Below are 72089 nucleotides of genomic sequence, written 5' to 3' on the forward strand. Positions count from 1 at the left end.
TTCCTACCCATTCCTGTACAACTTCGTCTTTGTTTAGTTTCTTCTCTGTGAGTGTGTCAGTCCTGCAGAGTAGGGAAAGTTGACCGGTTGCGGACTTGCTGCCTAGGGCTTGGGAGGGAAAGCGGACTGGGTTCCAGTTAGGGCTCGCTGTCTGTGTGTTCCTGCCTACTATGCTGACAGTGCCCCTTCACTGTGCACTGGACCCCAGAGAGTGCTGGTATTAAAACCGCCACAGTGAGTACAACTACCTCTATCATTGCTATATACAGTCACCTAAAGAATTATTAGGAACACCTGTTCTATTTCTCATTAATGCAATTATCTAGTCAACCAATCACATGGCAGTTGCTTCAATGCATTTAGGGGGGTGGTCCTGGTCAAGACAATCTCCTGAACTCCAAACTGAATGTCAGAATGGGAAAGAAAGGTGATTTAAGCAATTTTGAGCGTGGCATGGTTGTTGGTGCCAGACCGGCCGGTCTGAGTATTTCACAATCTGCTCAGTTACTGGGATTTTCACGCACAACCATTTCTAGGGTTTACAAAGAATGGTGTGAAAAGGGAAAAAACATCCAGTATGCGGCAGTCCTGTGGGCAAAAATGCCTTGTGGATGCTAGAGGTCAGAGGAGAATGGGTGCCCTGGATGTACATCCCTCAAATCTCCATCAACTGCAAGATGCTATCCTATCAATATGGGCCAACATTTCTAAAGAATGCTATCAGCACCTAGTGGAATCAATGCCACGTAGAATTAAGGCAGTTCTGAAGGCAAAAGGGGGTCCAACACCGTATTAGTATGGTGCTCCTAATAATTCTTTAGGTGAGTGTATATATATATATAACTGTAACTGAATCACAAAATAGCAGCAATTCACAGTAAAACAAGTTTTTTTTGGCTGTGTGGCACACTATCGCAGTGTGTGAACCCAGCTTTATATAAACATTGGTGCACATTTATTAAGACAGGCGTTTTAGACGCCAGTCTTAATAAAGGCACAAAGCTGGCGGAAGATCCGCTGAAGTTATGAAGAGGCAAAGGCCTCTCTATAAGTTTGGCGCACCCAGCACCAGTTCTAAATGTAAGACAGCTTCCGAGCTATCTTACATTTAGACCTTTTTCTACGCCTAAAACAGGCATAGAAAATGGCAAATGAGATGAGCCTGCTGGCCGGTCCCTATCCCCACCCACGCGACGGCCACAATTTTAGACCTGGCGTGAGCGGGACGAAGTTGCAGATAGCAACGCAACTAACCATTGCACCACCATCTGCAGCTGAAATAAGCCTAATTCAGGCATATTTTAGTATAATAAATGACCCCATAGTTCATAATTCACATCTGTAACAAATAGGCCGGATGATATTTCTATTCCATTGGCTAAATCATCTGTGGACCATGCAATGGATTATCAGTTGTCTGTTTTAGTAGAAAATATGTGCAATTATCAAATGAATCAAGTTATCACAATTTTTCAGTTTATACATACCATAGGATCTATCTACTGTAGTTACATCCTGTATTATACTCCAGAGCTGCACTCACTATTCTGCTGATGAAGTCACTGTGTACATACATTACATTACTTATACTTCAGAGCTGCACTCACTATTCTGCTGGTCGAGTCACTGTGTACATACATTACTACTGATCCTGGATTACATACTGTATTATATTTCACTAAGTATACTGCAGTGACGGTCACGTACACTACACACAGGGGGGAGGATAGTGACCACTGCGCTCCACCCTCACCCCTGGCCCTGCCTACTTGCCTCGCAAGTCCTAATGACAGGGGACAACTAGACTGCAGTCTCTAACTTAGGATACGTGCTGGGAAGACAGACAAGATGGAATGTGAACGGACCGGGTCAGAACCAAGAGAGCTACGCAGTACAAAGGGTTAAGCAAAGAATGGTCAAGAGAAGCTGGGGTCAAATACCAGGAGAGTAGAGAAGTACCAGAGGAGTCCGCAAAGAGTAGTCAGGTGGGAGCCGAAGTCACAATACCAGGAGGAATGCGCAGTACAGGAGGAGCAGGCAAAGGATCGTCAGGGAACAGGATCAGGTGAGTAATCAGTAGTCCAACAAATAGCCAGGAACCTAGAATTAACAGGCAACCTGTGGCAAGCAGGCTGCCTGTATTTATAGTGGGGTCTGAGGGTCATTTGACGTGCCCAGAGTCACATGACCGACAGACAGACAAGTCGAGTGATCAGCTCGGCGCTCAAGTCAGACCTAGGAGCAGGGAGCCTCCCAGCTAGCAAAGGCGCCCTGGGAACGAGGCCAAACACAGATCCTCGCTCCCGAAGCTAAGCAGCAGGTCTGCGGCTGATGGGAGACCCAGTGCGCCTTTGGCGCCCCTTGACAACTGCTAATGGAGCCACAGTGTACATACTGTGACACAGTTAGAGGTTTGGTTTGGAAAAACAGGTATTCTCCTCAAAGCATGTGCTGCTGGGCTGATTTACAGCCAGGTGAGGTCAAATACCGGACCGTATTTTAAATGCCGATCTGGATTTTGGCAGCACCTGGCTGTCCTTAAATAGGCAGCTGGGCTCAGAAGCCAGGTCTCTGTGTTGGGATCTGAGAGCCTTGTATCTGGATGAAGCAATGCTACCTGTTTGGCATGAAAACAGGTTGGTGCTGCTATCAGCAAGGACTCTTTGAGGCAGAATTGCCGCATGGTGTGAATTACCAGGGTGACTTTTTGTTTGAATATGACTGCTTGTGTTGTCACTTGCCTAAAGTGTGAATAAAACACTGAACTGTTTGATCCAAAGAACTGGTTGTTGCCTCTATACTGCGTCCGCTAATCCTGTCTGCCAGAGCAAGTCCCCACAATTGGTGGAGGATGCGGGCAAGAGCAGTGAGGCTGGCGTGAATGCCGATATTTTTGGTTTCATTTTTAAGGCACGGTTGTATGTCGTACAGTAAACTAGCTGTACTACAACCAGTGCCCAATGACAAAATGGAGGCTGTTGTGAAGGCCCTCATGGAGGCTAATCTGCAGCAGCGAGAGACAAACCTGCAGCAACGCGAGGCTAATAAGCAGCAGCAGAAGACTAACCAGTTGCTGCTACAGCACGTGATGGCTTTGCAGACAGCAGGAGCAACCCTAAGCGTCCATGATGCCCGGAAAGCAGTTTGTGCCGTGATTCCTAAGACGACCCCTGCAGAGGACATCGAAACCTACCTGGCGATGTACGAGAAAGTGGCCATCAGGGAAAAGCTACCCAGTGACCAGTGGACTGAGGTCATCGCTCCATTCCTGACATCCGATTCCCAGCTGGTGTATTTCGACTTGCCGGACGATCAAGTGGTCGACTACCAAAAAGTAAAGGGTGAGATTTTGGCAAGACTGGGGGTGAATGGGTTGGTCCGGGCCCAGCGGGTACATCAGTGGGGGTTTAAGCCGGCTGAGTCTGCGAGGACCCAGTATTATGACTTACTTTACCTCTTGCAAAAGTGGCTACAGTCTGATGTGCTGAGTCCCCCGGCTATGCTGGATAGACTATTAGCCGATATGTTCTAGAGGGCTTGCCATACCCACTCCAGCACTGGATCGGTCAGGTGTCTCCTGGCAATGCCCTTGAGATGGTCGACCTGGTGGAACGCTATGAAGCTACCAGGAATCTGAAGGAGGGTTCTGTCGGGAGGGGGGTCGACAAACCCAAGAAATCTCCACCCCAGGCCCGGAGATTTGAACCGATAAAACCCGCCCGGTATGTTCCCACGGCGGACCTGGTGCTTAGTGCGGCTTCCCACATATTGTTAGGCTCACACCCTGACTGAAGGTACCTTCTCCGTTGGTTCCGCTCGTTACAGCCGCCGATGCGCCTTCCAGGATTGTCTCGAAGGACGCCGAAGGAGACAATCCTGGAAGGCGCATCGGCGGCTGTAACGAGCGGAACCAACAGAGAAGGTACCTTCAGTCAGGGTGTGAGCCTAACAATGTGTGGGACGCCGCACTAGGCATAACAACTGACTGACACATCCATTTTCTGCACCTCTATGTACTTTATGGTCCACAGTGACTGGCATAAAAATAAGGAGAGAACCTAAACCTATTACTAACTGTCATCATCCGATTGTACACTATAGGGATGTATCAAGAGATCCTTAATTTAGAGATCTCAGAAAGATATCTATCATCGGGTGATCAATGTATAGAAGTATATGGTAAAAGTGATCGCTGTATGATCAATCTGCCACCTATACATCCACATATCCCCATACCTGTGACCACCTACATTAACTAATATACGTCTGATTATAGCCGAACATTGAAGATACCTATACTCTTGGCGCAGGACTGCAAATACAAGGAATCTCCCTTTCCATCAAAAGGGTGAAAACAAGATATGCATCTTATGCACCCCATGCACTTTTTTTTTCTAACTTTTAATTAATTAACCTTCTTTTTAACTAATTAATTGACCTCTTAATTAAGCCTTTTTTTACGTATAATAAATTTTTATCCGGAATATATATATATTTTTTACTATCTTTGCAATCATATGCATTTTTTATTTACACCCTAAGTTCGAACTTGGAGGGGCAATACTTACTCCCTCCCCCTCCCCCTCTCTTAGAGTGAAATCTCCACTTAAGGGACACTCTCCCAACATACTTTTACAACCACAGCCTAAATAAATAAATACATTATATATACCTATATTGCTCTCAGTGTGGTCAATCAAGTGAAGAGTGCCGGTTTTACTACATTTATATTTATATTCAATTTTTCTGATTGGGTGAATCAGCTAAACCTGAGAACCTATACATGGTATTGGTTGGGTGAGCCAACAGTTATCCATAATTGTCTTATCTCAAGTTCCCACTCCACATAAAAGTGTCATTGAGTACGTTACCCAGATGCAAGGATAGAGACAGTGTTGCCTCTTGTTAGGGAGCATATGGTGGCAGCTCAGCGAGCCCAGAGTCGGGTCTATAATCGGCAGGCTCGGGTCCGGATCTTTAACCCGGGGGATCGGGTTTTGGTTCTGGTGCCGACTGTGGACAGTAAGTTCCTGGCTAGGTGGCAGGGGCCCTACGAGGTACTCGAGAAAATTGGAGATGTAAACTACAAGGTACACCAGCCAGGGCGGCAAAAGCCGGAGTAGGTTTACCATGTGAATTTACTCAAACCGTGGAAAGATAGGGAAACCTGTAAAGAAGACAGCCCGCGGCCGGGTTTTCTAGGAGAAGAGGTACCGGCCCCTCTGTCTGATGCAAGAGAGGCGGCTGCCACAGTAAAAATTGCATGATTTTACTATTTTATGACGTAAAGTCATGATTTTATGAAAGACACGGAGGCGAGTATTGCGTTAACTTCCTTTACTGATACCACAGCAGCAAAGAAGAAAATCCATGGAATTAACATATCACCATGGCAACAAGCCTGCCCCCCTTCCCTAGACCCTATATAATGTCCATACAGAGGGCAGAACCTCCTCTTTCTTGGCAGATGCCACACCAACCGGAACATAACAGGAACAACTTCAACGTATCTTCGGACCATGGAGCTGAAACCGGAACCGGAGAACAAACCACTGGAACACTCTAGGCGCAGCAGAACAGGTCTTCACCCAGAGACTGGAACATCAGCACATGGGAGGTATTCACCCTGGAAGAAAATGGAGTACATGACGGTAATATTAGGTAGTTCAAAATTGTCACTTGGATACCAAGTAATAGAAAAAACAATACCATGTCAAGTAATAAAGACAATCAACGGCAACATAATTAATTAAATTCCAACTGGGTGGGAAGAAAAAGGGGAGGGCAATACTCGCCTCCGTGTCTTTCATAAAATCATGACTTTACGTCATAAAATAGTAAAATCATGCAATTTTATTTCAAGGCACGGAGGCTCATATTGCGAGTTCAAAGCTGTGCAATAACTGAAGTAAATACATGTTGTTGTTGTTGCGGGCGAAAATAATACTCCCTGAATGTAGAGACCCTGGACCAATCCGCCGTCCTCATGATGTCCTCCAGTTTGGCCCCAGACACGAGCATAGAAGTGGATGAGGCTCCACGCGTGGAATGGGCCGTGAAGACGGAGGAGTCCACTCCTGCCAGGGACATGGTCCACTTAACCCAACGTGCCAGCGTAACGGTAGTCACAGGAGCAAACGGACGACGATAAGATAAAAATAAATGCGGAAACTCTGGAGATCGGTGTTGGATGGTCCGAGCCTCATATTCTTGAAGGCATGCCACTGGGCAGAGTGCTGGAACCGAAGGGAAACTTGGATAAAAAACCGAACGAATAGAAGTCTTGGTCCTGCGGGTGATATTAAAAATGACACCCTCAGGGGAAAAGGATCTGGCATCGTGGTCCAGAGCCCGAACATCGGAAACCCTCTTACAGGAAATGAGGCATAAGAGGGTGACCAACTTGGCCGACAACTGGCGCAAGGAAAGGTCCGAATTGGCCGGCCAGGAGGGAAAGAGGGACAAAACAAGGGAGACATCCCATGTGGCGGAAAAACGCGGTCTAGGAGGGCGAGAAAGCCTAGAACCCTTAAGTAGGCGGCAGACCAATGGGTGTTGGCCCGCCGTACGACCGTCAAAACCTAGGTGTTGGGAGGAGATGGCCGATCTGAACAGGTTGATGGTTCTGTAGGCCTTGCCCTCCTCGAAGAGGGAGGTAAGAAAATTGAGAATGGTGCTGAAATGGGATCCACACTTCGAGCCAGGCACCAGTCAGCCCAGGTTCTCCAGGCTGCTCTGTAGGCCCGTCTAGTGCCGGGAGCCCATGAGTCGTCCAGTAATCTTCTAGCTGCGTCCGAAAGGAGATTGCCTTGCTGGGAGACCCTGAAACTCTGCAAGCTAGAAGACGAAGAGATCCGTCCAGCAGGAGCGGGTGGGGACGACCAGCTGGGGCCACTAGGAGCGTTGTGAACTGCGGCAGTAGAATGGGAGGAAGAATGAGGAGCTCCAGTAATGGAGGAAACCACGCCTGAGATCGCCAGAAGGGGACTATGAGGGTCAACTCCGCCTCTTGGTGTCGGACCTGGTTGAGGACCCGCGGAATCATGGAGAAGGGTGGAAATGCGTAGTGCAGTGGACCGGACCAATCCTGAAGAAAGGCGTCTACAGCTTCTGCTTCTGGATCCGGGCGCCAGCTGAAGAATCTGGAGATTTGTCTGTTCAGGCGGGAGGCAAACAGGTCTATACAGAAGGGACCCCAGCGAGATGCAACGGAGGCGAAAACCTGAACGTCCAATTTCCAGTCGCTCGAGTCTGAAAGATGGCGAGAACTCCAGTCTGCTTGGACATTGCGTAGTCCCGGGAGGTACTCTGCTACGATGGTAATGTCCTGATGGAGGCAGAACGTCCAAAATTCCTTGGCTAGGAAGGAGAGCATGGGGGAACGAGTGCCCCCCATGGAATTCACATACCGGACTGCGGAGATATTGTCCATCCGTAATCTTATGCAGGCATGAGCGATGCCTTTGGCAAAACTGCGGATGGCAAAGGAGCCCGCCAAAAGCTCCAGGGCATTGATGTGGAGAGTAGATTCTTCCTCCGACCAACGCCCTCCGGTGGATACACCCTCGCAGTGCGCCCCCCAACCCAAAAGGCTGGCGTCCGAATCCACCGTGAAGTCCGGACGGGGTCCACAAATCGCCTTCCCGTTCCAGGCCGAAAGATTGTGGATCCACCAGTGTAGCTCGTCCCTGGTCTCCTGGTCGAGGGATATCATGTCGGCGTAGGATGCACCCGCATGTAGATGTGCCGTCTTCAGGCGTTGGAGCGCCCGGTAATGTAGAGGGGCGGGGAACACCGCCTGAATCGAGGAGGAGAGCAGCCCGATGATCCGAGAGAGATGGCGGAGGGAGAGGTGGTTCATGGTCAAAGTCCTGCGCAATTCCTTGCGAATGGATCGGATCTTTGTGGTAGGCAGGCTGAGAGTCTCCTGCACGGAGTCCACTGTGAAACCTAGAAACTCCATGTTCCTGGAGGGAGTGAGGATCGACTTCTCGTAGTTGATAAGGAATCCTAGACGGGAGAGAAGGTCGATAGACATTTCCAAATGACGTAAGAGAGTATTGGGGTCCTGGGCCAAAATGAGGATGTCGTCTAGATACACGATCAATCTTATCCCGCGGCTGCGGAGCCAAGCCATGGCAGGTCTCATGAGCTTGGTAAAGCACCATGGCGCCGACGATAGGCCGAAAGGGAGGCACGTGAATCGCCAGATCTCTTTGTTCCATCGGAAGCCAAGGAGATTCCGAGAAGGTTCCGCTACCGGGACTGTAAGGTACGCGTCCTTGAGGTCGAGTTTGGTCATCCAGTCTCCTCGGAGCAGGAGATCTTGGAGCAGATGGATGCCCTCCATCTTGAAGTGGCGGTACCGGACGAACTGGTTCAAGGGGCGTAAGTTGATCACTGGACGCATCTGGCCGTCCTTTTTCCGAACTAAAAATATGTTGCTTAGCAAGGTAGACTCTGGAACCGGGGAACGTTCGATGGCGTTCTTTCTGAGAAGCTCTGATAGCTCCGCGTCTATGCAGGATTGGGTCATGCCAGACAAAGGGTGAGGGAAGGGAGGGGCCAGGCTGGGTAGGGGGCCCACTAGTTCTATGGAGAAACCCAACACTGTGGACAGGACCCAATTGTCGGAGGTGATGTGGGTCCAGGTCTGGAAATAGTGACGGAGTCTGCCCCCTACACAACCCTGAGAAGAAGGGGGAGATAGGAGACTTACCGAAAGGTCGTCGTGATCCGAAACTTCCTCTGAAGCCGCAACGGCTGGGATTTCCACGGGACGGGAAGAAACCGGACGGTTGTCTTGAGTCCGGGAAGGTCGACCTCTGGGTGAAGGATCGGTGAGCGAAGGAGCCTCGACCCGAGCGGGTCTGTGATGCGGAGCGGCCGGACAGACGGCCCCTGGAGCTGCCGGCCCTAGAAGAGACACGGCCCTGGAACACCCTACGCATGGACGATTGGGCCTTATCCAGGGCAGTGAATGCCCCAACGAAACGGCCTAGTTCCTTAATAAAGGAATCGCCGAAAAGTAAACCCTGAGCGTCTGGGCCAGATTCAGTGAGGGCCAGATTGGTGAGCTTGGGTTCTATTTTAAACAAAATAGCCTTGTGGCGCTCGATTGACAGGGATGTGTTAACATTACCAGCGAGACAGATAGCTCGCTGGATCCAGCCTCTAAGCTCCTCAGGATCGACTGATTCATTAGCCGCTCTAGCGGTCTCAGCCATCTCGAATATTTTGGTGAGAGGCCCAAACATGTCAAGGAGCCTGTCTTGGCAGGCTTTTAGTGCGAATTCAAGGCCCTTGCGGGGGTTCCATCCTGATTTTGCCAGGAATTGGGACATCTTGGGATCGACCACTGGGGTGTCGCACAATTTGTTGGCCAATATAGGCCTGGGGCATTCAGCCCTCAATTTATTCCGTGCCTCCTTACTCAGAGGGCAACGGACCCGAGCCTCCAAGTAACGGGCAACGTGGTCCAATGGGAGCCATTCCGCCGACCTGGGGTGGTGTAGGGAGTCGGGGTCAAATAGAGGCTCGCCTGATGGGTCCGTGAGAACGGAACAGGGCACCTGAGGGGTCTCAGTCATGGACGTGCCTGCTGCAGAGCAAGAAGGGGTGGGGGCGGAATGGTGCGGTTCTGGCAGGTACATATCATCATACTGGACCTCATGGTCCTCTGATCTGGCCTCCTCATCTGAGCCGAGCTCGGAGTCGGACTCAGAACTCATTTGTGCTCTAGCGCACTTCCAATTCCTCGCCTTTTCAGCCTGGTGGGATAAGGCTCTTTTGCGCGAAATACGTGCGCTATCTGTGGTGGAAAATGACACACCAGTCTTAGTGGTTCCGGAGGCATGAGGAGCGGCTGGAGGGACCGGGGTCGTCCCACTGGGCACCAGGGGAATAGCCTTAATGGCATCAGAAATAGACCTAGACAGGGACTGGGACATGGAGCCCATGGCCGAAAAAATGGCCTCAGAAACAGAGCGCTGCAGCGCTTCTGCCTGACTAATCTGAGGAGCAGAGGTATCCTGGGGAGGAATAGGAGTGGGAGACTCAGGGTCAGAGTCCTCCTCATGGATGGGGTTCCTGCTGGGAAGAGACATGGTAGGAAGCAAAAAATAACCTCTCCAGGGGCGAGTTGCCGCTGGATAAGGGAGGGGAGATAGTAAGATGGAGACTTAACTAAATGGCAGGGCCAGAGGAGCGCAGGGATCCGTGCAGCAGCGTCGGAGCCGACCAGAGCAGACAAAGGCGGAAGTGGGCGTGTCCGCAGGACGAGAGGAGAGCTGGGGTAGAGAGAGGCGCGAAAAAATCGCAATGGGCGAAATTACGTGCGCGCGCGCGCGGCCGAAGTCTCGCGAGACTTCGGCCGAGGTGAGGAACAAGAGAACGGGACTACCAGCAATGGCGGTGAGCCAAGGGAAAGAGAGGGGGAAGAGGGGGGAACGGAACGGACGGGAGGGATAACGGGGGAAAGAACAACTCCAATAAGGAGGGGGAAGTGAAAAACCGAGAATATAAGCAAAGGCAAAGTAATGCCAGAGGCAAAGTAGAAGGCTGTAAACACAACAGAATAGGCGAAAAATGCCAGATGAATAGGCAGTAAAAACAACAGAGGCAGAATATCTGACTAAGCAAAAACCTGAAAGAAATATAAATATATATATATTCTAAACTGTAACAGATAAAGGAACCTGCAGAGTATGGTGTACTTATCTCACAAAAGGGTACTAGCAGGTGCCCTTAACGGAGGCTGCCAAAGAGAAAACTGCCTTCATCACGCCTGAGGGACTGTATCAATATAAGGTCTTACCCTTTGGTCTGCATGGCGCCCCCGCCACTTTTCAGCGACTAATGGACATTGTGCTTCGTCCACATCGTCGGTACGCTTCGGCTTACCTGGATGATATTGTCATCCACAGTACCGACTGGGAAAGTCACCTACCCAAAGTGCAGGCTGTAGTGGACTCCCTTCGGAAAGCTGGCCTAACCGCTAACCCCAAAAAATGTGCGATAAGGTTAGAAGAGACTAAGTACCTGGGGTATGTCATTGGGCGCGGAGTCATCAAACCCCAAGTGAACAAAATAGAGGCAATACGGAATTTGGCCCTGACCTGTCACCACTAGGCAAATAAAGTCATTCCTGGAAATAGTGGGCTATTACATGAGGTTTGTTCCCCACTTTGCTACTCTAGCCGCGCCCTTTACAGGACTCTTGAAGGGACACAAGTCAATGATGGTTTGCTGGGATGATCGGGCGGAAGAGGCTTTCTCTGCTTTGAAGTCGGCCCTGTGCGGGTCCCCGGTTTTGGTGATGCCCGAAATTATAGTACAGACCGATGCCTCCGAGGTGGGCCGAGGTGCTGTGCTGTCTCAAGAACTCAGCGGGGAGTAGCATCCCATTGTCTTCCTCAGCCGTAAGCTCACCCCAGCCGAGACCTGGTATAGTATAGTGGAGATAGAGTGCCTGGCTATCAAGTGGGCACTAGAATCTCTCCGCTATTATTTATTGGGGAGAAAATTCCGCCTGGTGACTGACCGTCTCAAGTGGATGAGCCAGGCCAAGGACAGAAATGCCCGGGTCACCCGATGGTTTCTCTCCCTACAAAAGTTTTCGGTGGAACACAGGGCAGGCTGGTTACAGGGAAACGCGGATGCCCTGTCCCGGGTACACTGTCTGGCGTGTGTTCACTCCCTCAGGGTTGAACAAAGGGGGGAGGGTATGTGACACAGTGAGAGGTTTGGTCTGGGAAAACAGGTATTTTCCTCCCAGCATGTGCTGCTGGGTTGATTTACAGCCAGATGAGGTCATATACCAGACTGGATTTTAAATGCCGGTCCGGGTTTTGGCAGCACCTGAGTGTCCTTAAATAGGCAGCTGTCACGGCCCCTCCCATGACAGAGGTGAGAAGATCAGGGAGATTGGCAGCACGTGAGGCTATCTGACAGTCTTTGTTCTCACCTTGCAGTTTGTTGTTTAGTGATGACCACACCCCTTGTCAGGTTTTGCCTGTGGTCATCACTGAGGCTCTATTTAGTTCACTCTCACACTGCTTACCATGCAGTTGATATTTCCTGCTTGGTGTTGTTGGGCTGGTGTGTTGTTCCTGTGGATCACCGGCTTCTCCCTTCCCTCTTTAAAGATAAGTGCTTTTGTTGTGAATTTTGTTGTGACACTTGTGTGTTGCGTTTCTAGGCCTCAGGGAGATGCTGGGTCCTTCACCTGGGAAAGAACCAGTAGTCTCATTCCCTGCCACCGTTCCTAGGGCTTTCAGGGTCTCCAGGGCCGGTGTATGAGTTTTTCCACCTTCAGGGTCTACTCATATTGGCAGGAGTCAGGGAGAGATCTAGGGATTCCTAGGAGGTCACCGTCCCTCTTCCTTAGCTTTGAGGTCTATTTTCTTCTGTGTGTTTTCTTGTGTTGTCCCCTCCCCATTACATGTGACAGCAGCTGGGCTTAGAAGCCAGGTCTCTGTGTTGGGATCTGGGAGCCTTGTGTCCAGATGAAGGCTTGCTACCTGTTTGGCATGAAAACAGGTTGGTGCTGTTATCAGCAAGGACTCTTTGAGGCAGAATTGCCGCATGGTGTGAATTACCACCGACACCCCGAGGTAAATTTTTGTTTGAATATGACTGCTTGTTTTGTCACTTGCCTAAAGTGCGAATAAAACACTGAACTGTTTGATCCAAAGAACTTGTTGCTTCTATACTGCGTCCGCTAATCCCCACAATACATTACTTTCTTATGAATTGTATTGATCCTATTGAGATATAGCCTGTATTATACTTCGGAGCTGGTGGGTTCCCTGGGTACATACATTAATTATCGTGTATTGATCCTGATTTACTGTGCATTCTGTACTATACTCCAGAGCTGCACTCATTATTCTGCTGGTGGAGTCACAGTGTACATTATTTATCCTGTACTGATCCTGAGTTACATCCTGTATTATACTTCAGAGCATCACCCACTATTCTGCTGCTGGAGTCACTCTGTACAGTACATACATTACTTATTTTGTACTGATCTTAGGTTACATCCGGTATTGTACTCCAGAGCTGTATTCACTATTCTGCTAGTGGAGTCAACATGTACAAACATTACATTACTTATTCTCTACTGATCCTGAGTTACACTCCCGTAATATAAGGCGGCAGAAATTTCAGAGCTTATCCTGGAGAATTTGAGGCTGACATATAACCACTGATGTTCCTTTTCTTGAAACTCTAATTGTTGTTTTCATTGCTTTCTGTTAGTTTAGCAGCTTTTCCCCTCTTCCATAGATGTTGTTCTCACTCTTCGTTGTGTCGCGGGATCCTTCAGTTCGGGTCTCTCGGGTTTTTATTTTACTGTTGAAGGCAAATTCTGGTTCAGAAAAGTCAAATCGGAAACAAGCAGAATGTGGAATTGGAAGAAAGACGAAGAATCCTGGAATCCCTAGGTCTCAGCACTGAGATGTCTCGCTTGCCTCTCTACTGTACTTCTTTATTCATTTAGACCTTTGTTATATGAATCATTCTGAGGATTCCTGCTGATAGAAAAGTTTTTTGCAACTGTACTGACGCCGTCTGCACTGTGCAAATTTAATATTTGTTTTCTGATTGCTGCATTTGGAGTATTCTGCTATTTGTTTGAGCCAACACTACATCACCAGAACCACGGACCTTTGTATTTTATTAACAGAATAGAAAAGTACATAAACATATACATTCTAGTATATATCGTAGTAAAATAAGAATTAACAATACGTACACTTGTCAAAGAACTTCAGATATGTCACTAATTCCATACATTCAGTCACCCATTGCACCATTGCCGTTGCCTCCTCCGTTGGGTATTCTTACATCCTAAGTGTCTTTCAATATTCCCATTAAACCGATTGAACCATGGATCCTCGAGCTGTTGATATAGATTGTCGCAGTCTCAAGGATGTGTATTGAGTATGTGGGGATTCACACCATCGACCCCATACCTTATCAAATTTTTGTGGTTTATTACGGTGTTTAAACACCAGTATTATATACGGTAGAATCTGATTTATTTGTTGTTTCCACATGGCTACGTTTGGTGTATTGGGATTGTACCATCTCAAAGCAATACATTTACGAGCTATGAATAGAGACTCTTTTAAGAATTTTGGCATATAGTGATCCCTATTGTCTTCATTTAATATTCCCAATAGGCAAATTTCAGGGTTACAGGTTACCGAAACCAGCAACAAATGTGATAAAAAGGCCTACACTTCTTCCCAGAATGTGGCAGTTGGACTGCACCTCCAGATCATGTGCCAAAAATCCGCCTCCAGTTCCCCGCACCTTGGGCATGCAGTAGATGGTGCTCTACCCATTTTGTACAGCCTAGTGGGTGTTAGATATGCTTGATGTATCATTTTTAATTGTATAATTTTATTATTGACTGCTGGCGACACCTATAAATGTGATTCTAATAAATCTGCAATAAAATCTGTTGTAAGTATGGGTATCTGTCTTTTCCATTTTTCCGTAATCCTAAGGGGATTGGCGCTGACCTTTGCTTGCACTAGGTGTGAATAAATTGCTGATACGAAACCTCTGGGTCCCTGAGTTTTAACGACTCCTATTAGTGGGTATTTGGAGATTGTAGTGCTTGCTGATGGGAATACATTTTGTATGACAGATCATAGCTGTAAGTGTGAAAAAAATGGTTTCTGGGGAGTTGATGTTTCTGGGATAGCGCCATTAACACTCCCTGGTCATATACGTCCCCTAGGGCTTTAACTCCCACCATTTGCCATCTGTCCACCCCCATTACTGTCTGCATTTGTGGTAGTGACTGGTTAGCCCACAAAGGTATGTCGGAAACTACTTCTGTAAAATGGGTCAGAACTTTGGCTTCCCTCCAGGTTGTTTGTGCCAACTTGTTTATTTGTAACAGTGGTTTCTGGAATCTGGGAGGCATTTCCAGTACTGACCATAGTGTTTTACAATTTAGGTACAGTTGTAAGAAGTATTCTGAAATGGGTGTAGCTGGCCAGCTAAGACCTGTCCTAGGTTGCTAATATAGCTTTTATAGGTCGCTAATATAGCTTATATGTTTATAAACCTGCCAATAACCTTAAGACAGTTCCTATGTTTGTGTTTTTAAGACAAAAGCAGAGTTATTTACAGTGACTTCATGTTTGGATGTCATATAACTGTTATATATTGTGTTCACAGAACCAGAAAAGATAATATGCCTTTAAGCTTCATTATATAATGTAAGAAGAAACAACAGAAAGCAAATAGTTAAACTGTTGTTGCTGGGCAGGAGTCTTGACCAATCCTAGCCAGCCTTACACAGCCCAGGAGTTTTGACCAATCACAGCCAGACTCACACACAGCTTGTGTGGGAATATCCCCTAGCAGGAACTGCTAGAAATCATTATTCACCAGAGAGAGAAGCTGAACAGACATTCACTCCACTAAGAGCTGTGTTTTATGGAAGCAGAGAGGCCAAAATAGGTATTTAAAATAGTTATATAATGTTCCTACTGTTAAAATAGTGATTAGAACTGTATTCTGAGCCAGTTATATGTGTGTTTACTTACAGTTCCACCAATTGCAAACTACAAATACCATACAAACAATTGCAACCATTCAAATTCCATATTGCAATCCAAATTGCATACAACCATACCAGATCATACTCAACCAATCTGCAAATAGTTACTGCTAACTGCATATTGCAAATTGCGACCAAATTCAGCAAATGAACTATTATTTATACCTCAGATATACCTCTCAGAGAGATTATTAAGTGCTTAAATAAAGTGAAAGTACAGATACTCAAGAGAGAAATATATCCACCATTTATGTTGAATGACAAGATTGAACAGTTGAACCACCATCTTATGCATGCCGCCATTTTATGATACTTTATCCAACACGTGTTTTGTACATGGACTATCTGCTGCGGAGGCGGCAGTGTTATATATGAAGAAAAGTTGAAGTTAATAAAGAAGTTATTTCAAGCATTTGGTGTGCTCTTTAAACCTACTGTTTCCATAGAACGGCGCTAGAGGAATTACAGAGTAACAGACAGTCTGGTTAGACTAAAAGTCAGAGATATCAAAATTCTTCTAATGCCACAGCGCAAAAGGCACTTCATAGTGCTGCGCCTACCACAATGGGCAGTTCTTCGGAAGAATACCAGGTGCTGATGAGCCTCAATTGGCCTGCCAAATAGTATATGTAATGATCCGGTAGCACCATGCCTCCTTCTGTTTTAGGGCGTTTTAGTGTGTCCAAACTTAATTAGGCTCGGGATCTGCCCCAGATAAAAACCCTAGTCACAGAGTCTATTTCTCTAAATACCAATTTGGGTATATGTACCTCTGAATGTTGAAATGCATAAAGAGCTTTGGGTAGAATGATCATTTTGATTAGATTGACGCGGCCTGCCACCGAAATAGGTAGTGTCCTCCAGTTTTGAAGTTTATTTCGTATATGACCAATTAAGGCATATATGTTAAGTGTCAGGGCCTGAGAGTGTTTTTTTACTATATTTGCTCCAAGGTATTTAAAAGTGTCCACTACCTTCAATCTCTCCACATGAGAAGAGCCTGTCCAGTTTGCTCTGCCCAGAGGCATATATATTGATTTCTCCCAATTGATTTTTAAGGGTTCATTCAGATGTCTGTAGTGTTTTTGCGGTCCGCGAAATGCGGACCGCAAAACACTGACGTCGCACACGGTCGGCACTATATAGAGGATTTCTATTCTTGTCCACAGCTGCGGACAAGGATAGGACATGCTCTATTTTTTTGCGGAGCCGCGGACCGGAAGTTCGGGGCCGCAGACTGGAAATGCGGATGCGGACAGCACACTGTGTGCTGTCAGCATCTTTTCCGGCCCCATTGAAAATGAATCGGTCCGCACCCGTTCCGCATAATTGCGGAACGGATCCGGACCATTCATACGGACATGTGAATGGACCCTAAGCCTGAGAACTCCCCAAATTCCTTTATGCGGCTCCTCTAAGAGATGCGCTAGGTGATGACAGATATAGTATCATGTCATCTGCGTATAAACCTATGCATGCTTCTTTTTTCCCCATGGTTAATCCTGTGATGTCATTATTGCTTCTCACCCGAATTGCCAATGTCTCTATGGCCAGGGCAAACAAGAGTGGGGACAGAGGACCGCCCTGTCTCGTGCCTCTATGGAGTAGGAAGGCTTCTGATAATTCCCCATTTATTCATAGTCTACTTATCGGTCTGGAATATAAAAGAGTGACTCATTTGAGGAACTGTGGACCAAATCCATATCCCCTTAGGCATTGATGCAAAGAAGCCCACTCTATGGAAACAAATGCCTTGGCTGCGTCTAATGAGACGAGAGCCCAGTCTGCGTTCAAGGAATTTCCCAATTGTGTAACCACCTGAACCCTTCTAATATTTTCCGTAGTAGACTTCCCCAGCATAAATCCCATCTGGTCCCGATGGACCAGTGATAAAATTACCCGATTCAATCTGGTGGCTAAAACCCTAGTTAGAATTTTATAGTCTGCATTCAGCAGTCCGATGGGTCTATAGGAGCTGCAATCTAGGGGATCTTTGTCAGGTTTAAGCAATAATACAATGGTGGCCTCCATAAAGGACTCCGGCAGACTTCCTGCTTCCAGTGCTGCTTGTAGAGTGGATAACAATTGTGGAGCTAAAACCTCTGAATATCTAGCATACACCTCTTTAGGGAGCCCATCTGGGCCAGGCGACCTCCCATTATTGAGATCTGCTATGGCTTCTGTTATTTCTTCTAAACTGATTGGCTGGTTCAGTTGGGCACTTTGAGATGTGGTAAGTTTGGGAAGGGAGATACTCTCTAGTTACTACACTCTTGACCTGCTGAGTTCCTAACAGATAATATTGTTGAAGATGGTAGATTACACTCACCTAAAGAATTATTAGGAACACCATACTAATACGGTGTTGGACCCCCTTTTGCCTTCAGAACTGCCTTAATTCTACATGGCATTGATTCAGCAAGGTGCTGATAGCATTCTTTAGAAATGTTGGCCCATATTGATAGGATAGCATCTTGCAGTTGATGGAGATTTGAGGGATGCACATCCAGGGCACGAAGCTCCCGTTCCACCACATCCCAAAGATGCTCTATTGGGTTGAGATCTGGTGACTGTGGGGGCCATTTTAGTACAGTAAACTCATTGTCATGTTCAAGAAACCAATTTGAAATGATTCGAGCTTTGTGACATGGTGCATTATCCTAGCCATCCGCCTCAAGGTTGTGCGTGTTGTGGCTTCACAAATGCTTTGCTGCATACCTCGGTTGTAACGAGTGGTTATTTCAGTCAACGTTGTTCTTCTATCAGCTTGAATCAGTTGGCCCATTCTCCTCTGACCTCTAGCATCCACAAGACATTTTGCCCACAGGACTGCCGCATACTGGATGTTTTTCCCTTTTCACACCATTCTTTGTAAACCCTAGAAATGGTTGTGCGTGAAAATCCCAGTAACTGAGCAGATTGTGAAATACTCAGACCGGCCCGTCTGGCACCAACAACCATGCCGCGCTCAAAATTGCTTAAATCACCTTTCTTTCCCATTCTGACATTCAGTTTGGAGTTCAGGAGATTGTCTTGACCAGGACCACACCCCTAAATGCATTGAAGCAACTGCCATGTGATTGGTTGACTAGATAATTGCATTAATGAGAAATAGAACAGGTGTTCCTAATAATTCTTTAGGTGAGTGTATGTCGAATTAGTTGGGCCAAAAGTTTAGTTGATTGATTCCCTAGCTCAAATGCCGTTTGCTTCACAAAAAATTGTTTCCTATCTGCTTTGTCTTTTAGTATAGTTAGGTAGTGCCTGCCTGCTTGGAGCCATGCATTTCTATTAGCGTCTGTTGGATGACTAATGTATTGCTGTTCCAGTATTTTACATTGGGATTCCATCTCCATCTCCAGGCGCTTAGTGTCTTTTTTAATGTAAGAAATGCTGGAGTGTAGGGACCCACAAAGAAATGCTTTTAGAGTATCCCAGACTAGTGGTGTATTAGGCTAATCTATGTGTACGTGCAATAATTATTTTATCTGGCAAGCTGTCCTATCTGCTGAACCCAGCAAATTTAGCCAGAACGGATGTATACTCATCCTGTACATTACTGAGGGAGTGCCCCGTATTAGAATGCCTAGCATTGGTGAATGGTCTGATATCCCCCTAGTTAAGTATGATATGGAGCGGAGGTTTAATAATGCTAGCTCATTGCCTAGTATGTAATCTATACGGGATAGGGAGTTATGCCCACCGCTATAGCAGGAGCACACCCTATCTCTGGGGTGTTTGGTACTCCAAAAGTCAAACCACCTGAACTCAGTCAGAAATCTGTTAATTTGTGAGGGGCTCCCTGTACTGGTTGGATCTGCTATGTCCGTGAAGCGGTCTAGGAAGGGATCCATCATCATATTTAAATCTCCTATGCAAATTACTCTGGAATGCGGGTAAGTGGTTGCAAAGGTAGCCGCTAAATGTAATATGTGCATAGATCCGGGAGGGGGGGTTATAGATACCTAGTAATGCATATTGTACATTGTCAATTAGAGAGTGAACAAAGACATATCTGCCTTCTGAATCAACGGCCAAGTCTTTTACCCCCCCAGCGCAATTGTTTGTTAATTAGTAGTGATACCCCTCGTGAAGAAGAGGTCGGCCATGGATTCAAAGGCAGACATGGGTTGTCAGATGTGAGGCTCGGCACAATGGATGGAAATGTAGACAGCATTACTACAAAAATAACTGCATCTAACCAATAAAACATTGTTGTTTTAAATTCAAACATGTCAGTAACGGTATACTAACTATGCATGTACTGATGTCTCACTCCAGAATACAGGCCAGTGAGACCGGGATGCTTACGCCAGCGGTGGTTATTGGTAGAAGCATGCGGGCTGTGGCTACAATAATGGTATATTTTTATACAAAGATCACAGCAGATAAAAGTAATGTTCTTTGTGCTTTTCTTTTATTTTGTTTCAAAATTGAAGCATAGTGACATACGGCAAAACGTTTTCGGCTATGCAAAGCCTTCCTCAGACACTGTGCCACAGAGTGGTGTGGATATAGTGAAAAAGATGGTGATAATCACGCCAGTAGAAACGGAGCTATGCTCCAAATACTCCAGTAACTAATCAAGAATAGAACTTAAGGGGGCGGAGCCAGCGCCAGACCGACATGGACGTGTGTGCCTGAGCTTCGTTAGGAAGACGCGACTTTAAAACAGCTTACTTCAGCTCTCGGACTAAAAAATTGCCAAAATTGGTCAGCAAAAGACCGGGGACTCGTCCCAGCAGCATAGGTTCTCCACAAATAGCGGGGATATGGATCACTTCATCAAGAAAGCAGCCGCTATATGTGCAGCTAAGGAGCCCAAGATGGCGCCGGTCCCCAGCAGGGAGACAAAAGAAAATGATCCAGACGTACAAGATGACACAAGCGACACTGAGGGTGCCAAAAGTCGTAAATACCTTCCGATATCAATGAAATACCTGGACTTGGCCCTCCAGAAAGCACTGGATCCACTGGTAGGTGAGATCTCTTCCCTAAGAGAGGACATTAGACACGTGGGAGGCAGGGTAGAAGCCTTGGAAGATACACAGGCCGCCATGCTGGACTTTCAGGCCGCGACTTCCACTAGCATACAGAAATGCCAGACCCACCTAAACGCGGTATATACCGCCTTGGAGGACCAAGAAAACCGCGGCAGAAGAAATAACTTACGGTTCAGAGGCGTCCCTGAATCTGACCCCACGAGATATCGGACATCGTCAGGGCCATATGTTCAGATCTTTTAGGCCCAGATAGCACCGATCCTATAATCATCTTCGTCCGAAACCAGGCGCCAACGATCCTCCCAGGGATATAATATGTCGCTTCCTCCACTTTCAAGACAAGGAAGCTGTCCTGAATAAGGCTCGCAGACCTGATGGGGTGAAGTTCAAAGGGGTGGCCATTAGCGTTTTCCAGGATCTGGCCCCTATCACCCTCCAAAAAAGGAAAGCTCTGAAGCCCCTAACGGACTGGCTTAGAAACCATAAAATCTTGTATAGATGGAACTTCCCGTTTGGTCTATCTTTTTCTATCAACGGCAGGAGAATTACCATCAAAGCCCATACTGACCTGGGCCCAATATATGATTTGCTGGACATTCCACCTCTGGCTATAGAAGATTGGGACACTATTCAGGATCTGGCGTCACTATCGGAGATACCTAGGAACGTACCCTTTGAATCCAGAGACACCCCTAGCTCCCGACGCCAAAAAAGAAGGAACCAGCCTCTGACTCCAAGACGCATTGCTTCAGAGGATCGCTGATCTGCCACTTAGACCCCCCAAGTCTTTTATCTCTCATCCTCTTTTTGGTCTAAGAAGGAAACTCAAGGAACACCTAAACCACCCACTCCATGAAACCACGAGATGGATTGTTCCAGTCACCTTCCGATCTATCGCCTAGATGCCCGAATAGTCTCCTTATCTCATATGTTCTCGTTAGGTTCAGAAACATCCAAAATTCCCTTAGGGCATCCACAACGCCCCTTGCCCCTTGCCAGTTTAATAGGTTTGCTTTAGTCCCTTCCTCTTGGCCATCTCAAGGCGAGAACCGTTCCTGCATTTTCTCCCCTCCATTACTCCTCCATCCTCCCTCCTCCTTTTTTCCTCCCCCTCCTCTTTTGCCTCCTGATACTCCTTCCCCCCACTCCGCTTACAACCCCCCCCCTACCCCTCAACCCCCCTCCCTCATGTTTCTCTCCTTGTACTCCTATGGGCCCATACTAGTCCGACTTAGGCCAATAGTTAGTTTTTACCTTTTACATTATTCCCTATAGGCCTAATTAGCCACTCTTTTTGTAGAGTTGCTGTCACTTGCTGGTGACACACCATCTCCCCCCTCCCTTCCTCTATGGGCATTACCATGCCGCTTTTTCACCCTTGTTTACAAGTTACCTATGTTTATTATGTTTTTCTTATGTTCTTTATTTTTTGGTCTTTCAACAGGTCATTTTGTCTTCGTCTGAGGCGGATCGGTCTTCTCTGGTACCGACGGCGTGAGCTTCGTCTTGATCCTCTGAGGGATAAGTATCACCAGGGATTCTCCTTACAAGTCTATATCATCAGGGTATTAATTCAGCCTGTTGTCACCTCTAGGAATCCTCATGATGGCTCTTAGGGTGGCCTCATTTAACGTAAGGGGTTGTAACTCACCGTCAAAGAGGAGCCATATTTTTGGGGTCCTGAAGAGGGACAAAGGAAATGTTGTCTTTCTTCAGAAGACCCATTTTAAAATCAACCACTTCCCCAACCTTTCCTTTTCCACATTCCCCAGATGGTTTTACAGTGGCTCCTCCACCTCTAATTCAAGAGGAGTGAGCATTGGTTTTCATAAAAAAGTCCCCTTCCTTTTAGCAGACCAACTCTGTGATACAGATGGAAGATATATAATGATAAAAGGCACGATAGGACAACATCTGTACACCTTTATAAATGTATACACTCCTAACAATAATCAAACACGATGGCTGATTAACGTTTTGCAGTTAGCTGACTCTTTCAAGGAGGGAATTATCATCCTTGGAGGGGACTTCAATCTAATCCTGAATCCGTTTTTGGACTCTTCTTCACATAAATCAGCTCAGTCCCAGAAAGCCCTCCGCTCTCTACCACATAACTTGGCCAGAAGCCACCTTATAGACGTCTGGCGGACTCTCCACCCTGACGCCAGGGACTATACCTTCTTATCCCAGGTACATGGCTCATACCAACGCTTAGATCATTTATTCGTATCTAAAGAGCATCTCCAACATTGCTCCGGGGCTGATATAGGGTCCATTGTCATATCAGACCACGCTCCAATCTTTCTAACCATCTCGACCCCCCCAAACCGCAGTCATATCAGAAATTGGTGCTTAAATGGACAGCTCTTGGGCCTTTTGGACACTAAATCCCATCTGAGACACCTCTTAGAGGATCATTTTGTCACCAATTGCACTTCGGATGTCACACCGCAAACAGTCTGGGATGCCCATAAGGCTTTCATCAGAGGCCATTGCATAAGTCTGGGAGCCCATATTAAAAAAGAGAGAATGAAGCAGATAGACGACTTGCACGAGAAAATACGCTTTCTGGAAAGCACACACAAAAGCTCCTTACTCCAATCTCAATTAGTAGAGCTATCTGCTTGCAGGGCCTCTCTTAAAAATCTCCTAAATGCATCATCTGTGAAATATTTTCTGCATTCCCAACAGAAGATCTTTGCGCATGGTAATAAGGCTTCCAGATTCATGATGCAAAGGCTTAAGCATAGGAAACTTAATAATTATGTTTACAAAATGAAAACCCCAGAAGGTCCCTTGACATTTGACTCCGACCGAATAGCCTCCCTTTTTAGAGACTTTTATGAATCCCTTTACAACTTACATCCCTCACATCAGGCCACTGAAGGTTCAGAGGCCGCCCCTTCTCACATGACCTTCCTAGAAGGCTTAGATCTCCCGATGTTAACAGACCAGGACAGACACCAGCTTTCTACCCCCTTCACTCCAGAGGAACTCCTGGGAGTCATTAGAAATTCCCCCAAGGGTAAATGCCCAGGTCCTGATGGGCTCCCCATCCCTTATTACAACACTTTCTACGAGGTACTAATACCCCACTTATTGCCTATTTTTAACGCAACTCTGCAGGGTACTCCCCTAACCAGGGATATGACCAAAGCCCACATCACATTGATCCCAAAAGAAGGAAAAGATCACACTCTTTGCTCCAATTTTAGACCCATTTCCCTTCTCAACACGGATCTAAAGCTCTTAGCTAAATTGTTAGCCAACAGACTGGCAAAGATTCTACCGACCCTGATCCATAGGGATCAAGTAGGTTTTATCAAAAACAGAGAGGGAAAGGACAACACTGCCAGAGTGCTTAACATCCTACACTATGTCAATAAGCGTGCCCTGCCCCTGTTTCTTCTCAGCACAGATGCTGAGAAGGCCTTTGATAGGGTTAGCTGGCCTTTTATGTACTCAGTCTTACGCTCTAGTAATTTTCCTAATCCCTTTGTCCAAGCAATTAATGCCATGTACTTGAACGCCTCGGCCTCCATGACGGTCAATGACACTTTGTCAGCCCCATTCCAAATAAGTAATGGCACCCGACAAGGTTGTCCCTTGTCGCCCCTCCTCTTTGTATTGACATTAGAGCCTCTATTGCAGACCATCAGGTTAGACAGGGATATCCAGGGGATAGCCTTGGGGGACCAGCAGCATAAAATAGCCGCGTTTGCTGATGATATGTTGATAATGGTAAGCAACCCAGCCACAGCACTCCCCAAGATTTACAAGCATTTAGAAATCTTCGGCTCCCATTCTAACCTCAAAATCAACCATAATAAATCACTCATAATCTCCACTGGCATTTCAAACACTTTAAAAAGACATCTAGAACAAAATTCACCTTTTAATTGGTCCTCCCCACACTTAACGTACCTAGGAGTAAAGATCTGCACTGACCCAAGCCAGCTTTTTAACTTAAACTACCTCCCTCTTCTAAAGAAAATTACGGCTGACCTCGCTTCCTTGGATGTCCCTGTCCTATCATGGTTTGGGAGAAAGAATATCCTGATGTCTTTAATCATACCTAAACTGACCTACCTTCAACAAACACTTCCAATCGTGGTACCCTCTACCTACTACGCCACCCTGCGCTCTCTTTTTAGATCCTTCATTTGGACTGGGAAGAAAGCGAGGATGTCATATAAGGCCTTAACCTATCCAAAAGAGAGAGGAGGAATATCACTGCCTGATCCCGAGCTGTATGGCAGAGCTGTCCTTCTGGCAAGAGTAGTAGATTGGTTGAGATGTCCCCCCCATAAATCGTGGGTTGCAATAGAGCAGACTTTACTTGGGTCCTCATTTAAAGCCTTCTTGTTGGGCCAGTTGTCATCCCTCCTCCCCCCCCCCCCCCCCCCCGCTCTAACATTTCCCCAGTCATGAAAGCTACTTTCCAAGCATGGAATACCCTGCAGAGTTCCTGTTTGGGAATCCCCCTTCCATCCCCGATACTGTATGCAAGAGATATATTTAATTTGGCCCCCCCAGTCCTTACGAGACAGCATTCCACCTAATGTTAAACTCTCAGAACTGAAGATCATGGATCTTTACCAAGATGGATTTCTAGTTTCCATAGACAAAATGTATAAACTCTTAGGTGTTGCCCCCACACGCTTCAATCTGATCTATTTTCTCAGAGTATATATGTCTCAACATGGACGACTAGACACTCTACTTAGACCCCTCACATGGTTTGAGAGCCTTATCTCCCAAACCCACCCTCCCTTTAAAATGATTTCCCAGCTCTACAAAAGATTGAGAGAAAAAGGGAAAAAGATTTAAACAAAACCTTCCAGGAGAATGGATACAAAATAGTCACGCGGTGGTACAAAACCCAAGACAAGACCTGTCTTTACTCTGCTTCGGCGTCGGACGTGTGTCGGAGATGCTCAAAAGATAGGGGTACATACCTTCATATTTGGTAGAGCTGCCCCAAAATAATGCATTGGTGGGAGGAAATTTTTAAACTTGGAAACCAGATATGTGGAACCACATTTTCTTCTTCTCCCGAAACCGCCCTCCTGGGTTTATTCCCTCGAGGTCCACAAACCTCCAACCTGAGATTGTTTAAATATTTATTAAGTGCGGCCAAACAACTGATTCCGACCCTGTGGTTGTCCCCTGAAGTCCCATCTATTGAACAATGGCACCTTAAAATAGACCAGATATACAGGCTTGAGGAGATATCTTCCTGGGAGTCGAGATCACATCATACTTTTGATAAGACATGGAGGGGCTGGAAATCCTTCAGCGGATATGAGACTTATTGCTCTCAAAATACTAAACAATCCCTCAATGTCTGAGCTGCTTGCTCGAGAGGTTGATGATCTTACTTTTCTCAATTGTCCTATGACGCAGCTTTCGGAGATACCACATCCAATCCACCTCAGACCCCTGACTAAGGTACCTTTGATCTAATACACAGAATGCATATTTTTTTTGCTTTCTAGACTAAACTTAAAATGTGACCAGTTGATCTTTCCTCTAATGACAAATTATTCATTGTAAGCCCACTGTCTTCATTGGAGACCTGTTGACTCCACCTCTGATATGTACCTATGTTTCTGTATATTTAGATTTTGCTCAATAAAAAGTTAAAATAAAATTTAAAAAAATACAAAAAAAAAAAATATTGAAATCAATATTACCCAATCTTGTTTTTCTCACTTGGCAATATTTTACCTAACACTTGCAAATAAACACAATGTAACATCTGGGACATAACAAACCCACTTACATATGCAACTGTTGAAATCAAATAAAACTGTTTAATTTTTTTTATTTTCTTAAAAAAAAAAAAAAGAATAGAACTTAACTCCGTATAGCTTTGTCTAGCATAGAACTAGATACAATCATATAACCATCTAGAATATAATAAGTAAACCGAACCAGCTTGTTGTGATCAATTGTTGACTAGTTCATAGGAATTGTGGAAATCTCAGCGTCTGGGGGACCTTCTCCTTAAAGGGGTTCTGCAGTTTGTTTAAACTGATGATCTATCCTCTGGAAAGATCATCAGCATCTGATCGGCGGGGGTCCGACACCCGGGACCCGTGCCGATCAGCTTTTTGAGAAGTGAGCAGAGCTTAGCCGCGCCCAGGTAAGTTGATACTAGTTGTGACGTCACTGGGCCAGCGGTAAACAGTAAGAAGGCCGCTGCCTTCTCAAATAGCTGATCAGTGGGGTCCCGGGTGTCGGACCCTCGCCGATCAGATGCTGATGATCTATCCAGAGGATATATCATCAGTTTAAACAAACTGCAGAACAACTTTAAGGCCAGCGATTCCGTGGCTTCTCCAGGGGATGTAAAGAAGACCGCTCTGTCGCCGTCCACCACTCTGAGCCTCGCTGGATAGCCCATGGAATATGGAATATTCGCTTCTCTCAGACGCCTCTTTACAGCCATAAATGTGGCACGTTGTTTCTGCAGTTCCATGGAAAAGTCTGGAAAAATGGATACTCTGGCACCATCGTATTTGATTTCTTGCCGTCTTCTAGCCAGAGCAAGTATCTTGTCCCTGTCTTTACAATTGAGGAACCTAGCAAGTAGTGATGGACGAACATCGGCCGGGAGGGTTCGCGAATGCGATCTCGCAATAGCGATCAAATGTTCGCGAACCGCGAACCTGAAAAACCTTTAGCTCATATTTGCAGCCACCAAATACTTAGTAGAAGTGCACAAATAGTCCCACAACATGTACAGTGACATACTAGAGGGGAATCAATGACAAAAATTCCAACATAAAATATGTGTCTTAATCAGGACATTTTTATGCGTCTTATAGGGAAATTCTCTTAAAGGCATTCTGTCACCAGGTTTTGGCTTATAGAGATACGGACATGCACGGCTAGATCGCCGCTAGCATGTCCGCAATATATCTGTCCTATAGGGCTGTGTGGTTTTAATTTCTTTAAAAAAGGATTTTATAGATATGCAAATGAGTCTTGAATGTGTCCAAGGGGCTGCACTAACCTTACCTGTACCCAGCCGTGCCCAGCCACGCCCGCCTGTGAAGGAGCCCAGCACCGCCTATGTCCTCCGAATCTCCTCCTTTCATCAACGATAGATAGCCGTAATCTCACAATGCGCGAGATCGCGCATGCGCAGTGCCGGTATAGTGTTCTTTCCCTGTGCTGGCATCAGCCTCAGGGAAAGAACTGCGCATGCGCGATCTCGCGCATCGCGAGATTACGGCTATCTATCGTTGATGAAAGGAGGAGATTCGGAGGACATAGGCGGTGCTGGGCTCCTTCACAGGCGGGCGTGGCTGGGCACGGCTGGGCACAAGTAAGGTTAGTGCAGCCCCTTGGACACATTCAAGACTCATTTGCATATCTATAAAATCCTTTTTTAAAGAAATGAAAACCACACAGCCCTATAGGACAGATATATTGCGGACATGCTAGCGGCGATCTAGCCGTGCATGTCCGTATCTCTATAGGCCAAAACCTGGTGACAGAATCCCTTTAAATGTGCCCTGTTGGAGCCTAGAAATTTTTTATTTTAGGCCATGAGAGTACAGGCCTTAAAAATTAGGCATTCACCTTATGCAGTCAATGGATAAAAAATGTACTGTAGGCCACTGGAGTACAGGCCCCAAACATTAGGCATTCACCAGACAGAAAAGATCAAGTGATTATGTGGCCGGAGGTATATTACACGGTCAATGGATATCAATTTTACTGCAGGCCACTACAAATACAGGTCAAATACATATGTTTAAAAGAACTAAAAATATAAAATTGGATTAAAAACATGGCTAACGAAATCCCCCCTCTTGAAAAAATACCCTAATGATAATAGTTGAAATTCGATAACACGTGGTCGTCACTGGTGTTGAATTCCTCCAAGGCCCCAACAATTATTTATTCACCGTACAGAAAAGAACAAGTAAGTATGTGGCTGGAGGTAGATTACACGGTCATTGGATATAAATTTTACAGCAGGCCAGTGGACTACAGGCCCCAAAAATCATGCATTCACCGTACAGAAAAGAATTATTTGTTCCAATAGCGTTTGTCACTCTGTGTAGCTGCAGTAACACAGCAGAACCGCAAACAAATGCTGCACAAATATAACACCCCTGCTTCAATCAGTTTTTTTGGGGCGCAACTGGTATATCACACCAGTTGAAATTATTTGTTCCAATAGCGTTTGTCACTCTGTGTGGCCGCGGTAACGGAGCAGAACCGCAAAAAAAATGCTGCACTACCCAAATGCAATATATAGAAAGTATATTATTGGTATATCACACCCTTGCCTCTATAAGTTTTTTTGGGGGACAACTGGTAAATCACACCAGTTGAAATTATTTGTTCCAATAGCATTTGTCACTCTGTGTAGCTGCGGTAATGCAGCAGAACTGCAAACAAATGCTGTACTACCCAAATGCAATATATAGAAAGTATATTATTGGTATATCACACCCCTGCCTCAATCAGTTTTTTGGGGGGGCAACTGGTATATCACACCAGTTGAAATTATTTGTTCCAGTAGCGTTTGTCACTCTGTTTAGATGCGGTAACGCAGCAAAACCGCAAACAAATGCTGCACTACCCAAATGCACTATATCGAAAGTATATTATTGGTATATAACACCCCTGCTTCAATCTCTTTTTTGGGGGGGCAACTGGTATATCACACCAGTTGAAATTATTTGTTCCAAAAGCGTTTGCCCCTCTGTATAGCTGCAGTATTGCAGCAGAAACGCACACAACTGCTGCACAATAAAAATGCACTATAATATACTTTCTATGTTAGAAAGTGTATTATAAGTATATCACACCCCTCTGTAAGTCACACCTATCGATAGCACACCTATACCAGTCGTTAAAAGGACTTTTGTAGCCCTATTAGCTAGCGTTTGGTGTCCATAAAAGTCTGTTCCTGGTCCACACAGCAACCTCTCCATACACTGGCAAAAGACTTAATGTAAAATGGCAGTCAGATCGGGTTTATTTATAAGGTAGGGGGTATGTCTATGTGCTGAAACGTCTCAATTGGCTGTTCTGCACCACCTGATGGAGGTGTCATGGGTCAAAGTTCTCCACAATGTAAAAGAATATGGCGCTGCCAGACATCGCCATATGTTCGCCCGTTCGGCGAACCACGAACTAGCAAAGTTCGCCGCGAAACGACCGCTGGGCGAACCGCAAGGCCATCTCTACTGGCAAGCATGGGACGAGGTGGAGCTCCAGATGGCAGAGGTTTCACTGGTACTCTGTGTGCCCATTCCACTGCGAAGGCCGAGGAGAACTCCGCATGCGGAAATAGTTCTTTTATCCATTTTTCTTTGAACTCGTCAGGTGTACGGCCCTCAGCTCTTTCTGGCAATCCGATTATTCTGATGTTATTTCTGCGGAGCCTGTTTTCTAGATCGTCTGCTTTTTGTTTCCAAGACTCCGCTTTGATATTAAGATCAGTTATGGACCATGGAACCGTGGCGGTAACATCTTCTATGTGTGAAACACGTTATTCCGCGTGCTGTACTCGCTCCCGTAGGCTATGCAGGTCTTGTCGTAGGAGCTCCAGGTCAATTTTGACTTCATCTAGTTTCCCTGTGAGAGAAGTCTTGCACAATGTTATGACCTCCAGGACTTGGGTGGTTACTTGTTTGAGCGTAGGTTCTTCTCGATCCTCCTCAGCGGACGCTGCGGGCGCTGTTGAATCCAATGCTGTACTTGCCCTAGTGTGAACATTTCTCTGCGGCAATGGCGATCGCGTTCCTTCGTGAGGTTGTCTGGCAAATTCACGTGATTTCTCGGCAGCGCTGTGTGATTTTGGCAGCCCCATTGTTATATCAGATTAACTGTGGAATTGCAATATGAAAGGCAGAGTCAGGGAAGCACTGTATTTCTTTGTATAGACAGTTTATTGACCAGTGCGGTGATCTGCTTCACAAATTTGGCAGCAGGGTGGATAAAAATCAATGATTTAAAATAAATAAAAAATCGAATTTCTTTGATTTAAATCTGATTTTTTTTTATATAAAATGCTTTTTGAGGAAAATATATTGCCATCCAAAGGTTTTTCCATCATGAAATAAAAATTAGTTTTTTAATTATGTAGAATAAGGCTGTATATGTTTAATTTTTTTGGTAAATAAATTCCATTAATCCATTCACAATGTCTCGCTCTTCCAGAGGTTTTTGTAAGATTATTGGGCAGTTTCTCCGCTTTCAAGATATTATCACAGATGCTTGGTTTACTTTTGCAGTTCTCAAAACTGAATTTGACACAGCAGAGATCACATGACCTTAATCCTAACCTATGAATACAGAATCAACCTAATCAAACTAATATGAAAAGTTGTTATTCTAAAAATCTTCATTTACTTGCATATTATAAGTTATACCAGCAAGAATTTGTCTTTATGTAGAAAACTATGATTTAAATCAAGCCTTACTGACTAGTGATTTAAATCGTGATTTAAATCAGTTTGATTTAAATCAAATCCACCCTGTTTGGCAGTCTGCAATACTATTGAATAGTGTGCCCAGTTATATGGAAGAGGGTTATTGTGCCCTCTGCTGATTTAAGTGCCTGCAGCACAGTGATCTCCTAACTCTTAAGCGTGCTGCAGGGGCTCCCCCAAGATGGCTGACTGGCGGGAAAACAGGGGTGCCTGTAGTGGTGGCCGGTTCTCACTCCTTCCCCGATGTTATTTCACCCACTGCCTCCTTATGCACCTCCTCTCTTCTCACCAACTCCGGAGAGCTCCTATGTTACTCCGCTCCACTGCGCAGGTGGATCGCGCTTCTCCTTCTCCCTCTGCAAGGCTGCGCTCCGTGGGGTGGACATCTCTGGCTCCAGGTATCGAGATCTGCTAGTGGGGCCTGATTAGGTGACTGGTACCAGTTAAATGGTGTTATGAACAGCAGGATTTATCCCAGAATGTAGCTTTGGCCACGGAGCTCCCTTTAGCTGTGTCCAGCCATCTTGGTTGCTGGCTACCTCCCCTCCCCCCCGACGGACCTTTGTATTTAAATGGCTGACCTCAGTGGCATACTTAACATGAAGGCAGACCACACCACTCCTATGGTGCCCCTGGTGAGGGAAAATCATCCTCACTTCTATGGGAGTCACAAGAACAGCCGAGTAAGTGTGCATGCTGGGAGTTGTAGTTTCACAGCAGCTGGAGCGATCCCTAGCAGCCATTCAAAAATATTCTATGGGGCCCAATCATTTTGAGTTACATCCCTGGCTATAGTGTTTATTGTAAAGTGATATCACATGTCAATGAATGGGCAGATTTTCTTCTTTAAGGCCCTTTTACAAGGGCCGAGGATTCAGACAACTGTCATAGATGAAAGATTGTATGGACCTTTGTTCTCAATAAATGCCATGTGTAACGCTGGCGTCAGTCATCCAAAAAAGGAGCAAACACTTGGTGATCGCATTTTTCATTCACCAACTAAAATCATTGTGCATCACCCAGTGTAAACAGGCATGTGCTGCTGAAAATGAATTTGTATGGGGATGAACAATCACAATAGTGGTCATTCATCCCCATACAGAGGGGATGGTTGCGGCATGTAAATGCAGTTGAATGATTGGGAATAGTTTGTTACTGATCATTGTCCTGTGCATCAGCCCATGTAAATGGTCACTTAGTACTAAAGTACAAATAGTAAAAATAAGTTAATTACATTCCTCACCTCCAGTAAAACATCTGGGAAAAGTAAGTAAGAAGCATTCATATTGATTTCCATTATGTACAGCTAAAAAATATAAATTATTATTAGAAAAAGTAAAGACCAAATCACAATACAGAATATAAAAATGAGTTCATTAAAACACCATATGGATTTTTTTCTACTATAAGCCAATTTGAAAAATATCTACAACACAAACATTGCACAAACAGTAAAGAAATAGTTCAACCTTTAAACCTTTACAACACAGTCGCAAATAGGAAATGCATATACATTTCAAGCATAACTCAAATTCCCTACATGTCTCATGCACAATGCACATCACCAGCATACTGCATGTACAAATACTATATATAGTGCTCGCACAGCATCCCAGTACCTGTACGTTAACAGTCATATCATAAGATAAACATCTCCATATACATTTGAATAGTCATTTGAATCATTCTACATGCTAAGCACATTAACCCTTTAGCTGGAGTTTTATAACGTCCCTTACAGTGAAGATTTATAGCAGATGAAAACATTCATTAAAGAACACAAATTATAGTATAATGCATCTCACTAGAACTGACCTCCATCCATCTCTTCCTTTTATATTCTACTAGCTAACAAATTCATGAACATCTATTTTCTTGTCCTTTTACATTTTGAACTCTGATGATCATCTGTTAACATGTTGCTTCCTATACACTTGATGACCTCTATGATCACACCAGAGCCCCCCCAGATCTAACAGGTAATTTCAGTATTAGGGCTCATGCACACGACCGTATGCCCTCTGAGACATACGGTCCGTGAGCAGGCCATATGTCCCAAAGCAGCATACATCGTGCATACTGGAGCGCACAGCATCATAGGTTACTATGATACTGTGCGCATCGGGCTGCCCGCGGGACTATTGTCCTGCACTCATATGATCATATGAGTGCAGGACAATAGCCCAGCGGACGGCCCGATGCGCACAGTATCATAGTAACCTATGATGCTGTGAGCTCCCGTGCGCACGATGTATGCCGCTTCGGGAAGTATGGCCTGCTCACGAACCGTATGTCTCAGAGGGCATACGGTCGTGTGCATGAGCCCTTAAACAAATTCTTAGTTCAAACTGTTATAAACTGTGCTACTGTCTTTTTGTACAGACCCCATATTTATATCAGACTAGCTGAAGGACCCGGCTTCGCTCGGGTATATTTAATCTATTTCAGACATCTGCCCATCCAGTTCAGCCTTTTATCCTGAAAGTTGAGCCAGAGGAAGGCAAAAAAAAAAACTTGTAAGGTAGAAGCCAATTTTCCTCAATTTAAGAGGAAAAAATATATTTCCTGACTCCAATTAGGAAATCAGAATAACTTCCTGGATCAATGACCTCTTCAGAAATCTAATAACTATAACCTATAATATTATTACACTCCAGAAATACATCCAGGCCCTCTTGGACTCTTTTAGTGAAATCACCATCACCACCTCCTCAGGCAGAGAGTTCCATAGTCTCACTGCTCTTATCGTAAAGAATCCTCTTCTATGTTTGTGTAGAAATCTTCTTTCCTCCAGACGCAGAGGATGTCCCCTCGTCACAGTCACAGTCCTGGGGATAAATAGATGATGGGAGAGATCTCTGTACTGACCCCTGATATATATACATAGTTATTAGATCTCCCCTTAGTTGTCTGGTTTCTAAAGTGAATAACCCTCATTTAGATAATCTTTCTGGGTAAAGTAGTCCACCTATTCCAGTTATTACTTTAGTTGTCCTCTTCTGAACTCTCTCTAGCTCTGCTATGACTCCATGTGTGGTCTGACTAGTGATTTGTAAAGTGGCAGGATTATGTTCTCATCACATGCATCTATGCCCCTTTTGATGCAACCCATTATCTTATTGGCCTTGGCAGAAGAGAGAGAGAAAGAGAGACACCTGGAGGCTGTGGTCTCTGATTAAAGTGGCCTTGTTTGCTGAAAGTCTGTTACCTGGGGTCTCACGGAGGTATATGTCAGACGGTTGTGACATATAAAACGGCAGGAAAACCTGGCCAAACAGATGGGATGTAACCAAAGTGAAATGATGCGGTTTGATACAGAGCGGGAGGCTTTGGAGGAGCAACTGCAGTTGGCCCTGGAGAGAAAGTCTTCAACGCTGAGTGGACATTTTGTAAAGGTCCAAGGAGTTGGTGATACACCTGGAGTTCCAGAGGAAAAGGCGACGCGTGCCGTTGCTAAGGGCAACCAATGGGAGCAAAGTGAGATGGAGAGAGATTCGGCTCTCAGAAGTTCATATGTTCCCTGCAAATGTGTACAGAGTCCTAGAGAGGATGTGCAGAGGTGCCATAATGCCGTTGCTAGGAGCAACCAACCATTGCAGCATGCAGCTGTCAAGCAACAAAGAGAGTTCTGCTGGAGAGGCTGTCAAGTGGGAAAGTATGCACCTGATTGAAGAGAATAGGGCCCCTTACTGACCCCTGCGGTACCCCACTAGTAATAGTGACCCAAATTTGAGTGTGTACCGTTAATAACCACCCTCTGTTTTCTCTCACTGAGCCAGTTACTTACCCACAAACACATTTTCTCCCAGTCCAAGCATTCTCATTTTATATACTAACCTTTTATGCGGTACAGTTTCAAATGCTTTAGAGAAGTCCAGATACAAGACATCCATTGATTCGCTGTGGTCAAGTCTAGAACTTATCTCCTCATAGAAACTGATTAAATTAGTTTGACATGACCAATCTCTCATGAAGCCATGCTGATATGGCGTTATTTGCCTATTTTCATTGAGGTACTTCAAGATAGCATTTCTTAGAAAACCTTCAAATAGATTACCCACGACAGATGTTACACTTACCGGCCTATAGTTTCCAGGCTCTGTTTTTGAACCCTTTTTGAATATTGGCACCACAAGCGTCAATCCTGTGGAACACTCCCTGTCAATATAGAGTCCTTAATATGACATTACTTAATTCTGTTACCGGGGTCTATGTCATCTGGTCCAGGCAATTTGTTTATTTTAATGTTTTTAAGACGCCACTGTACTTCTTCCTGGTTCAGACAGGACACTTTAAATGGGGAATTCACTTTTATATTCTGCATTTCATCTGACAGTTTATTTTCCTCACCTGTTCTGCACTAGAAACAGGCAATGGAACTACACAACTCTGTCCACTAGGTAAATGGGTGGATGGGCCGGTTAATGCTGCATTTCTCCCATTGCAGTGAATGCAGAACATACCGTATTAATATTGATTACCTATCCTTAGGATAGAGCATCAGTCCAGGAGAGCCCTTTAAATAACATGGACACAAACATTCATGAAATCAAAATATATCATCAAACAAGATTAATAAAGACTAAAATATGCAAAATCAAATAGTATAAAAATATACATAAACATACAAGGTACAAAGACAGAATCAAAAGAAATCAAAAGGTGTATATCAACAAGACACAAAGAAACAGACAGTACTTTTCTTCCATCATCATCTCCTGGGGGAACCCACTGATGTATATTACAACACAGAGCATTGGTTCCAATAAGAGTAGCACAAGGTCCTGGACATGTACCATTCTAGATAGGCTCAACTTTTTTGTTTAATTCCATCTAATATACCCTGATTATCTCTATGTTATGTTTCCTTAAGCATTACAACCAGTAAAAAAAATCCCCAAAACAGACTAGCCTTTATTTCCCAACCTTTCTGAATATGAAGCTGAGAGTAATTAAGCATCATTCTTATTGACTGATATGCTTACTATGAGATAGGTATATTTACTATGAGAGACAGGAGTGTTTGCTATGAGTTTTTGCTTGCGCCCATAAATTTCTGCCTCATATCAGAACATAGTCGGACACTGATTGTAGTGCTGAAACCATGAAACTTAAAGAGACACTTCTGTCAGAAATAGATATTTTTAACTCAATATTCAATGAAATTTAAGAATTTTTGGCAGTTTTTTTTAATTAAATACAACATATCATCCATCTTTAGCACAGGGAGATGAATCTATTATATAGATAGGTATAGATAGGTAACCTATTGTTTGTTTACTGTGTCTGTGAATGATGTTATCTGTTAGTAAAATAGTAGATTGGTAGAATTAAGGTACCTTGACACGAGGAGATAATTGTGTAAATTATCGTTAAATTAAGCGAAACTGTGCGATTATCGAGCAGTTTTAAAGCACTGAACGTTAGAGTGACAACCGACAATTGGTGGATTTCTCGTTGGTTCAATTGTTTGTGTGGGCACAAAAATCATAGTTTACAGGAGGAAGTTAAAGAGCCAGGACAGGAAGTCGAAAACATGGAGTGACTTCAAAAATGATATCCAGAAAACCATCTACCCGTTTTTTTTTTTTTTATATAGACTGTTAATATGTGACAAAAACTGTTTACTAAGTAAATATAACATTTTTTTTTTTTTTAAGTATTTCTTCATACTAAAGGTAATATTGGGTGGGAACTCCATGCCGTCATTATGGATTCATGGAAAAGGAATTACCGGTAAGTCTAATTCAGTTTTTCCCATTTCACCACCATGACGGCATAGTATATGAGACCTAACAGATCAACAATTTTAGGGGGGGGGGGCTATGGCTTGGAGGACCTTCCTACCAAAGGATAATTCTGAAGATTCTGACAAGTCAAGCCTATAATGCTTAATGAAAGTATGCACATTTGACCAGGTCGCAGCTTTGCATATCTGGTCCAAAGATGCACCTGCTTTTTTGGCATAGGAAGAAGAGACTGCCCTGGTGGAATGAGCCCTAATTTTTACTGGGCAAGCAAGATTTTGGACACAATAACAATGACAGATTGTCTGTTTTATCCACCTAGCAATGGAGGCTTTTGAGGCTGCTTTCCCTTTATTTTTGCCTGGAAACTGGACTAAAAGATTGTCAGCTCTTCTGAACTCCCTAGAGACTTCTATATACTTCCTAACAGTACGTCTAACATCTAGGGAATGGAAACTTTCCTCTTTTTGATTTTTTGGGTTATTACAGAATTAGGGAAGAACTATTTCCTGATTTCTATGGAATTCGGAAACTACCTTCGGCAAAACCCCCGGATCTGGTTTGAAAATAATGTGATCGTCCTTAATCTTTAAATAGGGTTGTCTAATGGATAAGGCCTGAATTTCGCCTAATTTCCTAGCAGAGGTAATAGCTACCAGGAAGACTGTTTTGAGCGAGAGAAATTTAACTGAGGCTTCATCCAGAGGTTCAAAAGGGCTAGATGTTAGGCCTTGTAGAACTATGTTTAAATCCCAAGATGGTACACGAGGTCTGATAAGGGGCTTCAAACGAGTGGCTGCCTTGCAGAATCTTTTTATCCATCTATGTTCTGACAAATTTGAGCCGAAAAATACACTTAGGGCCGCAATCTGTACTTTTAGGGTTGATGGCCGAAGACCCATGTCTAACCCCCGTTGAAGGATGTAACGGAACGCCTAGCACCCCGACCGGGTGTCTCCGTTGATAGGTGCTCCTAGTGCTTTCCGAGGACTCCAAGCACTCCACTTGACACCGTACGCACTGCAGACCCCACGAACCGCCGAAGCTTGGTTGAGGTCTCACCGTCTCCTACCCACCCTGGACCTACGACAAGGCTCCAGGCTCCAGTGGGTGAACCTCTCCTAAAACCAGAGAGCAGGAACAGCTCTTAAAAGAGCTAGTAGTTATAGCCAGGGGAGTATAGCAAATCTCCCAGCGTATAGCAATCCCCCAGTGTTGATCAGTTACCCAAACACCAGCCTCAACATGATGAAGGATAAAACAGGCACACTTTATTGAGGGCTTTATGCGGGTCCCCATCTGGTTGACACGCCCCTAGGGGACCAGAAGGAAGACTGTGACACAGGACAGATATGTAGCACTCAGGATAGACACAACACATCCCCACAATGCATCATGGTTTCCTCCTCTCTGCCCTGGAGACACCCGAGGAGAAATTCAATTATCTCTCAGGACAAAGGGAAATCGCCAATACACATGTGGAGACAACAGGACATAAATCACCACCCAAACACACAATGTCACACCCCCACAGCAAACACAGACATTTAACATATCCCCAGATAGCTCAAGTCTGAGTGCATATCATTAGGTGAATGTCACTCAGAATACACGAATACAATAAATTTTGCTATCTGGGTACCCTCACATAACAAAATACAATTCCAAAGACAGATTTAAGCTGTGCGGCCGGTCTGTCTTCTCCTTTAAAGTTAGTATGGGCCATAATCCTGAGGCAAGAGGCTGGTAAACAGGCCTCTCCAAAACCCAGTGGCGAGGTTGGTTTCACCACACATCTCCCCCTCCCAGGGAAGACTAACCAGATACCTGACCTCATGCCGGTGGGTATCTGAGTTAGTCTGGCAGTCCACCCACAACCCAATACTGGACCTGTTGAATTTTGGGGCCTGGCTCTGTTCTGTATGTCTCCAGCTGTTGAGGGGGCATCTGCTACTCCTTGCTTCCTTGTTGCTCTCTAGCTTGGAGCTGTAGGTACTTGGTGGGCAGAGGCCGACTGCGCTCTGCCCCGATGCCAGCTCTTCCGCTGGGGTAGCCTGTGGGAAGTCCGGCTCTGGAGAAGAGGATAGGGGAGGGCAGAGGCCGACTGCACTGTGCCCAGATGCCAGCGCTTCCGCTCGGGTAGCCTGTGGAAAGTCAGCCTCTGGAGAAGAGGATAGAGGAGGGCAGAGGCCAACTGCGCTCTGCCCAGATGCCAGCTCTTCCGCTGGGGTAGCCTGTGGAAAGTCAGCCTCTGGAGAAGAGGATAGAGGAGGGCAGAGGCCAACTGCGCTCTGCTCAGATGCCAGCTCTTCCACTGGGGTAGCCTGTGGGATGTCTGGCTCTGGAGAAGAGGATAGGGGAGGGCAGAGGCTGACTGCGCTCTGCCCAGATGCCAGCTCTTTTGCTGGGGTAGCCTGTGGGGAGTCAGGCTCTGGATAAGAGGATAGGGGAGGGCAGAGGCTGACTGCGCTCTGCCCAGATGCCAGCTCTTCCGCTGGGATGTGGTCAGGGAATCCTATCCCCAGGACCTTGTTGCAGATCGGCTGTGGAGAAGAGGATAGGGGAGGGCAGAGGCTGACTGCGCTCTGCCCAGATGCCAGCTCTTCTGCTGGGGTAGCCTGTGGGGAGTCAGGCTCTGGATAAGAGGATAGGGGAGGCCAGAGTCCGACTGCGCTCTGCCCAGATGCCAGCTCTTCCGCTGGGATGTGGTCAGAGAATCCTATCCCCAGGACCTTGTTGCAGATCGGCTGTGGAGAGGAGGAATCGCTTACCTCCTCCTCCTGGCATTCCTGCAGGGTTGGTGGGGGATCTGAACCGGCCGTCCAGCATCCCGGTAGGCCTGGTGCAGAGACTGCGGTCCCATCTGCACCATTGGAGTTAGGGGTGCTGTCCCCCTGTGGTTGGGGAGAGAGATTGGTTGTCTCTTCTCTCTTTACAACACACTGCCGCTGGGGAATGGAGACGATGCTCTCCTCTCCCTGCAAAACATACTGCCGCTGGGGAGCAGGACCAACTGTCCCTACTCCCTGAAACTCCGGCTGCCGTTGGGGATCTGGGCCGACTGCCCAGCATCCCTGTAGGGCCGGTGGAGAGATCTCGGTCCCATCTCCACCTGCCATATGGGTTTCCCCCCAGGACCAGTCTATGAGGTCCCCTACCTCTGTAGCTGGTACTGAAGCAGGGGATACTTCAGTCGGGTCTTCCCAGAACACCTCCACAATATCCTTCCAGCTGAAGGGCTCTGGACCTGGGTCTGACACTCTGCTCTCTCGCTGAGCCCTCTCAATGGAGTGAAAGAGATCTCGGTAGTCCTGCTCCAGTTCCCACTCCAGGGTTTCTAGGTGAGCCAGGTCTTTCTCTAACTCATGGGGTTCATCCCAATTCAGCCTAGCCTCCCTCTCGTAGAAGATGTTCTGAAGTCTGGACTGTGCAGGGCTCAGGCTCTGCAAAGGACTCCCAAAACAAGCCCGGACCATAAAACTCCTCTCCCTCTGGCTTGTCATGCTCAGCTGCCCAGGGGGAATGTTGAATGACATGCCACCTTAGGGCCTGATAAGCGTCCTCTAGCCAAAGCTCCTTACATACCAGGCTCTGGAGCACTGTTACCCAGTAATCCAGTGGCTGCTCTCCCAAGAGACCCATCCGCTTTGCCACCCACTTCTGTAGCTGCTGCTCATAACTGGGGAGACTCTCACCTCGCCAACGCTGGGCATTTTCCAGGGCATCATACCAGACTTCCTTTCTGTCTGCATCCCTGTAGTCTGCGGCTGCCTCCTCCTCCTCGTCATAGAACGCTGTCCGAAGACTAGCCGATTCCATCCTGCTGTAGCCAGGGGCGCTGTACGGATACTAGCGTTGCCCTCAATATACTCCACGAACGGTGTCTCCGAGCTGCTTCTCCTCACACTAGGACGCCATCCCACTGCTGCCACCAAATGTACCGGAACGCCTAGCACCCCGACCGGGTACCTCTGTTGATAGCTGCTCCTAGTGCTTTCCGAGGACTCCAAGCACTCCACTTGACAACGTACGCACTGCAGACCCCACGAACCGCCGAAGCTTGGTTGAGGTCTCACCGTCTCCTACCCACCCTGGACCTACGACAAGGCTCCAGGCTCCAGTGGGTGAACCTCTCCTAAAACCAGAGAGCAGGAACAGCTCTTAAAAGAGCTAGTAGTTATAGCCAGGGGAGTATAGCAAATCTCCCAGCGTATAGCAATCCCCCAGTGTTGATCAGTTACCCAAACACCAGCCTCAACATGATGAAGGATAAAACAGGCACACTTTATTGAGGGCTACCCGCCCGTATTTATGCAGGACCCCATCTGGTGGACACACCCCTAGGGGACCAGAAGGAAGACTGTGAAACAGGACAGATACGTAGCACTCAGGATACACAGACACAACACATCCCCACAATGCATCATGGTTTCCTCCTCTCTGCCCTGGAAACACCCGAGGAGAAATTCAATTATCTCTCAGGACAAAGGGAAATCGCCAATAAACATGTGGAGACAACAGGACAGAAATCACCACCCAAATACACAATGTCACACCCCCACAGCAAACACAGACATTTAACATATCCCCAGATAGCTCAAGTCTGAGTGCATATCATTAGGTGAATGGCACTCAGAATACACGAATACAATAAAATTAGCTATCTGGGTACCCTCACATAACAAAATACAATTCCAAAGACAGATTTAAGCTGTGCAGCCGGTCTGTCTTCTCCTTTAAAGTTAGTATGGGCCATAATCTTGAGGCAAGAGGCTGGTAAACAGGCCTCTCCAAAACCCAGTGGCGAAGTTGGTTTCGCCACAAAGGAATTCTAGGATTTTTTGTATATTTGGAGGAGACCGATTTGGATCTGTCTCTCCCAACCAGGTGCAGAATTTTCTCCAGATCTTTAAGTAAATTGCCGAAGTGACCCTTTTCCTACATGCTTTGAGTGTGGAGATCACTTTGTCTGACAAGCCTTGTCTCTTTAGGATTTCTGACTCAGGATCCAGGCTGCTAGCCTGAAGAATTCTGGATGTGGATGAATCAATGGGCCTTGTGTTAGAATGTCCTTTCTGTAGGGAAGTATCCAAGGGTCTTGAATCGACAACCTTTTGAGAACCGAGAACCAGCTTCTCTTTGGCCACCATGGTGTTATCAAAAAGAGATTTGGTCTGTCCTGAATGATTTTCTGAACCACTTTTAGGATCAGCTGAAATGGAGGGAACGCATAAACCAAATTCCAATCCCAGGTGTGGGAGAAGGCATCCATTGCCCAAGGGTTGTCCCTGGGATTTAGGGAGCAGAATTTGCAGGTTTTTGAATTTGTTTTTGAGGTGAATAGATCTATGCTTGGGAGGCCCCATCTTTTCCCTATCAGGTTGAATGTTTCCTGATTCAGAGACCATTCTCCCTGGTCTAGAGTTTTCCTGCTCAGGAAGTCCGCCATTTGGTTTTGAGAACCTTTTAGGTGAACTGCGGAAATAGATTTTACGTTTCTTTCTCCACAAGAGAATATTTTTTCCGACAGCCTTATTAGATCCTGTGATCTCGTTCCTCCTTGTCATCTCAAATAAGATACAGTTGTTATGTTGTCAGAGAGAATCTTTATATGAAGACCATCTAAGCATCCTGACGCAGCTTTTAGCGTTTCCCAAACTGCTTTTAGCTCGCTGTAGTTTGATAATTTTTCTGCAACGCTCTTTGGCCAGAGACCTTGAAAGAAGTTCCCTTCTATGTATGCTCCCCAACCTGATTTGCTTGCATCTGTTTGAATTTGGATACATGGTATTCTCTGCCAGAACAAGCCCTTGTTGAGATTTGAGGCCCTTTTCCACCATGTGAGGGATGATTTTACCCACACCGGGATCCGGACCTTCCTGTTTAACGAAACCTGTCTTTTGTCCCAAACCTTTAAAAGCCAGTCATGGAAGGTTCTGGAGTGGAACTGTGCCCAAGGAACTGAAGATATGCACAACGTCAGAACTCCCAACAGCCTCATTATGTCTCTGACTGAGCTAAACTTTTGGAATTTTTTTATTTTCTGTATCAGGCCCAATATCTTCTCTTCTGGGAGGAAGGAGGATGGTCTGACTGAGTCTAGGAGGATACCCAAGAATTTTATTCTTGTTTGGGGATGAATACAGGATTTTTTTAGGTTTACAATCAAACCCAAATCTTCCAATAGGCTCAGAAAGGCATGGAGGTCGCTTTGCATCTGTTCTGTTGAATCTGCTAGAATTAGGAAGTCGTCTAAATACGGGGTTATTATTAGACCTTGTTTCCTGAGTTGAGCCATCATCTCCACTATGACCCTGGGGGCCGAAGAGATACTGAAAGGGAGACTTGTAAACTGGAAATGCCAAATTTTCGCTTTTAGATCTTTTACTGCGAATCTCAGGAACTTTTGGCACTGCTCTTGAATTGGGACATGATAATACGTGTCTTTTAGATCGATAGTGCACATCAGCGCATTCTTCCTTATTAACAGAGTTGTGGATGAAAGCGACTTCATCTTGAACTTTTTGTACAGAATATTTCTGTTTAGCTGTTTTAAATTAATTATAGTACGGAAGGATGCATCCGGTTTGGATACTAGAAAGAGGGTCGAATAGAAACCCTCCTTTTCTTGAGCTGAGGGAACCTGCGTAACTGCTCCTAACCGTAACATGTCTTGAACACCCTTCCAGATTTTTTGAGACAGACTTTTTGACGAGGGGGAAGTGACTACATATTTGTTTGGGGGAAGGGAGGAAAATTCTATTTTGTATCCCTTCTCTACAATGTTTTTAACCCAGGGATTTGATGTTATTTCCTTACACTGACCTGAGAACTTTCTTAGTCTTCCCCCAATTTTGGCGTCATTGTCTATTGCTTTTATTTTGGGTATTGAGAAGGAATCCCCTACCTCGACCACCCTTGGGGTAGCTCCACCTTCCTGTCTTTCCTTTTCCCCTGTATGACATTTCTTGTCCCCCATAGGGACGAAAAGGAAATTTTCTTCTTTGGGGTCTTTCCTCTGAAAATCCTTTTTTCTTATCCGTCGCTTTATCGAAAATTTTGTCGAGGACAGGACAAAAGACATATTCTCCCGAGAAAGCGATTGAGCACAATTTCATTTTTGAGGCTTTGTCACCTGACCATGACTTCATTCATAAGGCTCTCCTTGCCGTATTAGAGAGGGCTGTATCTTTAGCAGAGAACCTTACTGTTTCCGCAGAAGCGTCAGCTAGGAAGGCAGTGGCCGATTTTAGTAGGGGTAATGACTCTATAATATCTTCCCTTGGGGTTTTATTTTTCAGATGACCCTCCAGCTCATTTAACCACAAGTACATTGATCTTGCCACAGATGTTGCAGCTATGTTAGTTTTAACGCTATACATAGCTGCCTCCCAGGACTTGCGTAAAAGACTATCAGCCTTCCTCTCCATTGGATCTTTTAACTTGGAGGAGTCTTCAAATGGAAGGGAGGTCTTTTTGTTTACCTTCGCAACCTGTACATCAATTTTTGGTGTATTGTCAAATACTTGTGTTTCAGAGGGATCAAATAAGAGGTGATTTTTGAAATCCCTAGAAATGCCAAGACGCTTCTCTGGATCAGACCATTCATCTAGGATCATTTCCTTGATATTTTCATTTATAGGGAATACCTTAGAGCATTTGGTTCTTAACCTGCCAAACATTTCCTCTTGAATAGAGTGAGGTTTTTTGACATCCTCAATGCCCATGGTGGCGCTCACCACCTTCAAGAGATCCCCAATTTCTTCAATATTTTTTTTTCGCATCCTCAACAATTTCTCCTTCTGAGAGGAGATCATCTTCCTCCCACTGTTTAGAGGGAGCTGCATCGTCAGCTAAATCTTCAGAGTCGAAGGAGGAGGGAGCCGCCATATTTTGCCTTTTAGGGGGAATAGGGCCCGGGCTTGTTTCTCTTAGAGAAGTCAGGGAAGATTTAACCTCATCACGTATAATGGTTCTTAATTCTTCCAACATAGATGGTTGTTCCTCTCTCACAACATATGCAATGCAGTCTTTGCATAGCTTCTTATAATAATTCTCAGGTAGTTTCTTAAAACAAGAAATGCATTTGAGATTCTTTTTAGGTTTCCTTTGAGCCTCTTTAGAGACCTATAGTAAGAGAGGAACAAGTATTAACCCCTCATTTGAGGTGGATATATACCATAAAAAAGGCTCTAATGTCCCCCAAAGATTTAAAACATGCTGCAGAAAATAATATTTTCCCCATGAGGGGACTTACGATTACTGGCGCTGGAGCATCAAGCTCTCTAGGCAACTCAGGAGCCGACATCATCAGACCTCAGATCGGGCTCACCGTGGCTCCCATGCTGGCTTTATACCAGGTATCCAGTAATCATACTTCCAGGAACGCCGCATGTCCCATGTGACCGGAACTGACGTCAGACATCCGCACGTCCCACGTGACCGGAACTAACTTCGGACGCCCGCGCATGCGCGGTATTCCCGGCCTGCACCTGCTCAATCCCACTGTAGATGCAGCCAGAGGGGACAGGCGTCCGATCAACAGACGTGAGGCCCGCATGATTTCCCCTGCTCAGCATTGGTAAGTGACCCCAGGGGAAGGGGAACTTGTTACAAGGAGTTAAAACTCAAGGAAGGCCCCAGCCCCGATGAGTACCCTGATAAAAAATAATAAAATAGTATCCAGATGTTTTTTCACCTCCTGACAAGCAGAGAGGACTTTTTCTGCCCTGGCCACTGTAGGGGCAGGAAGAAAAAGGGGTGGATGGTGGAAGGGGGCAATTTAACCTTTCTCTGTTTCCTGCCCCTGCAGAGGTCAGGGGTCAATCTCATATACTATGCCGTCATGGTGGTGAAATGGGAAATTTTTTTTGATGGTAGTGTTCCTTTAAAGGCAGAGAAGGTAGGAGACGAGGGAAAAAATAAGATTGGAGACAGATGGGAGAAGATAAAAGATGGGAGTCAGGGAAGAATGAACAGATTGGAGAGAGCGAAAACAGGAAAGAGAAAGAAAAGTCAGAGAAGATGGGAGACGTACAGACAGGAAGACAGAGAATTTTGGAAAGAGGGAAGAAAGAGGAGATGGGAAACAGAAAAGAGAAGAAGATAAGAGACAGGGAAATGTGAATAAATGGAGTCCACAGATTTCGATATCTCCTGGCGCAAATACACAACCTCAGTAGACTGGAGACAATCCTTTTTATCTAGATATAGGGTGACAACGCGTTTCGGGGCTGCAACACTTGTTTTTCAAGTCTAAAAAATTATGATCAATTTCACAAGATAGATCAAATTATAATCAAAGCCATAAAGGAAAATTAATAAAATTAACTGGTTCTCAAGTCGATAATAGTCAAATAAAAAATTACCCTAATGTTTGTTGAGTAAGTAAGGATAGTGGATGTAATAAATAGTTAAATAATTTTTATATATATATATATATATATATATATATATATATATATACATACAGTGGATATAAAAAGTCTACACACTCCTGTTAAAATGTCAGGTTTCTGTGATGTAAAAAAAAATGAGACAAAGATAAATCATTTCAGAACTTTTTCCACCTTTAATGTGACCTATGAACTGTACCACTCAATTGAAAAACAAACTGAAATCTTTTAGGTGGAGGGAAGAAAAAAAAAACTAAAATAATGTTGTTGCATAAGTGTGCACACCCAGTTATCTTATAACTGGGAATGTAGCTGTGTTCAGAATTAAGAAATCACATTCAAAGTCATGTTAAATAGGAGTCCGCATACACCTGCCATCATTTTAAGTGCATCTGATTAACAGAAATAAGATAATAATGCACTTAGTAAAGTAGATGTAAGCATTATATATGGACAAAGTCCTCACTCTGATATTATAAAATCTGAGACACTTAGCCAATATATTTTGATCAAAACACATCTGAGCCCGCCTACCAAGCGCCAAGGTGGTCTCAGGTCAGGCGGGTCCTACGCTAAACCTACCTAAGCCATTGGGCTTCTATGTTCAGGAGCGCAGACGCCGCACATATGGTGTGCTGCTCCTAGTCACCTTCATGTGCATCAAGCAACCAATGGGAGGAGGAGCAAGCACACCTGTATGTACCACCTAATCAAGGCGCTCTATTGGATAGGAAGGGCAAAAGTGCAGAGGAATGCTACTCCCAAGATAAAATAGGTACGCATTCACACTTGAAGGTGCCACTCCCTCAAGCAAATACTACATAGACAAAAAAATCACTGAAAAAACTAAGATAAAAACATCCTGCACAGTATGATATACAAATCTAGACAGGGGAAGGGAATGCAGGACCATGTCACTGCCTGACGTGCCCATGCCATCCAGAGTAACCTAAGCTCTGCTGGCCATGGAGGCAGAAGCTTGGAAGCCTCAGGAGCCAGAAGAATATTCCCTCGGCTGAAACTAAGTCAGACTAAAGAGTGGAGTGCAGCATAAAGAAGAAATCAAAGTTACTAAGCTAGCCTGTTAGTACAGCAGAGAGAAAGAGATAAAGCAGAGTTAAGTTTGCCTGCCAATTCATGCTAAAGCCTACTGGAACCAAGACAAAGACTGAAAACGTTTATTCAAGTAAAGTTGCAATTGAACTTCATTTTAAGGTCTGGACTCAAGTTATTCTTTTAAATCCCTCAATTATTCCCCCTTTTTATTGCTTCTGGGCCAAAGCCTGGGGTCCAGCAGTATCCATGTGGGAGCACTGTGACATACATAATGAGACATTTAGGCCGCACTACACCACTTGGCAATTCCTACTAAACCTGGGTCGCAATAGAGGGCCCTGGGGGGAGGTGCCTGTTGCACTACAACTCAGGCCATTGCAGCTGGCCATTGCAGTCTACACACCCTGATTTGCACCCATACAAACATTTAACATCAGGGGAACCCCAACTACTATCAGGCAGGAGCCCCAGCCCCTGTTCCCTGGGGGAAGAAAGGGTGTACACTCCTTTCACTGCTTAGACCTAGACAGCAATGGTAATAAATATACAATAACACAAACAAATCACATACTGAGTAATAAAAAGTAAATAAACATCACTAGCCGAAATGGGGTGGAGACTCTGTTGATCATGCTATAACACATGGCTGTCTACCACGTTATGAAATATGACCGATACCCCATGGTATACAAGAGATAGGGCAAATCAATACTTACAGTCAGGTCCATAAATATTGGGACATCGACACAATTCTAACATTTTTGGCTCTATACATCACCACAATGGATTTGAAATTAAACGAACAAGATGTGCTTTAACTGCAGACTGTCAGCTTTAATTTGAGGGTATTTACATCCAAATCAGGTGAACGGTGCAGGAATTACAACAGTTTGCATATGTGCCTCCCACTTGTTAAGGTACCAAAAGTAATGGGACAGAATAATAATCATAAATCAAACTTTCACTTTTTAATACTTGACAGTCTGCAGTTAAAGCACATCTTGTTCGTTTAATTTCAAATCCATTATGGTGGTGTATAGAGCCAAAAATGTTAGAATTGTGTCGATGTCCCAATATTTATGGACCTGACTTGTACATCCTACCTAGGATGAAGTTCCAGGTGGAATTCCAGCTAAGGCTAGTTTCACACTAATGGCAGGGGAGTCCGGCAGGCTGTTCCAGCGGGTGAAAAGCCTGTTGGATCCGTCCTGCCACTAGTTCAGGTGTGCCCCAGACTGCCGCTCCATCCCCATTGACTATAATGGGGGCGGGGGCGCAGTTTCGGCGGCAGCACGGCAGCGCACACCGAGAGGCGGCCGGACTAAAAGTGCTGTTATTCCCATCAGCCACATCCTCCAGTGTGCATCACGCATGTCTCTGAGATCACTCAGGGATGTGTTCTTATCAGCACAATGGGGGATGGGTACTATCTGTAACTCAGTACATTACAAGGAAAACTTTATTACAAAGAGTATAAACCACAGCTTTTTTGATCATATTTCTAATGACTAGTTTGGAATTAATATTATGAAAATCTAAAAAAAGTTTCTTGATACCTGTATCACAAGAATACAAGTAACTGCCTGGTTGGATACTAAAAATAAAATAATAACGTTTTATTTAATATCTCATGTAAAACAAAAGAGGGGCAGGTGGCCTGTGTATCCCAGGCCAAACCTTCAAGTCACTGATATATATGAAGCGATGTAGAGAAAATGTATCTCTATCTCCACACGCCCATCATTACACACTCAGTGAACATTGGATCTATCGTGTCTATGGGTTCAACCATATATATCCCACATACATTGTTAGGGACACTCGGGTCCAGAAGGCGTAATTGTCAGCTCTCCCACTAAAGAGAAGGTAGGTATGAAATCATGGAGCCATATGTGGATCTTGAATAATGGCCTCCGTGTACACACTATCTCAATAAGAGAGGCTCATAGATTAGCTTGTCTTGTTTTAAATGAGATATTAAATAAAACGTTATTATTGTATTTTTAGTATCCAACCAGGCAGTGACTTGTATTTAAGTGATATTTGGATACCTACCTGTTTAATCAGTTTTTTCACAGTTTTTTTTTTTATACCTGTATCCCCAAATAGCGGAAACTGTCACCATTGTTCAATAACTTCAACCCAAACAAGGGTATACCCGCCCACCTTCCCAGCGGCAAGAGTGTGGATTGGACCAGTTCAGTGCCATGCCTAGGGTGTTTGGCACCCGGGGCGAGTCCTTTCTCTGGCACACACCCCCCCCCCCCACACACACCCCCACCCCCCAATACTTGACCACATACCTCTTACATCCAGGGACATCTCCAGTCATGTAGACCTTCTCTTTCCTCTTCTCCTCCGTTAGACCGCCATAACAAATTCTTTCAGCCGCATCTCGTCTCTAGTTTGTAATACAGACACGTTAGATTTCTCAGTTTTTCCATCAACCTCCTCATCCTGGTGTCCCCACAGTGTCATCCTGCTGCCACCCCCAATACTGTGCCCATTGTGCCCCCCCAATGACCCAGGTACTATACTGCCGAAAAAATAGTGACCCCAGTAGACATAATTGGGGTCATTTATTAAACTGGTGTAACGTAGAACTGAAAAGAGGAATCTGATTGGCTGCTATGGGCAACTAAGCCAGTTCTACTTTACACCAGTTTGATAAATTACCCCAAATGTCCCTATAGTGTCCACAGCAGATATAACGTCCCCTAGAGTGCCCCCAGTAATGTTAACATCCTATATTGTGCTCCAGGTAGTGTCCCCAGAAAAAATAGAATTTCCCCTACAGTGCCTCCCCAAAAACAACTCCCTCCATGCTGCCCCATATAGTAATTTCCAAAAACACTGCCCCCATACAGTAATTTCCCCAACACTGCCCCCACACAGTAATTTCCCCCACACTGCCCCCTGTAGGAGAGTCTTTGGGATAATAATGGACGGACGATACGTGCCACCAGAGGTCCTGGCCTCGGTGGAGTAAGAACCGGATCATTGCGGTTACAGCGGCGAATGCTGATGGCGCAGCGTGTCCAGGCCGATTCTTACTGGGAACAAGTAAAGAGCTGGGTGGGTGCCTGTTCCCCACGGCCAGCCCAGGTTTTTGGTGGAGTTGGGCCTTTAAAGAACCCAGCCTGCTGAAGATGGGGGTAGGGTGTGTCTTGCTGTGCTGGAGATTTCCACAGACAGAGTCAGTGCTGGTGAAGGAGAGTCTGGGCGCAGCACACATTGAAGGATAGCCCTGGGACCTGTGGTGCTACTAGCCGAAGGGGCTCTGGCCTGAGGGAGACAAAGGCAGGTAGCCTAGAAGCCTGCAGGACCGCTGTGGTCTGTCCAAAAACAAGGTGACTCAAACCTGCTGTTTATTTTCTATGGAAGGACTTTTGTTCTATGCACTATGTGGATATGCACCTGTGTGGTCTGCACATTGCCTGTTATACCTTTGGTGTGAATAAATTCACGGTGTATCACAAAGACTGTCTGTGATTGCCTCAATACTGCCGCCGCTACCGTAGCCTACCACGAGCACATCCCCACACCCCATATAGTAATTTGTCCCCACACAGTAGTTTCCCCCACACTGCCCCCCCCCCACAGTAGTTTCCCCCACACTCTTCCCCACACAGTAGTTTCCCCCAAACAGTAGTTTCCCCCTCACTGCCCCCCACAGTAATTTTCCCCACATTGTCCCCCACACAGTAGTTTCCCCCACACTGCCCCCCCACAGTAATATCCCCCACACAGTAATTCCCCCCACACTGCCCCCACACAGTAATTTACCCCACACTGCCCCCATATAGTAATTTCCCCCACACAGTAGTTTCCACCACACTGCCCCCCCCCACAGTAATTTCCCCCACACTCTTCCCCACACAGTAGTTTCCCCCACACAGTAGTTTTCCCCACATTGCCCCCCACAGTAATTTTCCCCACATTGTCCCCCACACAGTAGTTTCCCCCACACTGCCCCCCCTACAGTAATTTCCCCCACACAGTAATTTACCCCACACTGCCCCATATAGTAATTTCCCCCACATAGTAATTTCCCCCACACTGCCCCCACACAGTAATTTCCCCCACACTGTCCCCCCGCAGTAATTCCCCCCACACTGCCCCCACACAGTAATTTACCCCACACTGCCCCATATAGTAATTTCCCCCACATAGTAATTTCCCCCACACTGCCCCCACACAGTAATTTCCCCCACACTGTCCCCCCGCAGTAATTTCTCCAACACAGTAGGTTCACCCAATAACAACGCCCCCCACACACAGTAATTTCCCCCACACTGCCCCCATATAGTAATTTTCCCCACACAGTAATTTTCCCCACACAGTAGTTTCCCCCACACTGCACCATATAGTAATTTGCCCCACACAGTAATTTCCCCCACACTGCCCCCACACAGTGATTTCCCCCACACTGCCCCCACACAGTAATTTCCCCCACACAGTAGTTTCCCCCAATAACAACGCCCCCACACAGTAATTTCTCCCACACTTCCCCCCCACACAGTAATTTCCCCCACATAATTTCCCCCATATAGTAATTTCCCCCATATAGTAATTCCCCCCACACAGTAGTTTCCCCACACTGCCCCCATATAGTCATTTGCCCCACACAGTAATTTCCCCCACACTGCCCCCCACACAGTAATTTCCCCCACACTGCCCCCCACACAGTAGTTTTCTCCACACTGCCCCATATAGTAATTTGCCCCCCACATAGTAATCCCTCCCATAATTATTTGCCCCCACATAGTAATCCCTCCCATAATTATTTGTCCCAACATAGTAATCCCTCCCAGAATAATTTGCCCCCACACAGTATCCCACCATATTTCCCCCCCACATGTCCTCCTGTGTGCCCTCCCCATATCATACCCCAAAATTGGAACATAAAATAAAAAAAGAAAGAAAGACAAAAACTTAAAGCTAAATACTCACCTGCGCTTGCAGAGGAGAGGAAGGCGCGCACACGATGATGTCATCATGCACGCCTGCATCAGGATTTCACTACTGCATAGGCCTCAGGCAGGCCCTATGGCACTATGTGCTCCCATGCCCCACCGCAGTATACAATTGAAGCGCTCATTGCTTCTGGCACCCCCTGAGAGCCTGCACCAGTTAATCACTAAGCCTGAATATACTCCATACTCTTCCACTAATTTCTATTACCCTAGGAAGGGAGACAAGTGAGTCCTCCAAGAACAGTAAAACATTGTCCACGTATAAGGAAATTTTGTCCTCACTTCCCCTTGCTCCGAACCCCTGGATTAATGGATCCGCTCTCATCTGGATTGCCAAGAGCTCGATCACCAACGCGAACAGCAGAGGGGAGAGGGGAAAGCCCTGCCTCATACCCTGAAAAACTCCCCTGAACACTCCCCTCCTATTGAGACAGCTGCAAAAAGTGGAGCCCCTATTAATAAAACCTCTCTGAGGCCAAATCTATCCAACACTGCTCAGAGGAATTCCCACTCCATCCTGTCAAAGGCCTTAACTGCATCCAGCAACAGGATGGAGTGGGACCCCTCGCCACCGCCAATCTGTATATTTGAAAATAAGCGACAGATATTATGTTTAATCATTCTTCATGGGATAAAGTCATTGTGGTCCTCCTTTATTAATTCTGGAATAACCATCAAAACCAAAGGGCCCACTGAGAAGGGGGGGAATATGCTTATTAAGATATAACTTTTAATTACACTGCTCAAAAAAATAAAGGGAACACTTAAACAACACAATGTAACTCCAAGTCAATCACACTTCTGTGAAATCAAACTGTCCACTTAGGAAGCAACACTGAGTGACAATCAATTTCACATGCTGTTGTGCAAATGGGATAGACAACAGGTGGAAATTATAGGCAATTAGCAAGACACCCCCAATAAAGGAGTGGTTCTGCAGGTGGTGACCACAGACCACTTCTCAGTTCCTATGCTTCCTGGCTGATGTTTTGGTCACTTTTGAATGCTGCCGGTACTTTCACTCTAGTGGTAGCATGAGACGGAGTCTACAACCCACATAAGTGGCTCAGGTAGTGCAGCTTATCCAGGATGGCACATCAATGCGAGCTGTGGCAAGAAGGTTTGCTGTGTCTGTCAGCGTAGTGTCCAGAGCATGAAGGCGCTACCAGGAGACAGGCCAGTACATCAGGAGACATGGAGGAGGCCGTAGGAGGGCAACAACCCAGCAGCAGGACCGCTACCTCCGCCTTTGTGCAAGGAGGAACAGGAGGAGCACTGCCAGAGCCCTGCAAAATGACCTCCAGCAGGCCACAAATGTGCATGTGTCTGCTCAAACGGTCAGAAACAGACTCCATGAGGGTGATATGAGGGCCCGACGTCCACAGGTGGGGGTTGTGCTTACAGCCCAACACCGTGCAGGACGTTTGGCATTTGCCAGAGAACACCAAGATTGGCAAATTCGCCATTGGCGCCCTGTGCTCTTCACAGATGAAAGAAGGTTCACACTGAGCACATGTGACAGACGTCTTGAGACGCAGTGGAGAACGTTCTGCTGGCTGCAACATCCTCCAGCATGACCGGTTTGGCATTGGGTCAGTAATGGTGTGGGGTAGCATTTCTTTGGAGGGCCGCACAGCCCTCCATGTGCTCGCCAGAGGTAGCCTGACTGCCATTAGGTACCGAGATGAGATCCTCAGACCCCTTGTGAGACCATATGCTGGTGCGGTTGGCCCTGGGTTCCTCCTAATGCAAGACCTCATGTGGCTGGAGTGTGTCAGCAGTTCCTGCAAGACGAAGGCATTGATGCTATGGACTGGCCCGCCCGTTCTCCAGACCTGAATCCAATTGAGCACATCTGGGACATCATGTCTCGCTCTATCCACCAACGTCACGTTGCACCACAGACTGTCCAGGAGTTGGCAGATGCTTTAGTCCAGGTCTGGGAGGAGATCCCTCAGGAGACCGTCCGCCACCTCATCAGGAGCATGCACAGGCGTTGTAAGGAGGTCATACAGGCACGTGGAGGCCACACACACTACTGAGCCTCATTTTGACTTGTTTTAAGGACATTACATCAAAGTTGGATCAGCCTGTAGTGTGTTTTTCCACTTTAATTTTGAGTGTGACTCCAAATCCAGACCTCCATGGGTTGAAAAATTTGATTTCCATTTTTTTATTTTTGTGTGATTTTGGTGTCAGCACATTCAACTATGTAAAGAACAAAGTATTTCAGAAGAATATTTAATTAATTCAGATCTAGAATGTGTTATTTTTGTGTTCCCTTATTTTTTGAGCAGTGTAGATATACAATAAAATACACCACAAAGATGCATCGACATGACAAACATAAAGGAGGGTTCCTATCCTGGTACCCCAATGCTGGTAGTTAGAAAAAAGAGTCTGCTGCACCTGTGAGGGTGCAAGCAGTCTTACCAGACCAACCAAACGACTAGGATCAATACGGAGAGGTGATCCGCTTTACTATCTATCTATACAGAGCACCCGCCCCGAAAGGGGCGACCCGTCCGGATACCTGTCCCTATCTGGGACCTGATCCCTAGTGCTTAAAGTAAAAGTTCCTTCAGACCTCCCGACGTGGCACGTTTCTGTCGTGTCGACTCTTCAGGGGAAGACGGTACACAGAAGAAAAAACTAAATATGAAACCGCACGTGAAAAAAAGGAGACCCCGCAGCAAGAAGGTCTTGCAAATTAAGAAGAGCCTGTAGGCTGTCACCCCACGATATTGGGATGCAGTTCTGCAGAGGGATTTATGTTCCTCTGCTGGTCGGTGTATGAGGGTATGGTGATCCTCATTAAAGGTAATGTCCCTATAGTTTTGGGGAATATAATAACCATCTACCAGCCACAATGATCCATACCTGTGTGGGATTTAAATAGAACCCATGCGCGCCTTTCCTAGAGGGACCGCCCTGCGATCATCTGCTCCGGCGTCTGGCGTCACACGCATGTGCCGCGCACGACACGTCAGACTCCGGCGCCGACACCACGTGATGCAGGCGGACAATCACAATAACGGGGAGGCGGCTATGGAGGTTGCCTGGAAAACAATAGGTAGACAACCATACAGAGCGCTCTCAATCTAGCACGTCCATAGTTACGCTGCAAACCAAAATCGCAGCAATGCAATACTGACATTTTTTACACGAAAACAAGGACAGGGTTCATATAGGAGGCCACGTACCATCTAATTATGATACCAATTATGAGATTAATGTTCCGTCCCCCCAGGGGGGCAACTTAGGGGGGGTGTTTAAATAAAACAGCCATAATCAAGCCTCTCATTGAGGCCCAGGGGGGCAGAAGTCTTCAGACAGAATATCCAGCGTGATTCGCGCTGGAGAAGATTTCTGTCCCAATCTCCTCCCCTAAATGGGGGTTTGACAAGGTCAATGCCCATAAACTTCAATTGGGCTCTGCCGTTATGGACTGTATGTACATGTTTGGACACCGGGGTGTCTCGTTTGTGTGAGATGTCCCCCAGGTGTTCCCCTATCCTCCTCCTGAGTTCACGTATGGTTTTATCTATGTACTCCATCCCACATTCGCATTGGATGCGGTATACAACTCCTCTGGACCTGCAGTTAATAAAATGTGAGATGGAGTACTGTTTGTAGCTGGTTCCTACACTGCCCTGAATATTGGAGGCTTAAGTAAGTCCAAAGTGAGGCAGTATATTTAGTGATAGGGACCCATCTGCGGAAGCCACCTTGATGCCTGGTAGATGGGCCCGACACGTATGTGCGCTAAGAGCTTCCATTACTCATATACACTCACCTAAAGAATTATTAGGAACACCATACTAATACGGTGTTGGACCCCCTTTTGCCTTCAGAACTGCCTTAATTCTACGTGGCATTGATTCAACAAGGTGCTGATAGCATTCTTTAGAAATGTTGGCCCATATTGATAGAATAGCATCTTGCAGTCGATGGAGATTTGAGGGATGCACATCCAGGGCACGAAGCTGCCGTTCCACCACATCCCAAAGATGCTCTATTGGGTTGAGATCTTGTGACTGTGGGGGCCATTTTAGTACAGTGAACTCATTGTCATGTTCAAGAAACCAATTTGAAGTGATTCGAGCTTTGTGACATGGTGCATTATCCTGCTGGAAGTAGCCATCAGAGGATGGATATATGTTCTCATTCTGTTTACGCCAAATTCGGACTCTACCATTTGAATGTCTCAACAGAAATCAAGACTCATCAGACCAGGCAACATTTTTCCACTCTTCAACAGTCCAATTTTGGTGAGCTCGTGCAAATTGTAGCCTCTTTTTCCTATTTGTAGTGGAGATGAGTGGTACCTGGTGGGGTCTTCTGCTGTTGTAGCCCATCCGCCTCAAGGTTGTGCGTGTTGTGGCTTCACAAATGCTTTGCTGCATACCTCGGTTGTAACGAGTGGTTATTTCAGTCAACGTTGCTCTTCTATCAGCTTGAATCAGTCGGCCCATTCTCCTCTGACCTCTAGCATCCACAAGGCATTTTTGCCTACAGGACTGCCGCATACTGGATGTTTTTCCCTTTTCACACCATTCTTTGTAAACCCTAGAAATGGTTGTGCGTGAAAATCCCAGTAACTGAGCAGATTGTGAAATACTCAGACTGGCCCGTCTGGCACCAACAACCATGCCACGCTCAAAATTGCTTAAATCAACTTTCTTTCCCATTCTGACATCCAGTTTGGAGTTCAGGAGATTGTCTTGACCAGGACCACACCCCTAAATGCATTGAAGCAACTGCCATGTGATTGGTTGACTAGATAATTGCATTAATGAGAAATAGAACAGGTGTTCCTAATAATTCTTTAGGTGAGTGTACATAGTCTATAGATTAAAGTTTTTGTCCTGTTGGTCAGGAGAAGCTTTCTTTGTCTGACCGCCATAATTTGCTGGTTCATTTAGCGATACCCAGGGTGCACCACGGGGAGGCGAACCAGCTGTACACCCCATACCGTGCCGTCACTTCACTAGAAGGCTACATTTGCTCAGCTGGCCAACATACGATTGCTCAGACCCCACACACATACAAAAGCAATACAATGTGATCTTATTACGGTAACTTTACGAACGTGTGCCGCCCGTGGCCTTATTGCAGCCGCATATAGCAGGTCCACAATACACGGCCACCGGCCATGTGCACCCTGCATCACGGATCACGTACCAATTCACTTCAATGGGTCCGCGATCCAGGAGATGCGGTGTGGAACTCCACGGAAGCACCTCAGAGTGCTTGCGTAGTGTTTCTGGCTGTGCCCCCGAACCACAAAAAAGTAGTTAATGCACTATTTTTTTGCAGAACGGACAGATACATGTGGCTCATCCTATTCGAATTTACCTATCTACCCCATCTCTCACTTGAAGCCCTGCATTCTTCTCCCCCTCCGGCCTGAAAATAGTATCGTAAACGGATTGCTGTACGTTTTTCATGAGCCTACCGGAACTCATTTTCTATGTCAAGTCGACAGAGATGAAGCAGAGCTGCATTAGTTTTGTGGATTAAGTTTTCCTGCAGTTCTATGTCTTGGAGAACACATGGTGGCTTCAGAACAGATTACCAACTCTGCTCTGCTGGATGACAGTGTCGGTGCTCCCCGGTGCCTGTCAGCCCCTTCCTAGTGATGTCTGGCCCGGGTTCTGTGACACTACCCCCTGTGTATAGTCAAGCATCGCAGCTCAAGGCTTATTCAGCAGCCTGACCTGCGATCGATGATCCAGGCTGCGCACTGGAGGCAGTCTCCGAGCACCCGGCCAGTAACCGGGGACCGTGGCTGAGTTATCACCGACAGGAAGGGGAAATGATCCTGCCGGAAAAGTTGGGGACATTACCAGAGCCAGGCCGAGGCAAGCTGGCTCATCACTGGCTTCTGTGCTCAGACGGGCAGAGGACGGATGGGTCCTGCTGATGGTCGGAGCCCAGCATGTGCGCGGCGCCGTCTGTGTACGGGGGGGAGAGCGGCGGTACCCATGCCTCCTCACAGACAAAAGGAGGATGAGAGAGCCGCTGCTAAACCCCACCACTCCTACTGCCCTCTGGCTTGGAGGAATCAGCACACAGTGAGGCAGGCTGCGTTACCGCAGTGTTTTGCTACATACTCGAAGTGCCCGATATGGAAACTGAGAGCAGACTGGTGCAGGCGGCGTGCGTAGAGCTGTGCGCCAATATAGCGCCCGCTAATGTATAAATACATGATTTAAACAATTAAAAAATATAGAAATATATCAATAAATTGATTAATTTATATATTAAAACATTCAACCATAAATAAATAAATTAAGTAATTTCAAAATACATTATATAAAAAAATCAACGATATACAAATATATCTAAAAATAAATAAATACATTTAAAAATAAAACTATCAATAAATAAATAAATCTACAAATACATGATTAAACTAATTCGTCAATACAGAAATGTGACAATAAATAAATATATTTAAAAAATTTGCGATCAATAAATAAATAAATTCATCTACAAAGACATGATTAGAATAATTCATTAAAATATAAATATATAAATATATGAAATAATTAAAGGATAAATAAAATAACATAGAAATACATGATTAAAAAAAGGTAATCAATATATAAATATATCAAAAATAAATAAATACAAAATAAATAAATAAAAAAATTGTCCGTAAATAAATAAATGAATAAATATATACATGATTAAATACATAAAAAGATTAAAAAACAACGTCGTTTTGGAGGGAGAGACAAGGAGAGGGATGGACAAGGAAACCTTCAGCGCCCTGAACCGACTGCGGGGGCCAAGAAGTTGCCGCCAATCCAGGACTAATTCATTTTAATGAATGTTAGTCTGTCCACGGAGTCTGTGGACAGACGGGTCCGCTTGTCGGTGACCACCCCACCTGCCGCGCTGAATGTCCGCTCAGATAGTACTTACAAGACAGTAACTCCAGCACATACTGAGCGAGCTCAAGACAGGTGTCCAGCCTGGCAACCCAGTACTCCATGGGGTCGTTGGTGCTCATGCTGTCGGAAGCACCGACGGACCCCATGTAGTCAGCCACCATGCGGGCCAGCCGCTGGTGGTGACTACTGCTGCTGCTACTGGGTCGCGCAGACTGGTAGAACAACCTCATCTCACCCATAAGGTCACCTGCTCGGCTGGTGCTGCTGGGGCCAGCAACCTGCTGGCCACAGGTTGCCTGTGATTGGTCTTATTTCATTCACCAGCATATCGTCTGTTAGTGTTTGTTGTGTTTTGACCTCCGCTCCATATTTTGACCTCGCTCTTGCTACCTCCTGCATTTGACGTGACCTCTTGGCTTTGACCCCTGCGTGAGTTTGACTTGATTTTGTTTATCCCTTTTGTATTTTTGTTCCTCCTGGCTCCTGACCTCAGCTCGTATTTACTTTGATATTTGATTAACCCCTCAGTGCCTGCCTGTCACTTTGTTGTTATTTTCTCCTTTATTGTATTCTTACCTTTAAGGCCCTGCATGTACTCAGATTAGGGACCGCCGTCAAGTTGTACACCGTCCCCTAGGGCGGACCGTGCAAGTAGGGAGGGACAGAGGTGAGGGTAGAGCTCAGGGTGGCACACAGTCCTCCCGTACATGACAGAATCACAGGCCTTATCCTCATTATGGACCCGATGCGAGTGCTTACTGATCAGGTCAATAACCTTGCTCAAATGGTGCAGGAGTTAGCGGAAAGGTTACAGCAACAGGAATCGGTCCAGACCCCACCTGTAGCTACCTCTCATCCCTGCAGAATATCGAGCCCCATGTTAAGCTGCCGGATCGTTTTTTAGGGGATCGTAGATCTTTTCTTGCATTTAGGGAAAGCTGTAAATTGTACTTTCGTTTACGCCCTCATTCTTCAGGGTCTGAGCAACAAAGAGTAGGGATTATTATCTCTTTGTTGCAAGGCGACCAACAAGAATGGGCATACTCCCTCCCCACGGATTCCCCTTGTCTAGCCTCAGTGGGATCGTTCTTTCAGGCCTTAGGTGTACTTCATGATGAACCTACTGTGGCAGAATCTCAGTTGAAGTCTCTTACTCAGGGGGACAGACCAGTAGAGGAGTACTGTACCCAATTCCGCAAATTGGTGTGTTCCCTCTGGCTGGAATGAGCCAGCACTCAAGTGTCAGTTTAGATCAGGGCTCTCTGAAAGTCTCAAAGACATGTTGGTCAGCTATCCCTGTCCTGACACCTTAGAGCAGACTATGACCCTAGCCGTTAGACTGGACCGACGTGTCAGAGAAAAAGGCAGCGGGAACATCTGTTCTTTCCACAGGCGGTGGGCAAGCCAGACTCCTTACCTATGGGAGTCAAGGTGGAAAATCATCTTGAAGAACCCATGCAACTTGGGATGACCAAAAGAGATCAACGACGCCAAAGGGGTACATGCTTCTACTGTGAAGACGCTAACCACTGAGTACGACTATGCCCCAAGGTCCCTTCCTCCGGGAGATCATCCAAATCGGAAGTCCTGATCCTGAAGGATAAGGTACTCCCAGAGGTGGTTAAAATTAAATTACTAGTACCGGTGGTTATTTCTTTGGGTTCTTGTAAGGGTCACAGGGAGGCCTTTATTGATTCAGGCTCTAATTTTCTTGATCATAAATTTGCTCTCTCTATTGGGGTACCCATTTTGTCTCTCCCTAACCCAACCTACATTGTTTCTATTGGTTCTACTCCTTTGGTGGGTGGGACGGTCAAATTTTGTACTCCTGAGGTGACCTTGACTGTGGGGGCTTGTAATAATGAAATTTGTTCTTTTTTTATCTTAGATAATTTACCCGTGGAGGTGGTTTTTGGCATGCCTTGGCTCCAGATTCATAACCCTGTCATTAATTGGTCCACGGGTGAAATAGAGAAATGGGGACCTAAATGTAAATCATATTGTCTACCACTTATTCAGGCTGGAATCACTAGTGGGTCAAAAACTCTTCCCCCATACATTTATGACTTCGCTGATGTTTTTTCCACATCTGACGCTGAGAACCTTCCACACCATAGATCATATGATTGTGCCATCAATCTCACTGCAGGATCCAAATACCCAAAGGGTCGTATTTACAACTTGTCCGGTCCTGAACGAGCCTCTATGAGGGAATATCTGAAGGAAAGTATAATAAAAGGTCATACTCACCCAACTAGCCTGATGAAGGGCATGTTTTTTCCCCGAAACGTTGCTTCAGTCCCAAAAAGGACCTCTATGTCCGGCAAATAAAAAAGCATTAATCTAAATACTGGAGTGCTGTATAAATTACTCTATTACTTACCAGTTCCGAGGGGTGGAGCCAGGTACGCACTTAGACGCGCACCCTAAACCTATCAGTCTTAGATAGAGTGCTGTGGACGTCTCGTGATTTCTATAATAAAAGGTCATATTAGACCCTCGGTATCACCTATGGGGGCAGGGTTCTTTTTTGTGGAAAAAAAAGATGGGAGTCTAAGACCCTGTATTGATTATAGAGAATTGAACAAAATTACAATTAAATCAGTACTCTTTGCCGTTGATTCCAGACCTATTCAATCAGGTGCTTGGGGCCCGTTGGTTCACGAAACTCGATTTAAGGGGGGCTTATAATCTGATTCGAATTAGGGAGGGAGACGAGTGGAAAACTGCCTTTAACACTCCTGAGGGTCATTTTGAATATTTGGTAATGCCGTTTGGTCTGAGTAATGCTCCGGCAGTTTTTCTAAATTTTGTTAATGATATTTTCAGGCAGTTTATTTGAAAATTTATGATTGTATATTTGGACGATATCCTGATTTTTTCACTGAATTGGGATTCCGATGTCACTCACACCAGACAGGTTCTGGAGGTCCTTAGAAAAAAACAATTATTTGCCAAAGAGGAGAAATGTATATTTGGGGTACAATAAATTTTGTTTTTGGGATATATCCTTACTTCTCAATCTTTTAAGATGGATCCGGGGAAGGTGCAAGCCATTCAGGAATGGGAGAGAACCTCTTCCCTTAAAGCGTTTAATTTTTTTTTGTGGTTTTCCAATTATTATCGAAAATGTATTAAAAATGTTTCTGTGGTCGCTAAACCTCTGACCAGGAAGGGGGCGGATCTAGTGAATTGGCCATCTGAGGCCATAAAAGCCTTCAAAATTCTCAATAAGTGTTTTGTTAACGCCCCAATCCTGGTTCAGCCGGATCAAGAAAAGCCTTTTGTAGTTGAGGTCGATGCATCTGAAGATGGAGTAGGAGCGGTTCTCTCTCAGGGGTCATCAAATCTCTCGTAAGTTCTCTTTCACTGAGAGAAATTACGACATTGGGAACCGAGAGTTACTCGCTATTAAATGGGCCTTTGAGGAATGGCGTCATTTTTTGGAGGGGCTCAACATTGTGTTACTGTTCTTACTGATCACAAAAATTTATTGTATTTGGAATCTGCTAAACGTTTGAATCCCAGACAAGTAAGATGGGCATTGTTCTTTACATGTTTTAACTTTTGCATTACTTTCAGGCCAGGAAGTAAAAATGTTAAAGCCAATGCCTTGTCCCGAAGTTTTAGCGCTTTTCAACCTCCAGATACTCCTCCAGAACCAATATTGCCAGCAGGTATCATTGTGGCTTCGGTGTCCTCCGATCTAACTACTGAAATAGAGGCAGGACAACACCTAGCATCGGTACAATCCTCTACAGATAAATTGTTTGTCCCAGGTCATTTACGCCTCTGACTTTTGGGTGAGTGCCATAATTCAGTGTTTAGTGGACATCCTTAGTGGACATCCCGGTATTAATGCCACCAAGGAGCTCGTCTTCAGGTCCTACTGGTGGCCCACGTTATCTAGAGATGTCCACTCTTATGTGTCTTCATGTGAAGTGTGTGCCAGAGCCAAAACTCCCAGATTCCAGAAAATGTGGTCTCGGATAGAGGCGTTCAGTTAATCTCTAGATTTTTGAGGGCTTTTGGTCTTAAGTGTGATATTTCTTTGTCTTTTTCTTTGGCCTTTCACCCTGAAACTAACGGTCAAACGGAACGTTTGAATCAGTCTATGGAGCAGTTTTTGAGATGTTATGTTTCTGACAACCAACAGTTGTGGGTGAGACATCTACCCTTGGCCAAGTTCGCCATTAACAACCAGGCAAACTCATCCACTGAGGTGTCTCTTTTTTTCTGTAACATTGGTTTCAATCCACGATTTAATTCTTTTTCACCATCTTCCTCGCAAATTCCGGAGGCGGATAGGTTGGCTAGAGAACTGTGCACAGTCTGGGCCCAGGTTCAGTTGAACCTGAAAAAAGCTCAGGAGGTTCAAAAGATCAAGGCTAATAAAAAGCACTCTCGTGGGGTGGATTTTAGGGGGGGTGAGAAGGTATGGTTATCCACCAAAAATCTATCTCTAAAAGTACCTTCAAATAAGTTTGCACCGCGATTTATTGGGCCTTATGAGATTGTGAGTATTATTAATCCTGTATCTTTTAAACTAAGACTGTCTGACTCCTTTTGCATCCATAATGTGTTTCACAAATCTTTACAAAAAAAAATATGTGTCACTTGTATCTCCTTCACAAGAATCTCCGCCACCAGTGGAGGTCACCGGGCAACTCGAATTTGAGATCTCTAGGATTATCGATGTAAGAAAGGCCCAGAATTCTTTCCAGTATTTAGTCCATTGGAAGGGTTTCGGAGCTGAAGAGAGGTCTTGGGTACTGGTGAGTAAGATGCATGCTGCCAGATTGGTAAAAAAATTCCATCTTGCCCATCCAGAGAAACCCACTCCAGTGACTATGGGTCCGGTGGCCGCTCATGGAAGGGGGGGATACTGTAACGAGGGGCCGGCGATGCGTGCTTCCTTTGCAGTGCCGCCAGCGCCGTTGTGTTTTGACCTCGGCTCCGTATTTTGACCTCGCTCTTGCTACTTCCTGCATTTGACATGACCTCTTGGCTTTGACCGCTGCGTGAGTTTGACTTGATCTTGCTTTTCCCTTTTGTATTTTTGTTCCTCCTGGCTCCTGACCTCGGCTCGTATTGACTTTGATATTTGATAACCCCTCAGTGCTTGCCTGTCACTTTGTTTGTTGTTTTCTCCTTTATTGTATTCTTACCTTTAAGGCCCAGCATGTACTCAGATTAGGGAGCGCCGTCAAGTTGTACACCGTCGCCTAGGGCGGACCGTGCAAGTAGGCAGGGACAGAGGTGAGGGTGGAGCTCAGGGCGGCACACACTCCTCCTACGTGACAATGTGGGCAGCCATGGGGAAGAGGACAGCCCGCTGTGACTCTTCTTGGCTGCCCAGGACCATGACTCTTGGTCCTCCTGCTGCTGCTGCTCCCTGTGGGAGCCGCTCCACCCCTGGACTAACAGTGCCCCCTGCACCGGCTCTCCCTCCTGACCAGGCCCAGACTCCTGGATGTCGCCAAACTCCTCAACAAATTCTTCCTCCTCCACCTCTTCTCTGGGGCCTGGTCTTGGTGGAGCATTGTTGTCTCTTCTTGCTCCACCAAGGCACTCTCCCCAGCCTGGAGCAGGCGATCTGGTGTCCTGTCCAGCAGGAACACTATGGGGAGCACGTCATTGAGGCCTACATGCTCCCCGCTGACCATCTTTGTTGCCTGCTTGAATGGGGCCAACACGTGACAGACCTGGTGTATCTTCCCCCACTCCACATTGGTGATGTAGGGGCGTGGTTGTGATGGCCCGGAAGTGCCTTGGTCCAGCAGGAATTCCTTGACCGCCCGTCGCTGCTTCCACAACCTCTCCAGCATATGGAGGGTGGAGTTCCACCGCGTCATGCTGTCCACAATCAGCCTGTGAGGGGGCAGGCTCTTGTCCTGCTGCAGTTTGGACAGGGACGCGGTGGCGGTTGGGGAGCGTCGGAAGTGGCTGGCAATCCTCCGTACCCATTGCACAATATTATTCAACCTTGGGTATGTACCACAAGGTTGAGGACATGTGCCATGCAGGGCATGTGTGTGAGACTGCCAGCATGGAGGGCAGCCAGGAGGTTGCTGCCATTGTCACAGACAACCATACCTGCCTCTAGCCTTCGGGGGGTCAGACACTTCTGGACCTGAGCCTGTAGTGCGGCCAGAACATGAGGTCCAGTGTGTCTCCGTTACCCTAAGCTCACAAGCTGGAGCACAGCCGGCCCCACACTTGTGTACCTATAGGGATGCTTGCTGGGAGGGGCTCAGCAGCGGTCGAGACAGTGGCTTGAGTGAGAGCAGCAGTTCTCCCCTGGACACCCCGGGGCAGCACCACAAACTCAGATACCGCCACATGTGATGATCCTTCCCCGGCGCCTCGGAGGGACACCTAATGGGCAGTAAAGCTGATGTATCATCCCTGTCTATGTCTGCTGATCAATGAATCCATTGTCAGATGCACCCTGTCGCTGACAGCGTGATCCAGCGACAGGAATACATTCTGCACAATGTGCTGGTGTAGGGTAGAGACGCCGGTCCTGGCAAAGAAATGGCTGGGGACACTACATCTGGGTTGGGCCTGCTCCAACATCTGCGAGAATGAATTCCTGTCCACAATATTGAAGGACAGCAGATGTTTTGCGATAACCCTTGCCAGGAGCCCATTAAGTGAATGCACGCATCGGTCCCCGGGGGTGTAGGGCGCGGCGCATTCAAATGCGCCGGCAACCGACGGCTGGCGAAGGGCGGCAGTGGAGGCGATAGAGGAGGGTGCAGTGGAGGAAGAGTTCTGGCTGCCGGTACCAGTACCTCTAGGAGAGGGAGCAGGGGAGTGGGTATGCATTGTTGGAAGGGGATGGGGTGGCTGCAGTACAGTGGCAGGAGCTGCTTCCCCTGCGCACTGCTGGTGGTGCTGCTACGACCACCCTGCATTTGTTCCCACTCCCTCCAGTGGTTTACTCTCAGGTGCTGGGTAAGGGCAGTGGTACTCAGCCGAGCAACAGACCTCCCTCTCCTCACCCTGGCATGGCACAGCTGACAGATGGCAATTGTTACATCGTCTGCTGCCAGGGTGAACTAAGCCCAAACAGGCGACTTACGCACCGACCTCCTGTCTGATGAGGAGCGCAGTGACGTCACCAAAGGTCCTTTTCCTCCCAGGTCATCAAAGAAAAAGACAGAATACGAGCTGGGCAGCGCGAACAAGTGGATAAAGTGAGTTTAATTTTATTTATTTTTTATTTTTTAACCCCTCCATCCCTAATTTACTAAGCATTCTGTATTAAGAATGCTATTATTTTCCCTTATAACCATGTTATAAGGGAAAATAATAATGATCGGGTCCCTATCCCAATCATCTCCTAGCAACCATGCGTGAAAATCGCACCGCATCCGTACTTGCTTGCGGATGCTTGGAATTTTCACGCAGCCCCATTCACTTCTATGGGGCCTGCGTTGCGTATAAAACGCACAATATAGAGCATGCTGCGATTTTCACGCATGAAAATCACCGCTCATGTGCACAGCCCCATAGAAATGAATGAGTCCGGATTCAGTGTGGGTGCAATACGTTCACCTCACGCATTCCACCCGCGTGGAAAACTCACCCGTGTGAAAGAGGCCTATGAGAGGTGGACCAACATGTGCTCTACTGATCCATTCAGTGAGAGAACTCGCGAGAGGACCCTTGTTCTTGTGATTGCAGGGGACTTCCTTGACCTGCCATTTCTAAGCTATCTTTTGGATTGGTGATAAATCATTTTCATGGGATAAGCCCTTTAAATAGCATTAGGGTAAAAGCTAAAAGGATGGGTCCAATCTGATGCAAAGAAAGCTTCATTGTTGCATTATTTACTTTCTCTTAAATTCAAATAAACTTTAAGTATCAATTCCTCATCATGTTTAAGAGCTCTGCTTGCTGTCAGAGATTCAAGCATTTTTGTTGAGAACACCTTATGAGCTATACCCGCTTACACAGGTGATATAATGTATCAGAGACTCCTCTGTGAGTAGAAATCTCTCTACTGGACACCAGGATGACCCCTCCCTGCTGATGTTTCACAGTATCAGTGTAGGTAAGCTGGGGTGAAACTACGGCTTCCAGCATGTGCACTTGCTTGGCTCTTCTTATAATAACGTAGATGTAAATGGAGCATTCTGGGAGTTGTAGTTTCACAACAGTTGGAGTTCCAGAGGTTGCTGATCCCTGCCCTAGCGATTCAGGATCATGGACTGGATACAGAATAGATTTCCACTACAGATTACCGCTCTGTCTAGCAGCGTAGCGCCATTTCTGTAGTATTTTATATTAATCACTACATTTGCAAACTCTTCAGACAATTTTGGTCCATTCAGAATACTCCCCAGGCTCTACAGCGGGAGAGCACAGATCCTAACGAACTACAGCAGCTCAGCGCTCTTATGTCATAGGACAAATTGTGCTGTCTCCACACAGAGCTCAGCTGGAGTCTGCAGAATTATTCAGTCACTGCGTGACCCGCTGACACAGTAATCTCGCAATGCAATTCCTTTCTTAGCTACATTCACTCCTTCTTCTGAAATGGTGATGCACTACATTCCCCTCTCAGACTGCAGTGTATGGGGCTCAGATCAGATGGCACAACTAATGAAAGACAGCATTCCCCTGCCAAGTCTGCTGCGTCTGCCCTGCACTATGAAGACCCAGAGAGCAAAGTCTTCCTCCCAACTTTTATTGACCTGCAGAGATAGCGACATTAGTAGAGTCAGCACTATGCAGCCCGTTCCTCCAATGTTACAAGAACCCCCAATATAATAATGTCATTACCAGGGGTATAGCTACCATAAAAGCAGGGGAAGCGACTGCCATGGTACTCAAACTCCGGAAGGGGCTCAGGACAAATAGATTTATTTTCAGGGCCCAGGGAGCAGTGAGTAAAGTGTTTCTAGTGCTAGCACTCACTGGTATTACTCACTGCCCCCTAGTCTTCTGTGCCCCTGTGCTGCAATAAGTCGTGGCAGCACACAGTTTCAGGACAGGACACAGTGTACATAGAAGCGCATTATGACCTGGCACTGTGCTACATCAGATCAGTGTAGTGCGTGCCTAGACGCAACTTGGCACTAAGAGTGGAGGCACCCGTAGGATGAGAAGAGAGGTGAGGTTTTTTAAAATCTGGTCTGAGGTCTGCATTAAGGGGACAAGGCCCCATTCAAAAATTTGCTGCTGGACCTAGTAACTTCTAGTTACGCCACTGGTCCTTACTGTATACGCAGCTGCAAGACAGACAGATGGGGAGAAGCTCAACCACTCTTAGACCCCGTATATCCTCAGTTCACAGACCATCATTCCAGCGTTACATGAACACAAATATACACTACTCACAAAAAGTTAGGACTTTTAAATGTCAAACTGTTCAGTGTTTTAGTACTTTTTGCACAACTTGCTGTTCTCTAACAAGGAGCTTAAAGGGGTTGTCCGGGTTCAGAGCTGAATCCGGACATACCCATATTTTCACCCAGGCAGCCCCCCTGACAAGAGCATAGGAGCATTTCATGCTCCGATGCTCTCCCTTGCCCTGTGCTGGATTATTTGCAATAACACACTGCCGGGCGGAGGCGTTTTAAAGGCTAGGGCATCGCTAAAGCCCGCCCATCAGTGCCAGTGACGTCACCGGGCTCACGGCTGGGTGGAAGCCTCCGCCTGGCATCCCTATGGAGAGCCCGGTTCATCACCAGAACTCCAGAAAATGCCTTTCCCCTGCGTGATTCAACGCAGGGCAAAGGAGAGCATCGGAGCATGAACTGCTCCGATGCTCAAGTCAGGGGGGCTGCCTGGGTGAAAATGGGGATATGTCCGGGTTTTAGCTCTGAACCCGGACAACCCCTTTAACGGCAAAAAAATAATTCACAACAGGTGTTTGATCCATGAATTGTCCAATAAATTTCCAGTATGGGAAGGTGTGTCTAGTCAACACAGAACTGCCCTACACTTTGTGAATAGTACAGTGACAAGCCCATACTACTTGAAAAACATCATTAATCTAGGCATTGTACCTTTGCATGAACAAGACGGGGCTAATTTCATCTTCATGAACGACAATGTGTCAGCTCATCGAGGTCACATCATTAGGGAATGGCTGCTGGAGACTGGGGTACCTCAAATGGAATGGACTGCGCTTTCTACAGGCCTGAATCCCATTGAAAACCTATGGGATCAGCTGAGTTGCCGTGTAGAGGCTTGCAACGCTTTACCCCAGAACCTCAATGAACAGAGACTCTTCGAGAAGAGTGGGGTGCCATCACTCAGTAGACAATAAGTCGATTTGTGAACAGCATGAGACGACATTTTTGTGGGGGTATTCCCACCACTGTTGTTGGCTTTTGTTTCAATTAATTGTTTGAGATGAGGAAATCACCATTGCATGTTTCTACTTAAATACGTGAACTTTTTACCTTTTCGATTATAACTAACTTTTTGTGAGTAGTGTATGTTCTTACTGTATAAGCAGATGTGACATAAACTGATAGATGCCCAACCATTTTCGGACCCCCATATGCAAGCATTGTCCCACTAGTATTATTATATAAACATCAATATAATATAGTCTTACGGTAAATCACTTCACAGACCGTCCTTCCAGAACTATTATATTAACCTGCATTGTAATATATTCTTATTATATAGACACCATACAGTAGGTGTTTGTGACATTGTGTTTTCAGCACGACAGCGTCGCGCTGATACTCGGCGACGTGGTGCCGAGATCTCGCACTCACTGGGATAGCGACAGCACATCCCAGCAAGCGCGTCATAGAAGAGGCGGGAGATCCGACTTGGATTCCCGCCAATTCTACACGTGTGCGGCGTTTGTTATGAATCCTGAGGGGGAAGTCCCCGCCGGATTTTAAATAAAAATCCGGCCTGGGTCCCGCCCTCAGGAGCATACCGGGCCCTTAGGTCTGTTATGGGTTGTAAGGAGAGCCCCCCCTACGCCGAAAAAAACGGCGTAGGGGGTCCCCCTACAATCCATACCAGACCCGTATCCAAAGCACGCTACCCGGCCAGCCAGGAAGGGAGTGGGGACGAGCGAGCGCCCACCCCCCTCCTGAGCCGTACCAGGCTGCATGCCCTCAACATGGGGGGTTGGGTGCTCTGGGGCAGGGGGCGCACTGCGGCCCCCCCACCTCAGAGCACCCTGTCCCCATGTTGATGAGGACAGGGCCCCTTCCCGACAACCCTGGCCGTTGGTTGTCGGGGTATGCGGGCGGGAGGCTTATCGGAATCTGGGAGCCCCCTTTAATAAGGGGGGCCCCCAGATACCGGCCCCCCACCCTAAGTGAATGAGTATGGGGTACATCGTACCCCTACCCATTCACCTGCAAGAAAAGTGGTAAAAACACAAATAAACCACACAGTGTATTAAAATATTTTATTTTTCTGCTCCGGAGGCCGCCCCCTGTCTTCTTTATTAGCTCTTTTACCAGGGGGGGCTCTTCTTCTTCCGATATCCCGACGGGTCTTCTCCGCTATCCGGGGGGGGTCTTCTCAACTCTCCGGGGTTCTCCTTCTGTCTTCTCCTTCTGTCTTGTTGTCTCCTTCTGTCTTCTGTCTCCGGGGGGGGCTCTTCTTCTTCCGATATCCCGACGGGTCTTCTCCGCTATCCGGGGGGGTCTTCTCAACTCTCCGGGGTTCTCCTTCTGTCTTCTCCTTCTGTCTTGTTGTCTCCTTCTGTCTTCTGTCTCTGGGGGGGGCTCTTCTTCTTCCGATATCCCGACGGGTCTTCTCCGCTATCCGGGGGGGTCTTCTCAACTCTTCGGGGTTCTCCTTCTGTCTTCTCCTTCTGTTCTTCTTCTGTCTTCTCCTTCCTTCTTGTTGTCTCGGCGCACCCCGGTTCTTCGTCTCGCGAGACTCGGCGCACCCCGATTCTTCTCTCTGTTGTTGACTCGGCGCACCCCGGTTCTCGCGAGACGAAGAATCGGGGTGCGCCGAGTCTCGCGAGACGAAGAACCGGGGTGCGCCGAGTCAACAACAGAGAGAAGAATCGGGGTGCGCCGAGTCTCGCGAGACGAAGAACCGGGGTGCGCCGAGACAACAAGAAGGAAGGAGAAGACAGAAGAAGAACAGAAGGAGAAGACAGAAGGAGAACCCCGAAGAGTTGAGAAGACCCCCCCGGATAGCGGAGAAGACCCGTCGGGATATCGGAAGAAGAAGAGCCCCCCCCGGAGACAGAAGACAGAAGGAGACAACAAGACAGAAGGAGAAGACAGAAGGAGAACCCCGGAGAGTTGAGAAGACCCCCCCCGGATAGCGGAGAAGACCCGTCGGGATATCGGAAGAAGAAGAGCCCCCCCTGGTAAAAGAGCTAATAAAGAAGACAGGGGGCGGCCTCCGGAGCAGAAAAATAAAATATTTTAATACACTGTGTGGTTTATTTGTGTTTTTACCACTTTTCTTGCAGGTGAATGGGTAGGGGTACGATGTACCCCATACTCATTCACTTAGGGTGGGGGGCCGGTATCTGGGGGCCCCCCTTATTAAAGGGGGCTCCCAGATTCCGATAAGCCTCCCGCCCGCATACCCCGACAACCAACGGCCAGGGTTGTCGGGAAGGGGCCCTGTCCTCATCAACATGGGGACAGGGTGCTCTGAGGTGGGGGGGCCGCAGTGCGCCCCCTGCCCCAGAGCACCCAACCCCCCATGTTGAGGGCATGCAGCCTGGTACGGCTCAGGAGGGGGGGGGGCGCTCGCTCGTCCCCACTCCCTTCCTGGCTGGCCGGGTAGCGTGCTTTGGATACGGGTCTGGTATGGATTGTAGGGGGACCCCCTACGCCGTTTTTTTCGGCGTAGGGGGGGCTCTCCTTACAACCCATAACAGACCTAAGGGCCCGGTATGCTCCTGAGGGCGGGACCCAGGCCGGATTTTTATTTAAAATCCGGCGGGGACTTCCCCCTCAGGATTCATAACAAACGCCGCACACGTGTAGAATTGGCGGGA

The sequence above is a fragment of the Bufo bufo genome, chromosome 1, assembly GCF_905171765.1.
Source record: "Bufo bufo chromosome 1, aBufBuf1.1, whole genome shotgun sequence".
Classification (NCBI taxonomy): Eukaryota; Metazoa; Chordata; class Amphibia; order Anura; family Bufonidae; genus Bufo; species Bufo bufo.